This window comes from Anabrus simplex, chromosome 13, assembly GCF_040414725.1.
Source record: "Anabrus simplex isolate iqAnaSimp1 chromosome 13, ASM4041472v1, whole genome shotgun sequence".
Lineage (NCBI taxonomy): Eukaryota > Metazoa > Arthropoda > Insecta > Orthoptera > Tettigoniidae > Anabrus > Anabrus simplex.
Window position 1 is genome coordinate 25,053,699 of NC_090277.1, and position 60,948 is coordinate 25,114,646.

The 60,948-nt window shown below is 41.3% G+C and overlaps 1 long non-coding RNA gene across 1 annotated transcript; it reads left to right on the forward strand.

Moving 5' to 3' along the window:
• Positions 1–16,663: 16,663 nt before the first annotated feature.
• On the forward strand, positions 16,664–48,479 carry LOC137502860 (uncharacterized). The gene is made up of 3 exons (XR_011018894.1): positions 16,664–16,721; positions 21,533–21,657; positions 48,434–48,479. It is a non-coding gene; the product is annotated as an uncharacterized lncRNA (long non-coding RNA).
• The last annotated feature ends 12,469 nt before the right edge of the window (positions 48,480–60,948 follow it).

The window sequence follows — 60,948 nt, forward strand, 5'->3', positions numbered from 1 at the left end:
GCGACACGGACATGGACACGGGCGCCCACAGATATTAAGAGGCTGCTACCCAGGCCCGGCCTGCTAGCGCATCTTTCACGATGCAGATATCGATGTTCGCCCCACAGGACAGGAAATGCACTGAGACGCCAGCAACGAGCGGTGCCGCCGACGCCAGCCAGGGGGAAGAAGCCGGCTCTACAGAGGGCCACCCGCTACACAGCGGTCACCAGGACGAGGCCTCCTTCCCCGCCGAGAAGAGATGGCCACCGCCAGGAAGCAGACACCGCCCCCGTACCATGAGAAAGAAGACGACACCGGCTCACCAGGAGAGGGACAACCAGCTGCAACACAGGACTGCTTCCAGGAAGGCAGCTGAGAGAGGAGCCAATCAGAAGAGGACTTCAGTAGGCAGCGCAGTCAGGTCAGAATAGAACGTCCCCCTCAGCAGCTCTTGCAGTGTTTCTACTGCTTGAGGTGGGGCCACCGTCAGTTTAGCTGTGGGCTCCAAGTGGCGTGCAACCGATGTAGTGATGATCACGCCTACACGGCCTGTGCTACGCTAGGGACGTGCCGGAGTGCGCCAAATGCACAGGCGGCCACACGGCCTCTCATCGCAGTTGCCCTGTATACCGGGCCATGGCCTGGGCAGAGAGGAAGGAGGCCCGGCACCACGTCCCGCATCCATCCAGGAGGCCTCAACCTTGGCGGACTTGTCATCATTCTCCTGGATCGGAGACAGGGTACGAGGGACCCCAAGGGTGTCGAGCAGTTTGAAAGGCCCTAGTGGCTATTGCCGCATGGCTCGGCAACTGGCAAAGACCGCGATAGTCAGAGCAGTGCCCTGAAGAACTGATCCCCTGAATAAATCGACTGGCGAGGAATAGGCTAATGACCTCTCCAGAACCACATCGTTGCATGCACTATTTACAAAATGTCAGGTTTTACATGTAGGCATCTTTCTATTTCCGCCTATGTGGTATTGTCCTGCCCCATATTACCCGATTACACCGCTATTGATACCCATCACCACATATGGCTTGGTAACATGCTGAGCATGGGGACAGGCAGATGCTCCTGTAGTAACACACTCCCACTCCTTCCTGATATCTTTTTCTTCTTAGAACTACATCATGTCGGAGGCAATGTAGAATAGTGACGAGTGGCGCGCGAGGGAGCGGGCTTCGGGGACCACCCCGAAAAAAGGAAAACGGAGTTGAGTTAGTTGGTGTAGTTTAACTGGTGTGTGTTAGTGAAGAGTGCAGTCAGTGACAGCCCGGGCTGAGGTGTCAGTCTGTTGGAGCCGAGGACTCGTTACTGTTTCCCCGACGTCATGTGAGTGAGTCTCTTGGGACCGGCTGCTGTAAAAGAACCTTGGGTGTTGTGGAGCAGCGCGAAGGGAACACCGGGTGCCGACGTGTGCAGACGGATTGAGTGAACAGTGGATATTATCCCGAGCTGCGAGACTGGCGTGTAGACCGCGGACCGCGACAGCGCTAACGAGTATGACTGAGCGGCCGAGTTAGTGTGTGTGTGTGTGTGTCATTGTAGATAAACGTGAGAAACTAAGGGAGAGAGCGCGAATTATGTAAGTGTACTTGTGTAAGTTGTAAGCTCGGCAGTCCTGTTTTGTGTAAATGTGTAGTTTTGGTGCTTAGCTAATACATTTTAGAAATAATACGCTTCCAGTTTCTGTCTTATTTATTTACCCCGCCAAAACGTCACAGTACGAACTAAGGAAAGCAAACATATAATCGTGGATAACAGTAAACAAAAATGTTACCCAGTCAGTCATAACTTCTGTCGCTTTCAGCATCCTTCCTGGAATTTTTTTACAAATGTGACTGGTAATTCCATCCTTTACTAAACCGAACGGAATGTAGCCTTCAATCAACCATCACTTTCGTTGTTCAAGTCCACTTCCTCCACCAATATCCGGCTCCATGACTAAATAGTTTGCGTGCTGGATCCCGCCTTCGATTCCTGACAGGGTCGGAAATTTTAACCGTACTTGGTTAATTCCGCTGGCACGGAGTCTGGTTGTATGTGTCGTCTTCATCATCATTTCATCCTCATCATGACGTGCAGGTCGCCTACGGGTTTCAAATCAAAAGACCTGCATCTGGCGAGCCTAACTTCTCCTCGGACACTCCCGGCACTAAAATCCATAGGCCATTTCATTTCATTTCCCTCCACCGATTCACCCAAACACGAAAGTATCTGATCAGTGGATGCCATTATAACTTACATAAGTTCACTAACAACAGGCCCAGTCTAAGCATGTCACATTAAATTAAAACGCTTACTCATTACAATGCTCGTAGTGTGAGTTGCACTGTTATTCGCTTCTGAGCGCACCGCTCACCAAACATGCACAGTCGCACCTAATAATGGACTGAGGTCTTGGTTTTCAAAAATAATGCAAATGACTGACACATCCTCTTTCTAACAATGTGTTTAAAACGTATCGGGAGTTTAATAAGTAGAGGTCTTTTAAACTTCCGACAAAAAGCAATACACTACTGAGGTGAGCGCATGCGAGTGTGCGCGGTGATTATGTTACCAAGAGTCGATCATACCGGAAAAAACAGCAAAATATTTCTGCATTTTTAATAATATGTGGCAGAAGAAAATAAAATAAGTACTATCGAAAATATTGTAGGATATGGTGCATGTTGTCCTAATACCAGTGTTCACCATCTAGGAGTAAAGAGGAACCTGGAGTTGATGTAAACATGATAAGGTTTAGGTATAACATTTAATGTAGTAGTAGATGAAGTAAATGAACATGTAATTTCAACTTTTGTAAGGTTTTATTAAACTTAAGACGACCAATTGGTTCATAAACAAGTTTAATGGCAACAGTAACACCTGACTATGAGCATTCTATAGACAATATCGGAAAATTACGTCAAACCATGAAGTGAAATAGTTACAAGTACGTTTTAAGATCACAGCGCAGAGACACGTTCGTTAAGGAGTTAACTAGATGAAGTCGGCCATTGTTGTTCGTTCTTGAAAATAGAAAATCACTAACAATAATTCATTGAGTCTCCATCATCATCCATCATATGTTAGAGATTGTGGATACAGTGTAAAATGAAGGAAATCTAAATACGTTAAGAAAGAAAATCTTAGAGAAACAACACAATTAACGGAATAAGACTGCATAACGTATGGCGGCATGTTAGATACACTGTCTGAGTAACAACAAATACTTCACTGCACCAATAGCGGACAGCTCTGTCTCAAGAGCATTGAGTGGAGTGCGGAGAGCGACGGTGGAGACATCTAGCCATTCGGTGTGACAAACCCGGGAAATCGATACTCTTCTTTGCTACTACTGAGAGAAATGCCTCTCCAGGCAATGCTAATAATTGAATTCATAGGAATTAAAGAGACATTTTGAAATATGGAACATTCCCTATTAAACCTTCAAATGCACATAATATTAGCCGTGCCTTTCGCTGTATCTTAAAAATTATAAGGAGGGTTCTTTGAGGATCACCCAGCCTCCGGGAGGAATACTTAACAATTACTCTCTCCCCTCCTTTCCGGCATTTTACCAGTTATCTGGGGTCTGCACTTCACACACACACACACACACACACACACACACACACACACACACACACACACACACACACACACACACATGGTCTAGTTTTATGGCAGGATGCCCTCCCCAACACCAACCCTATGTGGAGGACTGTATTCACTATTGCACGTGATGTATTGTGTGTACGAAGACGAAAACAAACGTGTAGTCCCCGAGTTGCAGGAATTAACAGACGCGATGAAGATCGTACCCTCTGAACCGAACGCCAGTACGCTGACCATTCCGTGGTGGTGATTATTGTTTTAACATGAGGTAAAACTGGGCAATCATTCTCTAATAACACTAATTAATGAGTAAGAGGACCGACATCTGGATGAATGAAAATATCGGCAAAAGGAAGGGAAGGGCCACTCAGCGAAAGACAGGGCAGACAACTTAACAACATTTGCGCTTCGTTAAGGTTCATGAAGAGAGAGGCAGTAATGAAGAAATAGGAGTTGCAGTCCATTATTTTGTTTCCTCCGTCTTCTACAGGAGAACACACCTAACGCTCTTATCTCCCTTTTACTGTATTTTGAATTTTCCTTTCTACCTCTGAAGACAGAAATACATAATACATATGAAATTTACGTGGGGATATTGGCATCGGGTGATAGGTCTTATTTTGATGATGGGATAAGAAGGGGCTAGGAGTTTAAAAGAAGCGGTAGTAGCCTTAATTACGGTACAGCCCCAGCTTTTGCCTGGTGTGAAAATTGTAAACCACTGAAGACCTTCTTCAGGTCTCCCGAACGCAAACTGTTAGCTTAGTGACCAAAACCACTACGACGTGTCTCCTTCACAAATGTCCTGCCGTATATGATGGAAAGCTTACAGAGGCGCCAGACTGTGAAATATTTTTTGTAATGGATACCGAGTAACGTTCATTGTATGTGGTGATTCTTGTTAACCAGCGAGGTAATCACCCCGTTGTCCGTATCTTGTATCCAACATGCACTCAGTTACAAAGACAGCTACATTCTGTGAAGTTACCCCTTTAGGAGCGGCTAGCACGAGCAGGCGTCGCCAAACTGCCACAGTGGACAAATGGACCTACGCATGTGACAACTCCTCCTCCCACAATGAAATGGCGTAAGGCCTTTTTAGTGTCCGAGGACAAGTTTGGCTTTCAAGGTGCAGGAGTTATGGGCGACCTGCGCGTAGTGATGAGGGTGACATCACCCAGCCGTCGTGCTAAAGAAATGAACTTATTTTGGTTAAAATTCCCGATCCTGCCGGGAATCGAACGCGGGATCCTCATTTAGCCATGGGGTCGGAATCCTACCACAATTGAGAAGCACGATAGGTAATGGGCTATCACGAGGCCACTTTTGTGCGAACAATTTTGTCGTTCATTTGGACTGTTTTCATATTTATGTCGCGCACGGTTACAATCAACCATTCATCAATGATCTGCTTTCAGGGTGGCAGATTCACTATCAGGTGTATATTTAGCTTTCCGTTAATCATTTTCAACGAACTTGGAAATTTATCCAAACTTTCTCACGATAGTTTATTCCAATCCCTCAGTCCTCGTCCTATAAATGAATATTTATCAGTAGTATAATAGGCGGGTTCTGCGGCCACCTCCACCTCAGGCTCCCAGAGGCCACCTCCACCTCCACCTCAGCCAGAGGCCTCCCAGATGCCTCCTCCACCTCCACCTCAGCCAGAGGCCTCCCAGAGGTCTCCTCCACCTCCCGCGGGAAATTTGAATTTGTAAACAAAGCCACGTGCTTTTTGACAGCTGTCATCGACAACAACGCATCGCTAACCTCAGTACTGCCATCTTGACGGGCCTAAACCTCAGTAGTGCCAACTTAACCTAACTAGCGCGAGGTAAACAAAGCCACGTGCTTTTTGACAACCACGTGCTTTTTGACAGATTTGTAAACAAAGCCACGTGCTTTTTGACAGACAACAACGCATCGCAAACCTCAGTACTACCATCTTGACGGGCCTAAACCCCAGTAGTGCCAACTTAACCTAACTAGCATGAGGTAAACAAAGCCACGTGTTTTTTGACAGCCACGTGCTTTTTGACAGATTTGTAAACAAAGCTACGTGCTTTTTGACAGACAACAACGCATCGCTAACCTCAGTACTGCCATCTTGACGGGAATAAACCTCGGTGGTACCAACTTAACCTAACTAGCTCGAGATAAACAAAGCCACGTGCTTTTTGAGAGCCACGTGCTTTTTGACAGCTGTCATCCGCCATCTTTAAACCACAAAGCACTGTGCCGCCCTCTATATCGCAGTAGCTGCAAAATTCGTCACCTGTCATCGGCAGTGCTGCCATCTTGACGGGTCTAAACCTTAGTGCTACCAACTTAACCTAACTAGCGCGAGGTAAACAAAGCCACGTGTTTTTTGACAGCTGTCATCCGCCATCTTTAATCCATAGAGCACAGTGCTGCCCTCTTTAGCTACTTACCTTTGAAATGTGGTGGCGGATAATTTGAAAAATGCTTTTTGACAGCAGCCATCTTGCATCGCAAACCTCAGTGCTGCCCTCTTTAGCTAGATACCTGTGGTGGCAGACAATTCTACGTGACAGCAGCCATCTTTAATCAAGAGAGCACCGTGCTGCCCTCTATGTGGTGGCGGCAAATTGAAAAATTCCACGTGCTCTTGTTTGGAAACAAACTCACGTGCTTTTTTTGACAGCTACCATCCACCATCTTTAATCAACAGAGCACAGTGCTGTACTCTTTAGCTAGATACCTTTGAAATGTGGTGGCGGCAATTTGAAAAATTCTATGTGCTCTTGTTGGGAAACAAAGCCACGTGCTTTTTTGACAGCTGACATCCGCCATCTTTAATCAATAGAGCACTGTGCTGCTATCATGCGGGCAATTTCGTTAGCTGTCATCCGCCATCTTTAATCCAGAGAGAACAGTGCTGCACTCTATGTGGTGGCGGTAAATTCCATGTGCTTTACAAACCTATGTGCTTTTCTGACAGCTGTCATCCACCATCTTTAATCCAGAGAGAACAGTGCTGCACTCTATGTGGTGGCGGCAAATTCCACGTGCTTTACAAACCTATGCGCTTTTCTGTCATCCACCATCTTTAATCTAGAGAGAACAGTGCTGCACTCTATGCGGTGGCGGCAAATTCTACGTGCTTTACAAACCTATGCGCTTTTCTGTCATCCGCCATCTTTAATCTAGAGAGAACAGTGCTGCACTCTATGTGGTGGCGGCAAATTCTACGTGCTCTTATTTGGAAACAAATTCTACTCGCTCTTCAGCTGTCATCCACCATCTTTAATCAAAAGAGCACCGTGCTGCCCTCTTTGTGGTGGTGGATAATTTGAAAAAATTATTTTCGACAAGCAGCCATCTTTAATCCAGAGAGAACAGTGCTGCCCTCTTTAGCTACTTATCTTTGAGGCGGTTAATTTGAAAAATTCTTTTCGACAAGCAGCCATCTTTAATCCAGAGAGAACAGTGCTGCCCTCTTTAGCTACTTACCTTTGAGGCGGTTAATTTGAAAAATTCTATTTAACAAGCTGCCATCTTTAATGAAAAGGGCATCGTGGTGCTATCTTGCGGGTAATATTTTACGTCACAGCTGTCATCCACTATCTTGCATTGCTAACCTTAGTGCTGCCCTCTTTAGCTACTTACCTTTGAAACAAAAAATCTATTTGACAAGCTGTCACCCGCCATCTTGCATCGCAAACGTCAGTGCTGCACTCTATGTGGTGGCGGATAATTTGAAAAAATCTTTTTGACAAGCAGCCATCTTTAATCAACAGAGCACCGTGCTGCCATCTTTAGCTACTGCCATCTTACATCGCTTACCTCGCTGCTGGTGGCGGTTAATTCGAACAAGTTTAATCACGCATCGGGCAAGCTAGAGTAAGCACGTGCTGTTGTGATGACGTCATTGTGCATGTTTAAACCAGTTCGTTGACTAAAAGCTTTAGTCTCAACTGGGAAGGAATGTTCCTGGTACAAAATATCCGGACATCTTCGCTAATGGGTTTGGGAAGAGCCTGGTGGTGGTGGTGACCACTGTATTAATAGGAAGTGCGACGAGGCAACAAACCTTTATTAATATTAATCAGAGGGAAAATGTGGAATGGGTCCGGCTGTTGTTTCCACAGCCTATCTCTCTGTATCGGAAACGTTGGGCACGCATGCGCAAAAGGCAGAGCTCCTGGTTTCTGGCTAAAAGCTTAGCTCTCGCTGAGCTGTGACCACACAGCACCCAGCGTGGAGCGCACCAATAGTTACCTGGTTGTGAGGGGAGTTCAATAATTTCTTATTTTTTGGCTGACGTCTTTTTCAATGCACTGTATTTGATTGTAGATAATAGTTTTAAACTAATTTATTTTTCCAACAGACAGTGTGCTGCAGCACTTCAGCACATAAGGTACGGCCGCCCCTGGAGCCATGTACACAAGGAGAATGCTAAGGCATTAGTTAGACCCAGAGAAGATGGCGGACGATCTTTTATGAGAAATGAGGTCAGAAAGCGGCCAATCCTTCAGATAACTGCATTTCCTAATGGAGACGGTTACGACGGTACATCTGGTGATAGAGCTATACACAATTCATATTATGAAATGGAAAATTCACAAAATGTATTTGTGAAGCAAGACTTACCCTGTTTACTTATGATTATTTTTGATAGCTCCGTACATAAGACATCCTTTGTATGTATTTATGAACCAAGTTCTATTTTCCTCTTTACTTGTGAATATTATTGAAAACTCTGTTCCAAAAGTCTATTTGAGGAACAAGTTATTTTATAGGTCTGCTTTTCTCTCAGTTTGTGAATATTGTTATTATATAGGAATGTTCGCATTAACAGTTATTCGTCATTCCACATGACTGTGTTTATGTTCATAGAGTTAATACACTGCAGTCGGATGCGAAGTTGAACGAGCGCGCTGTTTGGCAAGCTAGATTGTTTGGCACTGTCACTACTGGAGCTTCCCGATAGACTGAAGTATATACTTCTCTGAAGGAAAATGCCAGTCTCCTGTGCAGCTTATGGCTGCATAGAGAGGTTCATAAAGGGAATTGGTGTGTTATTTCACAGGTATTTTCCTTGAAATTAATTTCCGTGCTTGTGCATGCACGTTAATTGCCCTACTTGGGCTGACTTCGCGACTGATTCCTCTGTCGGCGTGAATAAGATACTTTGGATCTTACCTTGAAGACTGAAATTAATGTTTTACGAAATATAAGAGATGAGATTCTCCTTTCACTTGCAAGGGAATATCCAGAGAAATCATATGCATGATACCGAGCGAGAGACTGCAGGCTTTAGGTCACGTAGCGGTCAACTTGCTTTCACGAGATTGAACCCCACTGTCGGTAGCCTTGAAGAGGGTTTCCAACTTTCACACCAAGCAAATGCTGGGGCTGTACCTTAATTAATGCCACAGTCATTTCCTTCCCACTCCTTGCCCTTTCCTGTCCCATAGTCATCGGTGCGACGTAAAGCATTTTGGTACAAAAAGAAAATAAGAAGTGATGCGCATGATAGCCTGGAGTTATGCTACGTTTTTCACTTTTGTGTGTGTGTTTAAAGAAGGCCTTTTAAAAGCTGTTGAATATATTTTCTGTGTACAGTTTGTTGCTTCCCCTTCGTACAATACGTATAGCAGTCCCCATTCATGCCTTACGAGATTTTGCAATTTAGAGACAAGATGTGATACACCGTGTGAACATCTGAGTCATTTACGTTCGTCAATATTATTATTCCTTCAAATGTCTTACAGGGCTATATACAAGCGTAATAAATTATTGATTGAGCGAGTTGGCCGTGCGGTTAGGGCCACGCAGCTGTAAGCTTGCTTTCGGGAGATAGTGGGCCCTGACAACTTGGGCTCAGAATGCTAGGGTCTAAATCGCCGATGATAATATTTTGTCTACTTTACCTCAAAATCTCGCCAGCATTTTTAGGCCTAAGAACTCGCTTATCCGCTTCGTACGAGAGAGGACATTTTTGGTCGTTGGAGAGAATTATACCAAAGTTCTGGTCATTTACACCAACACACACACACACACACACACACACACACACACACACACACACACACACACACACACACACACACACACACACACACACACACACACACACACACACACACACAAAGCGATATATATGTTCCCTCCTTCTAAACGTATGTTGTTAGAAGACTTAATATGAACAGTAAATTGATTTTGTGTTACTTATTGGTCACAGGGGTCCCGGGTTCGATTCCCGGCAGGGTCGGGAATTTTAACCATAATTGGTTAATTTCGCTGGACGGGGGCTGGGTGTATATGACGACTTCATCATCATTTCATCCTCATCATGCCACGTAGGTCGCCTACGGGAGTCAAATCCAAAGACGTGCATTTGACGAGCCGAACTTGTCCTCGTACACTCCCGGCACTAAAAGCCATACGTCATATCATTTTTTTTTCCAATTGCACCTGGACACCGTCCTCTTTTATCACGCATTTAGTCCTGTATTTATGGTTTTTGGGCTTTCTTTTTTACTAGAGAGAAGCATTGCAACTATATTGTAGTATCTGAGAATGTTTACATGTAAGAATGTTAAACCTTATCTATATCCGCACAGTTTTAAAAGTCCCCTATTTTCACTGATGAGTACAACGGAGCGAGCTTTTTGCCAAACAGCTGCGCTTTCAACATGCTCCGCTTGCTACAGTGATTCTCTCGTAGACGGTGGCGCCAATGCTACCTCTAGTGTATTATTTAGTAACACTATGTTCATGTTAATCAAGCCCCCCCCCCCAATAGTTTAACGAAGTAGACGCTAACGAATGGATAGGTGAAGAACTCACCTGCTAAATTGAGCAGGGGCACAGCTAGGAAGTAAGCGGCCGCGACCTGGAGGCGAAGTGCGGAAACCACGGAAAACCACCTCGACAATGGCTGATGTCTTTTTGGAATACCCTCTACTCAAATGACTCCCCAAGGCTGAACATATCCCGTTCCGGGGGTGGCAGCCAATTGCACCACAGAGGCGGACGAAACAGTATTTGAGTTGAGGTTATTTAGAGGTTCGTGATGTGAAAGGTGAAGATATTGATGATGACATCAAACTTTAGGGCGAAGCAATGGACACGAATTGAGAAGTGTCACATAAAAATAACAAATAGGCTTCCGACATGCAACTACGCAGTATCGCGACGCATAATTCGTACGGTAAGTCTGCCATTAGATGGAGGGAAGATAATCTTCTTCAAAGAAATAAAGTCTTTCAAAGACCATCAATCATAATATCCACATATCGAAGTTGCTAACACAAGATTTAAAACAATAAATAGTTCATGAGCATAGTGGTAATTGTCGGTTTACGCTTCTGATGTTTACGCACGCCATGTATTTTCTGTTCTGTGGTCTGAGTTAGAGCTGGGAACGGTAGGAGCGGAGCGGAGCAGTTGTTTTCGCTCGTACTCCGGAGACCTCCGGTAGTCCTCCGATTGAATTCACTGGCGGAAAATTCAAAATCTTTAATGCGGGCAATGTTGTAACGGTGATCTTAGGAGGAATTACAATTTAGATTTCAGTACTAATTCCACAGATGCATGTGTTCCCCTACGTTTGTCATTCAAACGCTGTAGTCGTTTCAAGATCGCCGCATTATTTCTTACGCTATAAATATATAAATAACAGATTTTCATCTGCTGACATTCAGTTTGCAATGGGTGCAGGTGGATAGAATACTATAGATTGAATATTGGCATATATTATACCGCTGCAAATGCATTTACAATATTATTAATAGTAAAAAAGTTGAAGTAATAATTATATTCCGTTGTATGTAAAAAATGTATTGCCGGGCTGAGTGGCTCAGACGGTTAAGGCGCTGGCCTTCTAACCCCAACTTGGCAGGTTCGATCCTGGCTCAGTCCGGTGGTATTTGAAGGTGCTCAAATACGACAGCCTCGTGTCGGTAGATTTACTGGCACGTAAAAGAACTCCTGCGGGACTAAATTTCGGCACCTCGGCGTCTCCGAAGACCGTAAAAGTAGTTAGTGGGACGTAAAGCAAATAACATTATTATTATTAAAAATGTATTATATACGATGCTCTTGCATTAATTATACTCGTAACTCATTTATTACGGAAGAGTACGTCCAGCTCCATGGCTAAATGGTTAGCGTGCTGGCCTTTGGTCACAGGGATCCCGGGTTCGATTCCCGGCAGGGTCGGGAATGTTAACCGTAATTGGTTAATTTCGCTGGCACTGGAACTGGGTGTATGTGTCGTCATCATCATCATTTCATCCTCTTCACAACGCGCAGGTCGCCTACGGGAGTCAAATAAAAAGAACTGCATCTGGTGAGCCGATCTTGTCCTCGGACACTCCCGGCACTAAAAGCCATACGCCATTTCAATTTTTACTGAAGTGTACGAACTGGTTGGAACTGGTTATATGCTGTACCGGGATGAGTAGTTCAGACGGTAGAGCGCTGGCCTTCTGAGCTCAAGCTTGCGGTTTCAATTCCGACTTTGCTCGGCGGTACTTGAAGGTGGTCACATACGAGAGTCTCATGTCGGCAGGTGTACCGGCACATGAAAGAACTCCTGTGGGACAAAATTACTGCACTTTAACGTCGCAGAAAACCACACAAGTGATTATGGGAGTACAATAATAATAATAATAATAATCTTTCTATCAATTTACCCTCCAGGGTAGGGTATTCCCTCGGACGCAGAGAGGTATCCCACCTATACCGCCTTAAGGACAGTGTCCTGGAGCGTGAGACTTTGGATCGGGGATACTTCTTTGTTTTGTTTTAAGTCGCATCGACACAGATAGGTCTTATGGTGACAATATGATAGGAAAGGCCTGGGAGTGAGAAGGAAGCGGCCGTGGCCTTCAGTTAGGTACCATCCCGCCATTTGCCTGGAGATGAAGTGGGAAACCATGGAAAACCATCTTCAGGGCTACCGACAGTGGGATTCGAACCCACTATCTCCCGGATGAAAGTGGGTTCGAACCCCACTGTCGGCAGCCCTGAAGATGGTTTACGTCGTTTTCCATTTTCACGCCTAGAAATTGCTCTCCTTAGCCGTTCCTATCACATCGTCGCCATAAGGCGGCATGACGTAAAGCAAATTGTTACAAAAGTAATCGACAAATGAAACACGAACTATAAATGTGAATATATATATATATTTCATATATTCGCTTTCGTCATACTTATGAAGCAGTATTTACTATGTCGGTAGCACATCCGTTACACACCACGGATGGAACGGCAAGCGAGTACACATTCAGTACTGTTCCTCCGTCCTCCGCTCGCCCTCCGCCAGTACCTACTAATACTAGTATTAGTAGTATTAGTAGGTACTGCCTCCGCTCGCCCACAGAAGCACCAATTGGTTTCTAAGCAACAGTTTACTACCAGAGAATACCAGAGGTAGGGCTGCACTCGCACTACCGATTGCAATCATAGGAGCAACGGCTCCATTTCCCAACTCTACGTCCAATGACGAACCGATGCAATCTCAGATGAAACTGTGGAACATGACATAGCTAAGACGAAGACAGAGTGGCTAGAGCTGGGAACGGTAGGAGCGGAGCGGAGTGGAGCAATTGTTTTTGCTCTTCCTCTGGTGACCTCCGATAGTCCTCCGATTGAATTCACTGGCGGAAAATTCAAATGCTTTAATGTGGGCAAGGTAGTAACGGTGATCTTGGGTGGAATTACAATTTAGGTTTCAAGACTAATTCCACAGAAGCATGCGTTTTTCTACGTTTGTCATTCAAATGCCGCAATCGTTTCAAGATTGCCTCATTATTTGTTACGCTATGAATAACTGATTTTGATCTGTTGAAATTCAGTTTGCGTCCGCCTCTGTGGTGTAGTGGTTAGTGTGATTAGCTGCCACCCCCGGAGGCTCGGGTTCGATTCTCGGCTCTGCCACAAAATTTGAAAAGTGGTACGAGGGCTGGAACGGGGTCCACTCAGCCTCGGGAGGTCAACTGAGTAGAGGTGGGTTCGATTCCCACCTCAGCCATCCTGGACGTGGTTTTCCGTTGTTGCTATTTTTGCTAGGGGCTTTACGTCGCACCGACACAGATAGGTCTTATGGCGACGATGGGATAGGAAAGGCCTAGGAGTTGGAAGGAAGCGGCCGTGGCCTTAATTAAGGTACAGCCCCAGCATTTGCCTGGTGTGAAAATGGGAAACCACGGAAAACCAACTTCAGGGCTGCCGATAGTGGGATTCGAACCTACTATCTCCCGGATGCAAGCTCACAGCCGCGCGCCTCTACGCGCACGGCCAACTCGCCCGGTATGTGGTTTTCCGTGGTTTCCCAGTTCTCCTCCAGGCAAATGCCGGGAGGGTACCTAACTTAAGTCCACGGCCGATTCCTTCCCTCTTCCTTGTCTATCCCTTGCAATTTTCCCATCTCCCCGCAAGGCCCCTGTTTAGCATAGCAGGTGAGGCCACTTGGCGAGGTACTGTCATCCTTCTGTATCCCCGACCCAGAGTCTGAAGCTCCAGGACACTACCCTTGAGGCGTTAGAGGTGGGATCCCTCGTTGAATCCGAGGAAAAGCCGACTCTGGAGGGTAAACAGATAAAAGAAGAAGAAGACATTCAGTTTGCAATAGCTGCAGATGGATAGAATAATGTAGATTGAATATTGCCATATATTATGACCTTGCAAATGCATTTACAATATTATAATAGTTAAAATGTTTAAGTCGCCTCTGTGGTGTAGTGGTTAGCGTGATTAGCTGCCACCCCCGGAGGTCCGGGTTCGATTCCCGGCTCTGCCACGAAATTTGAAAAGTGGTACGAGGGCTGGAACGGGGTCCACTCAGCCTCGGGAGGTCAACTGAGTAGAGGTGGGTTCGATTCCCACCTCAGCCATCCTCGAAGTTGTTTTCCGTGGTTTCCCACTTCACCCCCAGGCGAATGCCGGGATGGTATCTAACTTAAGGCCACGGCCGCTTCCTTCCCTCATCCTTGTCTATCCCTTCCAATCTTCCCATCCCCTTACTAGGCCCCTGTTCACCATAGCAGGTGAGGCCGCCTGGGCGAGGTACTGGTCATACTCCCCAGTTGTATCCCCGACCAAGAGTCTGAAGCTCCAGGACACTGCCCTTGAGGCGGTAGAGGTGGGATCCCTCGCTGAGTCCGAGGGAAAAGCCGAACCTGGAGGGTAAACAGATGATGATGATGATGAAAATGTTTAAGTAATAATTATATTCCATTGCATGTGAACAGGTGCTATATACGCTGCTCTTACATAAATAATACTCGTAGCTCATTTATTACTGAAGAGAAAGAACTGATTGGAATTGTTTATATGCTGTACCAGGCTGAGTAATTCAGACGGTAGAGCGCTGGCTTGGTTGAGACGAAGCGGTGCGGAGCGAAGGAGTTGTTGTGACGTCATCACCCGGTTTAAGGCTCTATAAGAGTCTTTAGAGAGCCCTAACCCGGTTGCACCGAGTAATCTAGCGAGTGAACTTACTGTAGCGACACGTTTAAACACGTTGCTGGTATGACAACGTAAAGGTATTTCAGCCGTCTATTCAATGCCCTTTCTCTCACAACATAACTGTTTCACTTAATACAGCAATATTGTTTTCTGCTGCTAAAGCCGACCTGCTCATTTCATTCTTGTGATGCCTCTTGATATGATTCCACATATTTGATGCACTACCACCCGTCGCGTAAATGTGGCCGCAAAATTTGCATTTTGCTGATGTTTATCATCAGTAATTTCAAAGAAATTCCATGCATCAGATGGTCTTCGTGGCATTTGTGGTACAAAATTCTGTAAAAAATCATTAAATTCCTTTATATATTCTAAAACATGAATACCATCTAAAAATGGGATTAAATATCAAACTAATACCACAATTATTTTCTAATATACTTTGCATTATCTACAAAACACAACAAGCAGAGTAAATATAGACGCAAATTTAATAAGCACAGACTGAATACAGGTGCAATACACTTACAAGTGGAGGCTACGATGTTCGGATCACGGACTAGCTTCAAACTTTGTACACTTTTGGTAGTCCATTAGGACAACATAATGTGAGAGTAGTAAGGCGTACTACTAAGGCGTTTTCGAGAAAATCGCAAGAGAAAGTTTCGCGTCGAATATGTACCGGTGCGTTGGGGTCACGAACTGAAACGGCGGTGGTCGAGTGGTTAGCGTTTTTTCGGGGCGTCGATCCATGTGGATCTTTTGTCCCTGCTGGCACCATATTGTATAAAACTGCGTGAAATTGCAATGGCGGTAGTGTGGAATGTTGTGTGTGAGGAAAGGAAGCTTAAGGACGTCACAAACACCCAGTCCCCAGGCCAGGAATATTAATAATTACAAATAAAAATACCTGACGTGGCTTGGAACTGAACCCAGTGCCGCCTGGTGACAGGCGGACGCGTTGCCCCCTACACCGCGGGGCCGAACGACACTTAGTATAGTCTATCGTGTATATTACCCTTCAAGGGTAATATAATAAAAAAGGTGTATTCTATATGCATGGACTTTTATCGGATATATATATTATTAAACACTAACGATAAATGAGAATGTATGTATTTCATATATTCGCCTTCTTCATACTTATAAAGTAGTATTCACAACGTCGCTACCACATCCGTTGCGCTCCACTACTGGAACTGCAAGCGAGCACACATTCAGTACTGTTCCTCCGTCCTCCGCTCGCCCACGGCTCGCCAACCGAAAACACCGATTGGTTTCCAAGCAACAGTTTACTACCGGAGAATACTGGAGGGAGCGCTGCACTTGCACTACCGATTGCAATCATAGGAGCAACTCCTCCGTTCCCAGCTCTAGTCTGAGTGTAATGGTTCGTCTTGGTGGTTCCAGATGACTTTATGACTTCTATCCTTGTACAGTAGTTAGCTGGAGATAAGTGAATTATACCGGATGTGTATGTATACAGTCGAGGAACAACGCACTGGTTATAAAGTTGTGAGAAGCGCTATTCGCTATTTCCGGTTTACTTTCGAAGTGGTTGTGTTGTTGTTATATAATGTCCGTATTCATGTGTTTTGTATTGTGCATTTCGGACGTTTCCCTTAAGATTTTCTTCATCGGATAATTGCAGTTTCTTACGTTTACTTAATATCGCACTGTGCGTCATAGGAAATAAGGTAAGCTTTATTGTCCAGTTCGTATTTAAACACAAAAGAACAGCGGTAGATAATTCTGTTTTTCAGCCGACTGTTGGCTGGCTACATTGAAAATTGCCCAGCTGTCATTCTTACTGATAATTAGAGACGAGAGTTATAAGCACTAAAAACAGTAAAAATAGGCAGGCATATAGGTTTTTAAATTAGCCACAATAGGCACTAACGTGTAAAATAGGCAACAAAATAGGCGTGAAAAAATTACTTATAAGTTAATAACACACTCAGTTATTATTAACGGAATTTACAAGCAACGTTTCAATGTTTTCCGGTAATAGTCTTGACCTCCTCTCGTGCATAATGTTCTTGTACTGTCAACATCACATGAAGTGATTGGACAACACTTCAATGAAGTCACTTCATCTGGTTTTATTTCGCTGATAGCGGCTGCCTTCCCAGATGTTTGGTCAAAACTTCCCCGGACTTCATGCACAATCCTAAATGACTCCACCAGGGGCATGCCACTCTTCTCCAACTTGGTGTTTGCTCCCGGCAGCTTGAAGGTGCTCCGGCTTATGCAAGGGCATATTAGCTCCCGACATTGCAGTGCATAGATCTGAAGAAAGTGGTTGTTGGTCGCTGCCCGAAGTGGACTGGTAGACAGGCTGCGTTGATACAGATTTCTGTACTCGTATCAGATGCATCACAGTATTTCTAAGTTGATCTATGTGGTATTTTTCTCACATTTGATCTGAAAATTAATAAAATTGACATAAATTACATTGTCCCTATATCTTAAATTTCTACAGTTGGGCTAATTGGCAATAATGCTTAGTATAAATCATGCATTTGTTTCATAAAAAAAAAAAAAAAAGACTATTAGAAATCATGTAGCTATCTAGAAGTACAAAACTTTAAAGTAGGAACAAGATAATTAGTAATTTACATTCAAATATGTCCTCAAGGATTTTCAGTTGTAATTTGGCAGTATCGTGTCGAGTTCACCGGGTGAAAAATATAATAAAAAAGACGTGAAAGGATACCGGAGTAGCGTAGAGGAGAGATCCGTTCTTTAAGCTTGCGAAGGACCCACCAAGCTGGCCCTAGCAGTATTCATACTTATACAGAAAAATGAAAACCGAGGCATTATAAATATCAGGCTAGTGAACAATTTATTTGTTTCTATTCCCCGGCTTTGGTCAGCCGGGTCAGCTGTCATGAAGACTATTATCTGTTGCCTGCAATGGATCCTGCACAATGTGTGCCCACAAGGCCGCCACACTCGTTGAAAATTAAAAACCGCGTAATTTGAAATTGTCGTGACATGCGCCCATAACCTTATTTTACCGGGCGAGTTGGCCGTGCGGTTAGGGGCGCGCAGCTGTGAGCTTGCATCCGGGAGATAGTGGGTTCGAATCCCACAATATGGTTTTGCGTGGTTTCCAATTTTCACCCAGGTAAATGCTGGGGCTGTACCTTAACTAAGGCCACGGCTGCTTCCTTCCCACTCCTAGCCCTTTCCTATCCCATCGTCGCCATAAGAAAACCTTATTTTTGTCACAATTTAGCAAGACTCTAGAGGGGATGCTAGAGGCTTGTTAATCTGGCAACTTACGTCCCACAGACTCTCTTTGTTTCCCCCTCCACCCCCCCAAGCACAACGGTTACTAACCGGACCTCACCAATCCAGACCAACGGTTTTTCGCTGGCCTGGTCTTGTAAAGATAGTCTTGGCAACCTTGTAAAACACGCTGTGGCATCGTCCTAGCCGGGATACATTGGATCTGCAACCTATGTTTCGCTAAGTCTTAGCGGAAGTGTAATAGAATTCACAATTTTTAAAGGAAGTTTTAAAATTGCATTTCAGTTGTAAATCCCTATTTTCACAGGAAATGAATCACAGTTCAAAATATCGATTTAATTTTCATCCATTCTGCGACAAGAGACCAGCGGCGTTGTAACTCCTTGTTCAGCAATTTAATTATTATTTACATTTTAGCAATATAAATTATTGAAAGTTACGACTAATGCAGCATTGCCACAAAACAACTAGGCCTATATGTGCTACAGTGAAATGCGATCATAGTTCTCAATCACAAAGAAGATAAAACGAAATGAAATGGCGTATGGCTTTGAGTGCCGGGAGTGTCCGAGGGCATGTTCGGCTCGCCATGTGCAGGTCTTTTGATTTGACACCCGTAGGCGACCTGCGCGTTTTGATGAGCATGAAATAATGATGAAGACGACACATACACCCAGCTCCCGTGCCGGAGAAATTAACCACTGGCAGTTAAAATTCCCGACCCTGGCGGGAATCGAACCCGGGACCCCTGTGACCAAAGGCCAGCACGCTAACTATTTAACCATGGAGCCGGGCGCACCAAAAAGATAAAAGGAACAAATGAACTTACCTCCTTACAGCAAGCTTGACAGACTACCCTTCCATCCGTTGTAAAATTGGGATCCCCTGTGATCCACTGCTTCAGCCAGTAGAACTTCGACAATTTTTCTTTGGGCATTGCCGCAAACACACTTTTTTCCTCCACTTCAAAATAAATCACAACACGTTCTGAACGTAAAGCGTACGCATACAACAGTTTTCATCGAAAGCAAGGTACATGGCATATGGGTTGTGCAAAATAGTTCGAAGTTGACTCGTTCTCGCATATGTCTTAGGAGCTGGGAGGGGTTGAAGGCTTTTAGGTCAAATTGTTTCTTGCTTCTCCTGATGGAAATCTCCCTAGAACTATTTCTGGTGACTTCTGAGAATGGCCATTTTTGTTCTTGGGGTAAACAGATATTGAAAAAAGAGAAGATAATTCTATCGAGCACATTAGCTACAGTATACGGTAATGCACTGGAAGAAAATCGTCTTTTTGAAAGTGCAGTCAATGGGCATTAACTAGACAATTATAATCAAAATAGGCACAAACCCCTGAAATAGGCATTTATAGGCACAACAAAACCAACGAAATATAGCTATTAAGACCCTAAAATGTATTTATATCTCAAAAGCCTACATTTCTGAACACAGGAATAAAATAAGCAAATAGGCAAGTTCCCATCTCTAGTGATAATATATGGATGTTTGTTCCAACAAGGTACCAAATTGATTCTGAATACCCTGCTCATGCGGAGTAGTTTACCTGTTGTTCTAACAGAGATTCAGAACTGGTTCTGAACTGTGATTTCTGAATTCATGCAATTCTAACCACATTCAACTACATTCAATGCCAGCAGTCCTCATTCAATACCAGGGACTGTGTGATTTATACATCCACATTTAATTCGACCAGTAAGTGGTGCAACTTCAAAAGAGTACTTCTCATTGGAATAGTGAGGTCTTTCATCATCCATCAGTAAAAGTTTTGTAACAATTCGTGGAGGGCTTTGACACATTTCACAGTTGCCATTTGCTTATTCCAACAAACCATTATTAACAAACAATTGAGGAAGCATTCTGACTCGCATACGTTCATTAAGATAATTTCGAAGGAGTTCATATGCAGGTTGGAACAGTTTGTTGTAACGAAGGACCTTATTACCAGTTGGGAACTGTTTGTTGTAACAAAGTAGTTCATAGCCAGTTTGGAACTGTTTTTTGTAACAAAATATACAGTATATATTGTAACATAGTCAGTAATGGTTGCAACTTCGGGGATAAAGTTACCAATGAGTACCTGGCTATCCTCTATGAAATCATTTGTTTGATCAGTGAGGAATTGGGCTAAACTGCTACTGAATTCAACATATTGTATGGTAGCCCTTAAAGGCGCTGCTGGCCCAGGTGAGGACTGTGCGTTGAGAGAAGAATTATGTCTATATCTTTGTAAGAAACTGGCTTTTAAAGTACATAAAGCACAGGGCTTACACACAGTTGTCATTATTATCCAGGATGATTTACATAATTTATAAGTGTAAAGGAAAAGGCTCGGCTTTCCATCTACTATCTGAATGTTTGCGATAGATGACCATAGATGCTGGCTCCTTTAAACAACTAGCTCAAACAGGAATGTTTGCGGATTGGAAAGAAAAATGAATGCACTATATCAGAAAACTCCTGATAGTTACTTTCAAAATTATATTGAAACTGAATTACCGTTGGACTCTAGTGTAAGGACAGTACAGAATGTACATAGCCAATAGAGCTAGTAGAGTGACAGGGTTGGGAGGTTGTGTCTTCACAGTCAGATCATTTGCCCTGCAAGTTGAGAAAGAAATGATTTGTTAATTGAAGGTTTGATTGTAGAATTTTATTTTTACAATTGGATTTATGTTGCACCAACACACATAGGACTTATGGTAATGATAGGATAGGAAAGGACTGGGAGTGGTATGGAAGTGGTCCTGGCATCCCTGAAAACAGTTTTCTGTGCTTTCCCGTTTTCATACCAGGCAAATTCTGGGACTGTAACTTACACAAGGCCACTGTCTTTTCCTTCCTGTTCCTAGCCACAACACCTTAAGTCCTGTCTGTGTCAGTGTGATGTAAAACAAATTGTTAAGAACAAAAGGTCAGTTGGGGTATAGAGGACAAAATATACAACATAGCACAGGATAGGGTTATATGGGGAGGTACATTACACCAGTCATTAGGCCCCCAGAATAGTGGGTGATGTGTAAGGTGCATAGTCATATGTTTTTCACTAGGGGTGTGCAAATTAATTGCAACCTGTGGGTGTGGGATGTTCTTTCAGTGAAAATATTTATCTCTGAGGTTCAGTTTCCAGGTAAAACTGGAGGTCCTGTGGCAATGAGCAAAATATCAACAGTCACCTAAAGCTACATGTTTTACTACAAAACAGCAATAAGAGTGTATGTTGTTCATGTTTCAGGGCAAGATCTGTGGAAGTAATCTACATCCCAAAACTGTCTAAACCTTCACACGCTATTTAAAATGGACTTGGATAAGATCAAAGAGGAACCAATATGCTTTGAGGAAACTTCAAATAATTCATGCGTAAGTATCGTGCAGATAACTTTATAGTGATTATAATAATTAAACCCTTAGCAGTAATTTGAATTTGACTGGTTACATAACTCTACTTTTATTTGTTGTTCAGGAACTATATGAGTGTCTTGCTGTCTATTCTTAAGGTACATATATATTTCTAGGCCTATACTAATCTCAAATTTACGAAATATACTTTTTATGATTACATATATGCAGAATTTACAAGTAACCATCTTTTATTTTGCACAGCATGTCTGAAAGCTGAATTCATTCTTTTGGTTTTGAAGATGAAGTGGGTTTCTCTTCATCTCCCTTTCGCTATGTAGCTCTTGTCGGGAAAAATGGCAGTCTGACTACGTCAGGTTGTGCAGGGCTTGTGTTCTGGTTTCAAGTTGGCATATTAAATCCTCTATCACCCTGATGGTATTAAAGGTGCTGAAATACATCAGCCTCTTTCTGTCATCTTAGTGTTTAGAAATCCATCAAGCTAGTTTGCATGACAAAGAATCAGTAATGATAACAACTTATAAGTTACACATTTCATTATGGTCTGTATTGATAATTGACCACTATCAAAGGCTAGAGATAGGTCCATTTATTCACTATCATTATATGAATATTATTAACAATAGCTATGGATCTGCTCCCTCTTGGCAACCGGTCTGGTATAGGTGTCCATGCTGAGTGCACATAAATTATGAGAAACATGGGGCATTCACTTCACACTGAATTAAAACAATAGATCACTACATCTGATTAAAAGGCCAATTATTCAAGTTGTGAATGTCCCCTTGAATGCTATATATAAACTGTTAAAGGGGCATGTTGGCCGTGCGATTAGGGCCGGGCAGCTCTGAGCTTGCATCTGACAGATAGTGGGTTCAAACTGCACTGTCGGCAGCCCTGAAGACGGTTTTACATGGTTTCCCATTTTTACATCAGGCTAATGATGGGTCTGTAACTTAATTAAGGCCACGGCCTTTTCATTCCAACTCTTATGCCTCTTATCGCCATAAGACCTATCTTCAATGGTGCGAAGTAAAGCAAGTTCCAAAAAAGAACATATATATAGTTACCCATATATTCTATACAACAAAGCATGATTTTAGATTAAATGGGTCCACTTTACAGATTGTTATGGACATATTGTGGTGGACAGAGGTGAAATAATGTGCGGGCTGAAGTGAGTCAATATTAGACATTCCGAAGATTAATTTAAAACTTTGAAACTACAGCCGTATTTCTTTCTCTGATATCTTTTGTATCTTTTCAAAATCTCAGCTTTACAATTCAGGTAAAATTTCATTAGATTGGGTAACAATTTAAAAAATTGAATAATAATTAATTAACAACTTTGAGCTTGAAGCTCCCTAATTTTACATTATCCATGAGAGCTGCGGCTCCTTTCAACAAATAGTCAAGGAGACAGATCTCCCAATTACCTTTACACAACTTGGAGACAGAGTATCCAAAAAACCCAATTTTCCAAGGGCACTTTTTGCTCCACAAATTATCTAGGAGCTACTCTCTGAACATTATCACGTTATAGCCTTCCAGAGGCACCATTCAACCTTTACATTAATAGAAAGAGCATCTTTGTTCTATAAAATTTACATTTAGGAATTTATTTCAAGAAATGTCGGGGCCTATGCAAGGCACAACGTACGTTTTAAAAATTCAAGCCATATTCACTGTCTTACGGTATATGCTTAACAGTCTAACATCTTTACCTAAAAGGAATGAAATAGAATTAAACAGAGGTATCAAGTACCCATTCTACCAGACCTTTGTGAAAAACAACAGGTTAAGTTACTTGCTCAAAAATCAAAATGGTGAGGAGGCAGACAATTGCGCTTCTTAAAATTGAAATGAAAAAATTAAAACCCTATTTGGGCTTATGACCTGAGGTTACAGAGGCTATGCTTATACTACTGAGGTGACTAGATGGAGAGAATATTTAAGTTACAAAGATTTCAAACTGTAAAATGGTATAAAATGATAGTTACCTTAAAATCAAGTTGATAGGGAATATGAGAGTGTAGCTCACTCTCTATTCCTTGATTTTGATTAAGTTCCTTTGGCTTGTATGAAATATACACTTCAATTTTGGAATTTACATTTTAGAAAATTAACGTTACATTGTCAAAGATTTGAAACCTTCCCCTCGAGCTAGCTCTCAAGGACTATCACTTAGTTAAACCAGGTCAGCCATTACCTTGAGCTGGTGGACTTCTCAAGGATGGACGAGGTGCCTCCATTTCCTTGATAAACACACACTCTGTAGACTGGAACGATCAATAAGACAAACTGGTCTGAAAGTATGCCAGCTTTTATACCCAAGAGGAATGTTCCAGAAAACTGAGGGCTAAGGCCCGATACATCCCAAATTCTTATCGGGTGATAAAATAAGTACCAGAAACCTGTGATTGGATGAAAAATAAATATACACAATTTTCTAATGGACCACCTCTTAAGTTGGCGAGAAGAGATAGAATTGTTGTAAACTTTAATACACCAAAAACAAAGAATAATCACTTCAGTTTAGGAAACCTTAGAAAACAAAATTGCTTTACAATTTTAATAGTCAGTCTTCACACCAGAGGGCATAACATAAGTTTATAGTAGAGACATCTGTAGAGAAATATCAAAACTTCTTGTATTAGTTGATACGAGTTTTAGATTTTAGATGGCATTCTCGATGGTGCTTCATTTAATGTACGGGGCGGGTGTACCTCCGGTACAGACCTCGCTCCCACCCAAGAATTCTTCCTCGGGTGACACAGTTTAAAATTTTCCTTTTTAGAAAAATTTGGAGTTGAAATTTACAGACAGAAAATTTCATGATGAAAGTTTATTTGTAATTAATTGTGTCAAAAACAAGTCTTGAAGTCTTCCTGAGGCCGTAGAAGTCCGAAATGTACAGTTCTAGTTTGACATCAAGAGTGACTGCCACTGCCGATAGCAGGGTGGGTTCCCCAGGATCCCCTAAATACCCTCAGATATATCTCTCCCACTACCATGAGAGGAGTGGCCATGGTGATGGTCGCCACAGACCGGGTATAGAGCCACTGCTTCGAGATCAATTAGGCTGTTGGGTTACCGTACCTCAGCCCTTGCTGGAAAGGATGGTGCTCCAGCACACTCTTATGTAGGAGACTGGGCCAGAGCAGGTTGGGCCCTCACCCCACGCCAGCATCACTCGCCAGATGTTGGAACTCGGCCGTAGATTACAGAGAGGGCACTGAAACAGTAATTTACTTTTCGACAGAGATGTTTGATGGAGAGCGAGAGTTTGTTTATTTTTTTAAAGCTGCAAGTTCAGATGAGGCAAGTAGCATCGAGGATGAGTGTGTGTATTGCAGGCTTGGTTTTGGAGGCGGGGGAAAGTTAATGGCAGCCAGGCAACGGGAGAAAATAAACATTATTAGAGGGGAAGGTCTGTACAGGATTATATACAGCAACAAGACAATACCCTGGATGTAGGTATATGCGTGGGGCGGAAGGCCTCCCCCCTACTCCTTACAAAATGATTTACATAATGAACATTAAGTTACTGAGCTGTAAAGAAAATAAAGATAGCAGTTTGTTATTGCCATGGCTTAGTGGCGTATACTGCAAAACGAAACGTTATACCGGTTTAATCTGCGAAAGGTGAACTTTAAATATGCTCTCTATGGCTTGGTTACTCACCAAAAGTGTGAGTGTGTTAAGAAATCGAAAATAATACATGGTCCATGAAAACTGTGGGCAAGCGTGCCCGCAGGTACAAAATTCTTAACCATGACCTGATCTCCGACCTTTAAATTGGTGTTCCTCCGTCCACAATCATATCTCTCTCTATCCTTCTCATGAGAAGCCTTAAGGTTACTATTAGCCTTCCTCCACAGGTCTCTGATCTTATAGGGTTCTATTGTCTGTGGCAATATCTCATTGAGGGACCATATATTAAACAGTGGCGTGTTGGGAACAAACTTAAACATGAAAGAGGCAGGAGTGAACTTGTGGGACTCATGAATGGCCGAACTTAGAGCAAAAGATAACCAATGCACCGAAGTATCCCACCTGGAATGATCTTTATGATGAAAAGCTATCAAAGGAGATCTAAGATTACGATTGACCCGCTCAGCCAGAGATGGTTGAGGGTAATATACAGAAATAGTAAGATGGGATGTGGACAAATCAAAACAGAATTTTCGGAATAAGTTACATATAAAAGCCTTTGCAATATCGGAAGCTATTTATTGACAAGGACCAAAAGAAGTGAAGATAGTATTAAGGTAAGAAATGGTAGACTGAATGGTAGCCAACTAAGTCGGAAATAACAACGAAAGTCTATTGAAGCCGTCTACACATACAAGGATGTACTTATTCCCGTTCCTCTTCGATTGAGGGAAAGGTCCGACGTAGTCTGTGTACGATCGCTCCATGGGGCGAGATGCTTGATGAGATGACAAAAGCCCTAGCTTGGTAGACAAGGTGGGCTTACGAAGGAAGCAAGATTTACAAGTTTTAACCATTTCTCTGATTTTGCCGTCCATACTCTTCCAGATGAACATTTCTCTGATTTTCTGTCATGTTTTGAAGGTGCCTAAATGCCCCCCTAATGGGGTCTCATGGTAGTATTTGAAGACCTTGGACAGAAGAACAGCAGGGACAACTACTTTCATCTTCTGATCATGATTAGAAGGGCAGCACATAATTCCATTCCTCAGCACATAAGGGACAACATGTTACCCAGAAGAAGGGGTTTCCATTATAGGAGCCAGCACTGGATCTTCTCATTGATATTTCTTGATATCACAAAATAACATACGGGCATCCGTCAAAGTAGCACTAACACTAGAAGTATGGGCATGGGAGGAGAAGAACTATCCCCTTGTTCGCTGGTCTCAACATTACCAGAAAACATGAGGCTTAGTCCATCTGCGACCACATTTTCAGATCCTCGAATGTGTTGCACATTGAATTGAAAGGCAGAAATTCTGATAGCCCAACGGGCGATACGTGCAGTTCGGCGTGGCCTAGCTAAGACTCAACTTAAAGCATGTTTGTCTGTTTCTAATTCAAATTTAACATGCTCTAGATAAAGGCGGAACTTCTCCAAGGCAAACAGGACTGCAAAACCTTCTAATTCGTACATTGAGTACTTGGCTTCTTGAGCCGATAAGGTCGTAGTTGCATAGGCAGTAGGCCGCCTTCGAAGTTCTGTTCCTTGAAAAAGGACAGCAGCAACAGCAGAAGAAGGGGCATTGGTTTGAACTATGAATATCCTAGAGAAATCTGGCATAGCTAATACTGGGGCGTTACAGAGAGCTAACTTAATATCTTCAAACGCAGCTTGCTGCGACGGCCCCACTTCCTGTTTGACACCTTTCCTACAAAGTAGATTTAGGGGCGGTGCCCTATTAGCAAAGTTAGGAATACATTTCCGGAAGAAATTCACCATGCCTATGAACCTAGCAATTCTTTTGTTGTCCTTCGGCGGCTTGAAGTCGTAAATAGCCTGCGTTCTGGAATGGTCGATAGAAACACCATCGGGCGACACGATATGCCCTAAGAATGACATAGAAGGCTTAGCAAAAGCTACCTTAGATAACTTAATTGTCAACCCAGCGTTACGAAGGCGATTTAGAACTTCCTTCAGATGTTCTAAGTGTTCTTCAAAGGTCTCCGAAAACACAACGCTATCGTCGAGACAAAGATATTCAAATTTGATATCGGAGGGGACTCTATCTAGCAGTCTAGTAAGGACGGCCGCTCCCGTGGGGAGCCAAAAAGGCACGTGGGTGTAATCATACACATTCCAATCAGTGGCAAAAGCCATTAGATGTTTGGATTCTTCTGCCGGAGGTATCTGATTATAGGCCTAGTAAAGATCTAAGATGGTGAAGAACTTAGCCTTGCGATATCATGCGAAAGAAGAATGAAGGTCAGGAAGGGGCAAAAATTGTAATATGACCGTATGGTTTAAATCCCTGTAATCAATGATAGGTCTGAAACCACCTTGGGGATTCAGTAAAAGAAAAATTTGCGATGAATACGTCGACTTTGAAAGTCGAATAATACCATTTTTAACACCTGATCAATGATTTCCTTAAGAGCCTTCATTTTAGGTGGAGATAATAAGGAGGAAACCTAATTGGAATAGAGTGGGTTAGCTCAATGTTGTACTCAGTGAGGTCAGTGACACCAAGGATTTCTGGAAAAACATCCGGAAAGAACTGACACAACTTTCGAATACTCTCAGCCTGATCCTTAGGTAGATGCCTAAGATCTAACGACATCTCACTCTGAGTACACGAAAAAGATGAAAATGACGCAGAATTACATTTCAGAATAGAAATATTAATGTTACTGGAGAATTTGAATGTCCACGACTTGCCGTGGAGATCGAGCACCAGCCCTAAATGAGACATAAAATCGGTCCCCAATATTACAGGGCAAGACAACTGTTTAGCCACAAATAACTTAATTTTCCATGTAAATTTTGAGATTCAAACTTTAGCAAAAGTGAAGCCTGAAATTTCTACTGGTGATGTATTTTCTGAAACACATTTTATAGAAGACAAACAGTAGTCTGGAAACTTACAACAGGCTTTGAACATAGAGTACCACTCCTCGGAAATAATAGACCTGACGCTCCCTGAATATACTAGTGCCGTAGCGGGTTTGTTATTTACCTCAATTTTAAGGTTAGTGGAGGCAGCACCAGAAGCCTAACAGGAAGGTCTGCTGTTAAGTGAAGTGCAATTCTTGGCTAGATGGGAAAACGTCCCGCATTTAAAGCAACCTTGAGACGGGCCTGCTCCATTCCTAGTTCCGCTCGATTTGACCAAGGGTCATTTATTCCAAAGCTGTTCCGTTTGTCCGCACGCATAACATTGCGTGTGGGGAATATTTGGCGCGGAGGGGCCAAGAACTATTAGATGACGGAGGGGGCCCCCTGGTGACTCGTAAAGTGTCGGCGTAACTCACTCCTTCGACTGACACTGACATTGCCTCAAGTTCTGAGAAGGTTCGAGGTCGAGCAGCGAAACATCAGTACGACCTATAAGGAGAGGAGATTCCTTCTACAATAGTTTGCACAATACCCTAGTATAAAATTTAATATCTTGAATAAAGTCGGCGGGATTCTCGTCTAACCTTTGTACTTTGAAGTAGTACTTCTATATTAAAGATGACATAGCTCTAGGTGGAATGAAGTTTGGCAAGAGGTGGACGTTGAAGTTTCCTATCGAATATCTATCAGCTATTGCTTTTACAGTTTTGTCCGAGAGGATGCCTACAGAATAGGGGTAAATTATTTGAAGAAATTGAGAGTGAGAGAGAACAAATACCAAAGCATGATCTTGAAATTCGACTAAACATCTTAAAAAAGATATCACTTCATTTGTGGAATTTACCGAGAACTTGGATATGCCTTTAAGCAACATGGCTAATGGGTGGGGGCAAGTTGCTGAAACCTGGCAACATAATAGAGGACGGCATTGGAAGTTGAGAAGGATCAAACACTGTATTACTCTTAAAGAAAGGTGGAAGTTCTCTTAGATGATCCGACACTGTTTCCGATGGGGCAGATGTTTGTTGAGTAGCCACTGATTTCCTACTTTCTATAGACCTACGAGAGTCCTCTTCCGTAGACAAGTTTACAGTAGGAACATGGTCGCTTTTAGCATTAGCGGCCCAGGACAACAATTGACTAACCCATTAGACATGTCGGACAGGTGTTCGACCAAATTACTAGCTTCCTTAGCATGATCATCCTTCAATTTTAGAGATAATAGGTCCCTAGCCCTATTATAAAAATGAAACAGTCTAGCCTGAACTCTTTTATGTTGATTGGCAGAAGGATCACCGACTTCGAAAAAACTAACAACAGAAGCTAGCTGGTGGTATTATCTGTGATAGTGCACAGAGCCTCATCAGTTTCCTTCTCTCCAAATACTGGGATACAAATTTGAAACTGGAAAGATTCTTTAAGTTTGGTAATATCTGCTGCAACCGTGCCACCAGACTGGACCTTCCTAATTCGATCTTCTTAAATCAATTCCTCCTTGTGCAAGTACCCAAGAGCAAGAACTTCGTGAGGAGCAGATATAGTGATAGAAAATCTAACAACATTTGGACATTTCCAGCAACCAAAATTTTCTTTGTGTTCGGTGTTGATTTCTATTAGGGCCCGTCAAAAGGGGCTTTATCCAGGATCATTCAACCACGCTCTGCTACCACTTATTACGGAAATATTATGGTGGACATTGGTGAAAGAATTGCGGGCAGGGACGTGTCGATATTAGATATTCAAAAGATTAATTTAAAACTTTAAAATTAGAGCTGTATTTCTTTCTCTGATATCTTTTGGTATCTTTTCAAAATCTCAACTTTAAATTCAGGTACAAAGTTCAAGATTCGGTAACAATTTAGAAAATTGTATAATAATTAATTAACAGCTTTGAGCTTAAGCTCCATAAGTATACATTCACCATGAGTGCTGCGGCTCCTTTCAACAAATAGTCAAGGAGATGGATTTCCCAATTCTTTTAACACCACGAGGAAACAGAGTATCCAAAATACACAATCTTCCAGCAGCACTTTTTGCTCCACAAAATTATCTAGGAGACTACTCTCTGAACATTATCACATTATAGCATTCCAAAGGCACCATTCAACCTTTACATTAATACAAAGATAATCTTTGCTGTATAAAATTTACATTTAGGAATCCATTTCCAGAAATGTCTGGGCCTATCAAAGGCACAACCTACATTTTACAAATTCAAGCCGTATTCACTGTCTTATGTGCTCAACAGTCTAACATCTTTATATGAAAGAATTGAAATAGAATTAAACAGGGCTATCAAGTACCCATTCTACCAGGCCTTTGTGAAAAACAACAGGTTAAGTTACTGGCCCAAAAATCGAAATGGCGAGGTGGCGGAAACTTGTGGTCCCAAAAATTGAAATGAAAACTTAAAACCCTATTTGGGCGTATGCTCCAAGTTACAGAGGCTATGCCTATACTACTGAGGTTACTAGATGCAGAGAATATATAATTTACAAAGATTACAAACTAAAAAATGTTACAAAATCATAGTTACATCAAAATCAAGTTGATATTGAACACGAGAGGGTAGCTCATTCTCTATTCCCTGATTTTGGTTAACTTCCTTTGGCTTCTTTGAAATTTACATTTGAATTTTGGAAGTTACATTTTAGAAACTTAAAGTTACATTGCTAAAGGTTGGAAACCTTCCCAGCGAGCTAGCTTTCAAAGACTATCACTTAGTTAAACCAGGACTGCCATTACCTTGAGCTGGTGGATTTCTTGAAGATGGACGAGGTGCCTCCACCTCGTTGATAAACACACACTCTGTAGACTGGAACAATCAGTAAGACAATCTGGTCCAAAAATGTACCAGCTTTTATACCCAAGAGGAATGTTCCATAAAACTATGGGGTAAGGCCTGAAACACCCCCAGTTCTTATTGGGTGATAAAATAAGTACAGAAACCTGTGATTGGATGGAAAATAAATATACAAAATTTTCTATTGCCCCACCTCTTAAGTTGGCGAGAAGAGATAGAAAAGGTGTAAACTTTAACACGCCAAAAACAAAGAATATTCAGTTCAGTTTAGTAAATCTTATACTACAAAATTACTTTACAACTTTAATAGTCAATCTTTACACCAGAGGGCATAACATAAATTTATAGTAGAGACATCTGTAGAGAAATTTCCAAACATTTTGTATTATTTGTTGCAAGTTTTACATTTTAGATGGTATTCTCCAAGGCGCTTCATTTAAATGTAAGGGGCGGGTGTACCGACAGTGAATATCAGCTCCAAAATCAATTCAGGACTTAAGAATACTTGGTTATTATAAGGATATTGGCAGAGTCCAACACCAATCACAACAGTTTTAATGTGTTATTTTAGTTTCAATTTTAAATGTGTATTCAGACAGTTCATCACTGTTTTAGATTTAGGTTTTACTTAAGACATAAAAATTTGTATTTTTTATTGGTTATTATATGTATCCATGTATTCCCAATGTGATCATGGCTATAGGTGACCTAATGTTGCAAGGTTGAAACTAGTACTAATTATGTAAGATATAATATTAACCTAGGGGTATTGGATAGGAGGACCTATCTCTACGGTTTGATAATGATAACAATTTGACAGTGAAATTTTTCCAGAAACCATAACCTGGTATATTGTAAATGTGATATTGCTAAAAGTTTAATATTGTTATAATTTTAAGTAGTATAATAGGCGGATTCGGCGCCCACCACCACCACCGGCTCCCAGGGGCCTCTTCCACCACCACCACCACCACCTCACTGGGGGGGCCTCCCAGTGGCCCGTTCCTCCGCCACCACAGTGGGGGCCTTCCCAGGGGCCTCCTTCTCCGCAGCCAGGGGCCTCTTCCAGTGCTGCCAACTTAACCTTACTAGCGCGAAATTTGAATTGGTAAACAAAGCCACGTGCTTTTTTTGACAGCCACGTTCTTTTTGACAGACAACAACGCATCGCTAACCTCACTGCTGCCATCTTGTCGGGCGTAAACCTTAATGGTACCAACTTAACCTAACTAGCGCGAGATTTGAATCGGTAAACAAATAAAAAGTGCTTTTTGACAGACAACAATGTATCGCAAACCTTAGTGCTGCCATCTTGACGGGCCTAAACCTTAGTGCTGCCAACTTAACCTTACTAGCGCGAGATTTGAATCGGTATACAAAGCCGCGTGCTTTTTGGACAGCTGTCATCCGCCATCTTTAATCAAGAGAGCATCGTGCTGCCCTCTTTATCATAGTGCCACGCAATTTCGTCAGGTGTTACCCGCCATCTTTAATCAACAGAACACCGTGCTGCCCTCTTTATGGCTACTACGTTAGGGATGTAGTAGCGGTCAATTTGAAAAGTTCTGTTACCTGTCATCAGCCGTCTTTAATCAAGAGAGCACAGTGCTGCCCTCTTTAGCTAGATACCTTTGAAATGTGGTGATGGCAAATTCTACGTGCTCTTATTTGGAAACAAACCTCCATGCTTTTTTTGACAGCTGTCATCCGCCATCTTTAATCAAGAGAGCACCGTGCTGCACTCTTTAGATGAAATGTGGTGGCGGCAATTTGAAAACTTACACGTGCTCTTGTTTGGAAACAAATCCACGTGATTTTTTGACAGCTGTCATCCTTCATCTTTAATCAAGGGAGCACCGTGCTGCACTCTTTAGTTGAAATGTGGTGGTGGCAATTTGAAAAATTCGACGTGCTCTTGTTTGGAAACAAACCTACATGCTTTTTTGACAGCTGTCATCCCCCATCTTTAATCAAGGGAGCACCGTGCTGCACTCTTTAGTTGAAATGTGGTGGCGCCAATTTGAAAACTTCTACGTGCTCTTGTTTGGAAACAAATCCACGTGCTTTTTTGACAGCTGTCATCCACCATCTTTAATCAAGAGAGCATCGTGATGCACTCTTTAGTTGAAATGTGGTGGTGGCAATTTGAAAAATACCACGTGCTCTTGTTTGGAATCAAATCCACGTGCTTTTTTGATAGCTGTCATCCACCATCTTTAATGAAGGGAGCACCGTGCTGCACTCTTTAGTAGAAATGTGGTGGTGGCAATTTGAAAAATTCCACGTGCTCTTGTTTGGAAACGATCCTACATGGTTTTTTTGACAGCTACCATCCGCCATCATTATTCAAGAGAGCACCGTGCTGCACTCTTTAGTTGAAATGTGGTGGCGGCAATTCGAAAAATTCCGCATTCTCTTGTTTGGAAACAAACTCACGTGCTTTTGAGACAGCTGTATTCCGCCATCTTTAATCAAGAGAGCACCGTGCTGCGCTCTTTAGATACATACCTTTGAAATGTGGTGGCGGAAAATTTGGAAAAATGCTTTTTGACAGCAGCCATCTTTAATCGACAGAGCACCATGCTGCTATCTTGCGGCCAATTCCGTCAGCTGTCATCCACCATCTTGCATCGCAAACCTCAGTGCTGCACTCTTTAGTTGAAATATAGTGGCGGATAATTTAAAAAGAACAATTCTACAGCAGCCATCTCTCGACGCTAATTGCACATGATGGTGGCTATACATGACCCCTTAAGGCTGCTTACGCAAGATAGCTTCTATACATAGGTTCTTACGAGACTCCCATGGGATGCTTGCGCAAGATGGCGGCTATACATGGCTCCTTATGAGACGCCCTAGGGAGGCTTGCTCAAGAAGGCGGCTGCTCTTATGAGACGGCTTAAGGGTCCTAGCACAAGATGGCTTGAGACGCTCTAAGGATGCTTGCGCAAGATGGTGGACACAAGATGGCGGCAATACACGACTCCTTATGAGACGCCTTACGGGTGCTTGCGCAAGATGGCTGCTGCTCTTATCAAGAAAGCTAGCTTAGAGGCTAACATGCCGTGCTAGTTCAATTAATTAAATGTGGGGCTTAAATGCAAAATGTTAAATATCTCGAAAACGTTGCATCGTAGAGCAAAACGGACAAAATTTTTCTGCCTACTACGTAGGTTCGCAGTATAAGGAACATAATAGCATAAGAAAAACATAGTCTAATGTTAAGATCAACGGTTCGGTTCCTACTTAGGCCCTTTGGCATTTGCTCTGTTTTAGCTTGTATAGAAGCAAGTCTTCGTAACATGATCAGGTCTAGGTATGGTAGAGAGTATAACGTACCGTGCTGGTTCGATTCATTAAAATTGGGGCTTAAATGCAAAGTGTTAAATATCTTGAAAACGATGCATCGTAGAGCAAAACGGACAAAATTTTTCTGCGTGATAGCCAGGTTCGCAGTATAAGGAACAAGTAAAAATTAGTTTAATAATGAGGTCAACGGTTTGATTCCTGTTTAGGCCGTTTGGCATTGGCAGCTATCTAATTCTACAAGATGGCGGCTATACACGACTCGTTATGAGACGAATTAAGGGTGCTTGCGCAAGATGGCTGCTGCTCTTATCAAGAAAGCTAGCTTAGAGGCTAACATGCCGTGCTAGTTCGATTAATTAAACTTGGGGCTTAAATGCAAAATGTTAAATATCTTGAAAACGATGCATCGTAGAGCAAAACGGACAAACTTTTTCCGCCCAATACCCAGGTTCGCAGTATAAGGAACAAGAAAAACGTATTTTAATGATGAGGTCAACGGTTCGATTCCTACATAGGCCCTTTGGCACTGGCAGCTATCTAATTCTACAAGATGGCGGCTACACATAGCTCCTTATGAGACGGCTTAAGAGCGCTTGCACAAGATGGCTGCTGCTCTTATGGGACAACCTAGGGGTGCTTGCGCAAGGTACCAGCGACAAGACGGGGACTATACACAGCTCCTTATGATACGGCCTAGGGATGCTCACACAAGATGGTGGCTGCTTTGATGAAGAAAGCTAGCTTAGAGGCTACTGCGAAAGATGGCGGCTGCTGTTATGCATACGGTGGAGGGCAATTTGAAATTCTACGTGCTCTCGTTTGTAAAATTCTACGTGCTATTTTTTCAGCTCTCATCTTTAATCAACAGAGCATCGTGCAGGTATCTTTACAGCACTAAACCTCATACCTTTGAAATGTGATAGCGGGTAATTTGAAAGATTCTACATGCTTTTTCTTGACAGCTGCTATCTTTAAACAATAGTGGCTATACATAAGCTGTTAAGGCCTCCTCTTATGTCAAGGCATAGCTCTATCGAACAAGTTTAAACCTGCATCGGGATAGCTAGAGTGAGCACGTGCAGCTGTGATGACGTTATTATGCATGTTTAGACTTGCAAATCACAAAAGGAGTGAAACATAACAAGACTAGAATCGAACACCGCACTCGATGTCGTTAACTTTATCATGTGATCGGAACATAGATTGAAGTGTTTAGAACACTAAATAAGTGATCAAGACTAAAATAGAACACTGTACTCGATACAACATGTGTTTAGAACATGTCAGGGGATACCTTTGTTCTAAGAAGATTAGATTACCGCATATTCTATGTAGAGCTAAAGGGCTAATGGGCAAAAGTGCTAAAGGGATAATGGGCTAAAGGGCCATTGGGCTAGGGTGCCTCTCCTCCTTTGTCCGGGCTTGAGACCGGCTTCACAACTAGAGGCGGAGTTAACACCCTAAGGAAGGGAGAATGTTGGAAAATAATCTATACGAATATAGCTACTCGATCGACTATATACTACAGAAGGATGACTTAGGCGGGGGTATGCGCTGGGATTGTAGGAAGTTGTTTAAGCTGTTGTTCTGTTGAGCGAGAGAGAGAGCTATTACTTAATAATTCCTACACGACGTAATTCATGCTCTATTTCAAAAATATCTGCTTCGTACTGTGTATAACCAGCATTATGATGGGCTCTTAGCAGTTGTAAACGTTTTACGAGTACGTTGGTGTCTTTACAGTATCTTATATCTACTTAGGATAACAGAGGCTTGTGTGAACTTTGAGTCTATATGCAGACAGTTGATGTGTAGGGACTTGTTTTGATGTAATACGTGCTTCAGCAGTAGCGTTTCTAGGTACAAACTTGTTTCGATAGCAATGAAGCGTTGAAATGTTCTTCTTCTTTATCTTGCATCTCTTCTTGAGGTGTTTGCACTGCGACAGAACGTGTAGTAGGCTTATGAAATGAAGTAAAATCATCAAGCTGTAATTTCAATGAAACATTAAGATTTTCTTCTTCTACTACTTCCTCTTTACTACTGTTTTGATCAACATCATTATCCTTATTATCATAATCATGATCTTGCCTCTCTTTACCTTGAAGTTAGAGCTTAGTAACAGAACTTGTAGCTGGCCTAGACAACAAGGGAGAATTAAAAAACTCTCGCAGAGGTGTACTTTTAAAGAATAAATCAGTGTTCGCTTGAATACGGTTGAGCTCTTTGTATTTTGTTCCCGATGAAGCTACATTACACGCAGCTTCATGACGATGAGCGTTGTATGCGTTCTTGAACTCTCTTCTACAGTGTTTGCACTGAAAAATTGTCCTACATGGTATCTCATGACGTCTCTTGTGATAGCTTCGGGAAAATGCTTTTCCACACACTTCGCAAATATACCTAGAAATAGGTTTTTCCATGACGGACTTCTATCTTCTGCTAACAGATTCTTCTTTAAATCTACTTAACACTTGTTTCTCTCTACTTCGATGATGCGAACAGCGTAGCGATTAACAGTAAACTAACACAAAATCGTATAACCAAGGTAGCAACAGTAAGGTTTAAACCCGTCAAGATAGCAGCAGTGAGGTTAGCGATGTTCTGTTGTTGGATTTTAAATTCCGCGCTACGACATGCATAAGATGGCAGCATTGAGGTTTAGCTTTGTAAAGATGGCAACAGTGAGGTTAGCGATGCTCTATTGTCCTTCAAAGTGAGGTTAGGGTCCATCAAGATGACAGCTGTCCATAAAACACGTGGCTTTTTTACCAAAAAGTGCACGTGGTCGTGACGTCACGGTCACGCGGTATGCTACGTCAGCATGCGAAGTTCAATGTCCACACCTACGTAGTTAACACTCTGCTATGTTCATAAGATTTTTACACATAATTATTCTTTATGCTTTAAGTTCGTGCACATAAGTTATGTTAAGATAGCAGCACACTTACAAGCGATGGTCGCACGCTCTAGTAGAAGATGCATGCATCATCGATATGTGATGTGTACATGCTTTTATACCTTGCTATTCTTACCGCTGCTATATTCGCAAGATTTTTAAACATCGCTATTCTTTATGCTTTAAGTTCGTGCGCATAGGTCATGCTAAAATAGCAACACAAACACATGTGAACGTTGTACATTCTAGCGGAATAAGTTTAGTACAATCGTCGATGCATAGATTATTGATAGGTGATGTGTGTACGCTTTTAATCCTTGTTATTTTTACTGCTGCTATGTTCACAAGAATTTTAAACATCGCTATTCTTTGTGCTTTAAGTTCGCTCACATACATTATGCTAGGATAGCAGCACAATCTAGCGGGAGAAGTTTAGTACTCTAGTTGATGCATGTATAATCGATAGGTAATGCGTACACGTTTTTAAAAATTACTATTCTTACTGCTGCTGCTATGTTCACAAGATTTTTATACATCGCTATTCTTTATGCTTTATGTTCATGCGTATAAGTAATGCTAAGTTAGCAGCATACTTATAAGATTGTTGCACGCTCTAGTGGAAGAAGTTTAGTACAATAGTCGATGCATGCACAATCGATAGGTGGTGTGTACACGCTTTGAAACATAACTATATTTTATGCTTTAAGTTCGTGCGTATGGGTTATGCTAAGAAGTACACTCTAGCGGAAGAAGTTTAGTACGATAGTTGATGCATGCAAAAACGATAGGTAATGTGTACCCGCTTTAGAACATAACTTTTCTTTGTGATTTAAGTTCGTACACACCGGTTATGCTAAGATAGGAATTGGGATCGTTGTCCACTCTTGCGGGAGAAATAGTCGATGCATGCGTCATCGATAGGTAATGTGTACACGCTTTTCTTTGTGCTTTAAGTTTACGCACATAAGTAGCAGCACACAATTTCGATCGTTGTACACTCTAGCGGAAAAAATAGTTGATGCATACAAAATCGATAGGTGATGCGTACAAGCTATTCTTTATGCTTTAAGTTCATGCGTATTAGTTATGCTAAGATAGCAGCACTATCTAGCGGAAGAAGTTTAGTACGAGAGTGGATGGATGCAAAATCGATAAGTGATGTGTACACGCTTTGAAACATGACTATTATTTGTACTTTAAGTTCATGCGTATAGGTTATGCTAAGATAGCAGTACAATCTAGCCGAAGAAGTTTAGTACGATAGTTGATGCATGCAAAATCGATAGGTGATGTGTACACGCTTTAAAACATGGCTATTCTTTGTACTTTAAGTTCATGCGTATATGTTATGCTAAGATAGCAGTACAATCTAGCGGAAGAAGTTTAGTACGAGAGTCGATGCATGCAAAACCAATAGGTGATGTGTACACGCTTTTAAACATGGCTATTCTTACTGCTGATGTGTTCATAAGATTTTTAAACATAGCTAATCCTAATGCTGCTTTTAACGACGTAGAGCTAAGAATTAATTACGTGCCCGTGACGTCACGACCACGTGCTCTTGTTGGTAAACAAAGCCACGTGCTTTTTTGACAGCTGTCATCTTGATGGACCCTAACCTCACTTTGAAGGACAATAGAACATCGCTAACATCACTGTTGCAATCTTTACAGCGCTAAACCTCAAGGCTGTCATCTTATGCATGTCGTAGCGCGGAATTTAAAATCCAACAACAGAACATCGCTAACCTCACTGCTGCTATCTTGACGGGTTTAAACCTTACTGTTGCTACCTTGGTTATACGCTTTTGTGTTAGTTTACTGTTAATCGCTACATTGTTCGCATCATCGAAGTAGAGAGTAACAAGTGTTAAGTAGATTTAAAGAAGAATCTGTTAGCAGAAGATAAAAGTCCGTCATGGAAAAACCTATTTCTAGGTATATTTGCGAAGTGTGTGGAAAAGCATTTTCCCGAAGCTATCACAAGAGACGTCATGCGATACCATGTAGGACAATTTTTCAATGCAAACACTGTAGAAGAGAGTTCAAGAACGCATACAACGCTCATCGTCATGAAGCTGCATGTAATGTAGCTTCATCAGGAACAAAATACAAAGAGCTCAACCGTATTCAAGCGAACACTGATTTATTTTTTAAAAGTACACCTCTGCGAGAGATTTTTAATTCTCCCTTTTTGTCTACGCCTACTACAAGTTCTGTTACTAAGCACTAACTTCAAGATAAAGAGAGACAAGATCATGATTATGATAATAAGGATAATGATGTTGATCAAAACAGTAGTAAAGAGGAAGTAGAAGAAGAAGAAAATCTTAATGTTTCATTGCCATTACAGCTTGATAATTTTACTTCATTTTATAAGCCTACTACACGTTCTGTCGCTGTGCAAACACCTCATGAAGAGATGCAGGATAAAGAAGAAGAAAATTTCAATGCTTCATTGCTATCGAAACAAGTTAAGTTTGTACCTAGAAACGGTACTGCTGAAGCACGTATTACATCAAAACAAGCCCCTGCACATCAACTGTCTGCATATAGACTCAAAGTTCACAACAAGCCTCTGTTACCCTAAGTAGATATAAGATACTGTAAAGACCCCAACGTACTCGTAAAACGTTTACAACTGCTAAGATCCTAGGATGATGCTGGTTACACACAGTACGAAGCAGATATTTTTGAAATAGAGCATGAATTACGTCGTGTAGGTATTGTTAGGTAATAGCTCTCTCTCTCAACAGTACAACAGCTTAAACACCTTCCTATAATCCCAGCGCTTACCCTCACCTAAGTCATCCTTCTGTAGTATATAGTCGATCGAGTAGCTATATTCGTATAGATTATTTTCCAACATTCTCCCTTCCTTAGGGTCTTAAATCCGCCTCTAGTTGTAGAGCCGGTCTCAAGCCCTGATAAAGGAGGAGAGGCACCATAGCCCAAAGGCCCTTTAGCCCATTAGCCCTTTAGCCCTTTTGCCCATTAGCCCTTTAGCCCTACATAGAATCTGCGGTAATCTAATCTTAGAACAAAGGTATCCCCTGACATGTTCTAAACACATGTTGTATCGAGTACAGTGTTTTATTTTAGGCTTGATCACTTATTTAGTGTTCTAAACACTTCAGTCTATGTTCCGATCACATGATAAAGTTAACGACATCGAGTGCGGTGTTCGATTCTAGTCTTGTTATGTTTCACTCCTTTTGTGATTTGCAAGTCTAAACATGCATAATAACGTCATCACAGCTGCACGTGCTCACTCTAGCTATCCCGATGCAGGTTTAAACTTGTTCGATAGAGCTATGCCTTGACATAAGAGGAGGCCTTAACAGCTTATGTATAGCCACTATTGTTTAAAGATAGCAGCTGTCAAGAAAAAGCATGTAGAATCTTTCAAATTACCCGCTACCACATTTCAAAGTATGAAGTTTAGTGCTGTAAAGATACCTGCACGATGCTCTGTTGATTAAAGATGAGAGCTGAAAAAATAGCACGTAGAATTTTACAAACGAGAGCACGTAGAATTTCAAATTGCCCTCCACCGTATGCATAACAGCAGCCGCCATCTTTCGCAGTAGCCTCTAAGCTAGCTTTCTTCATCAAAGCAGCCACCATCTTGTGTGAGCATCCCTAGGCCGTATCATAAGGAGCTGTGTATAGTCCCCGTCTTGTCGCTGGTACCTTGCGCAAGCACCCCTAGGTTGTCCCATAAGAGCAGCAGCCATCTTGTGCAAGCGCTCTTAAGCCGTCTCATAAGGAGCTATGTGTAGCCGCCATCTTGTAGAATTAGATAGCTGCCAGTGCCAAAGGGCCTATGTAGGAATCGAACCGTTGACCTCATCATTAAAATACGTTTTTCTTGTTCCTTATACTGCGAACCTGGGTATTGGGCGGAAAAAGTTTGTCCGTTTTGCTCTACGATGCATCGTTTTCAAGATATTTAACATTTTGCATTTAAGCCCCAAGTTTAATTAATCGAACTAGCACGGCATGTTAGCCTCTAAGCTAGCTTTCTTGATAAGAGCAGCAGCCATCTTGCGCAAGCACCCTTAATTCGTCTCATAACGAGTCGTGTATAGCCGCCATCTTGTGTCCACCATCTTGCGCAAGCATCCTTAGGGCGTCTCAAGCCATCTTGTGCTAGGACCCTTAAGCCGTCTCATAAGAGCAGCCGCCATCTTGAGCAAGCATCCCTAGGGCGTCTCATAAGGAGCTATGTATAGCCGCCATCTTGCGCAAGCATCCCAAGGGAGTCTCGTAAGAAGCTATGTATAGCAGCCATCTTGCGTAAGCAGCCTTAAGGGGTCATCTATAGCCACCATCTTGTGCAATTAGCGTCGAGAGATGGCTGCTGTAGAATTTTTCTTTTTAAATTATCTGCCACCATATTTCAACTAAAGAGTGCAGCACTGAGGTTTGCGATGCAAGAAGGTGGATGACAGCTGACGGAATTACCCGCAAGATAGCAGCACGGTGCTCTGTCGATTAAAGATTGCTGCTGTCAAAAAGCATTTTTTCAAATTTTCCGCCACCACATTTCAAAGGTATGTAGCTAAAGAGTGCAGCACGGTGCTCTCTTGATTAGAGATGGCTGCTTTCAAAAAAGCACGTGAGTTTGTTTCCAAACAAGAGAATGTAGAATTTTTCAAATTGCCGCCACCACATTTCAACTAAAGAATGCAGCACGGTGCTCTCTTGATTAAAGATGGCGGATGAATGCTGTCAAAAAGCACGTGGGTTTGTTTCCGAGCAAGAGATTGCGGAATTTTTCAAATTGCCGCCACCACATTTCAACCAAAGAGTGCAGCACGGTGCTCTCTTGATAGAGACGGCGGATGGTAGCTGTCAGAAAAAGCATGTGGCATTGTTTCCAAACAAGAACACGTGAAATTTTTCAAATTGCCACCACCACATTTCAATTAAAGAGTGCAGCACGGTGCTCCCTTGATTAGAGATGGTGGATGACAGCTGTCAAAAAAGCACGTGGATTTGTTTCCGAACAGGAGCACGTAGAAGTTTTCAAATTGCCGCCACCACATTTCAACTAAAGAGTGCAGCACGGTGCTCTCTTGATTAAAGATGGCGGATGACAGCTGTCAAGAAAGCATGTAGGTTTGTTTCCAAACAAGAGCACGCAGAATTTGCCACCACCACATTTCAAAGGTATCTAGCCAAAGGGGGCAGCACTGCGCTCTCTTGATTAAAGATGGCTGATGACAGCTAACGGAACTTTTAAAATTGCCCGCTACTACATCCTTAAGGTAGTAGCCATAAAGAGGGCAGCACTGTGTTCCGTTGATTAAAGATAGCGGATAACAGCTGTCCAAATAGCACGTGGATTTGTTTACCGATTGAAATCTCGCGCTAGTTAGGTTAAGTTGGTACCACTAAGGTTTACGCCCGTCAAGATGGCAGCAGTGAGGTTAGCGATGCGTTGTTGTCTGTCAAAAAGCACGTGGCTTTGTTTACCAATTCAAATTTCGCGCTAGTAAGGTTAAGTTGGCAGCACTGGAAGAGGCCCCTGGCTGCAGAGGAGGAGGCCCCTGGGAAGGCCCCCTTGTGTGGTTGTGGTGGAGGAGGCCCCTGGGAGCCGGTGGCGGTCGTGGTGGCCGAACTGTCCTATTATACTACTATTTTATATTGCCAGGAGATGGAAAACATCACTTGGGTCTTTGTTTTTAATATTTAAATGACAGATGGAAAGGATTCCATGTGGTTTCTACAGAGTTGTGCTTTACAGTGCAGTTGTGTTATTCTTGAATCTTACAGAAGATTGATGTGGTGAAGCTTAAAATGCTGGGAGTTTTAATGTGATGTTTGCACTTAAGATATGCGAAGAGAAGGGCCTCCGTGGCTCAGACGGCAGCGCGTCGGCCTCTCACCGCTGGATACCGTGGTTCAAATCCCGGTCACTCCATGTGAGATTTTTGCTGGACAAAGCGGAGGCGGGACAGGTTTTTCTCCGGGTACTCCGGTTTTCCCTGTCTTCTTTCATTCCAGCAACACTTTCCATTATCGTTTCATAGCATTTATCATTCATTAACATCACCTTGGGAGTGGCGACTCCATTGTAATTATAGCCTATATGGTTCATTCATTACATCCCTGACCTGGTCAAAGACTGGAAAACAGGTTGTAGGTTTTCATTTCATATGCAAAGAGACTATGGTACAGTACAGTATTCCCTTGCAAAGGGGGTACATTCATTCATGATGTGGTAAGCGATTTGTCGTGTCTTCTTTGGGCTGTCACAAAGTGGGGAAGTAATTATGTTCATTCTGTGGATGGGTGATGTAATGCAGCTTTGGTTTATAAAGAATTGCATGTGGATGTAATTAGGCACAACAGAAAGTGTATGGGAGATGCTTGGAACGAATAGTGTAGTGTGAGAAACATTCTGTTAGTTGATATATGTGTTATATTATTTTAGTAAAAGCCTCCATGGCTCAGACAGCAGCATGCTGAGCTCTCACCACTGGGTTTTGTGATTTAATTCCCGTTCAATCCATGTAAGATTTTTCATGGACAGAGTACAGGCTCTCTCAGTTCCCTGGTCTTTCTGTAATCATTCCTACCAATATCGTTTCATTTTGCCTGTCAGTCATTAATAATAGCCTCACAGGAGGGCAGCAGGCTTTGGTAGCCAGCACAGTTCCTATCTTTGCCACTAGATGGCGGCTTCATTCATTCCATTCCTGACCCAGTTGAATGACTGGCAACAGGCTATGGATTATCATTATTTCAGTAAATTCCTGCATCTCGTCATTGATATTGAGCTATAGGAAATGAAGTGTAGATAGCTGGGTGTTGTTTTGGCTTTGTGGCCTGCTCTTTCATTCCCTCAAATTCTCTCTTGCCCTTTGAGCCAGTGAAGGTTATGAGGTTATTTACATGAATGGTTTTATTTCTGATTGCAAGAGCAGGCAGATGCATTCTTTGTCTGTTTGGGGTGACAGTTGAAGCTGCTTATGAATCTACAGGGATAACACGAGCAATCACTTGATTGTCTTCAGTCTAACCTACAGCAATCAAAAGATGGAGGAATAAGCATTTGAAAGAAACAAACAATCGTCAAAACAGCTCATACGGAGAGAGAGAGAGAGAGTCCCCAACGAGTTCTCTTTCCCAGCTTCAGGGTGAAGGTGGGCATTAACACTCCTTCGGGGGCCACCTTGACAGATCTTATATAAGATAAAAAATAGGGAAGGTAAAAGTTTAGGAACATGGGTCAAACACAAAAGGTGCAATAATTATTGAGAGGAACAAATAAATGTCACAAAAAATGAACAGATGATAGGATGAACATAATCGGAGTTCATTGTGGAAAGAAAGAGGAGATGAAGACAAACATGATAACACAAAATGATAACTACCATCTTCACTGCCATAGGCTTTCTCCTCACCAATCCAAATTCCTCTCCTTTCAGCCTCCGACAGGCTGGTTTCTGCTTCTCAGCTTCATCAGGAGCTCGGGCATCGGAAATCATCGAGGTCCAGCTTCATAGTTCTTAACTCTTGATGTGGAAAATGTAGGATAGGAAGAAAGGCAGATAAATGCAAGAAAAGGTGAGAAACGTAAGATAAAGATAAAATATTGTTGGTTAATAATGAGGAATACAGAGAAGCATTTGAGAAGTAAGCACTTGTTGAACAGGGTCATCCAGAAGTTATGTATTTATTTCATTTTATTGTCATCAGTACCACCTGGTGCGGACTTGTATGATGTCCTTATTGCATCCTCTACCTCATGTTTTGTGAAACTGTTTCCACCTGTGTAGCTCAAGTTCAGTTTCCTGATATTACTTTTCTTGTGAGCTATTGTTGTTTATGCTGGGCTGAGTGATTCATTTTCGATTCTGGCTCGGTCCAGTGGTATTTGAAGGTGTCCGCCTCGTGTTTACCACATCTCTTCATTTCTTATTTTTGTGCGCATACCTATTTTCTCAAAATGTATATCTCTGGCAACCATCTAGGAGCGGTAGTATATGAAGAAAACAGGCATAGTTCATTTTTCTATTTCATGATGAGAAGTTGTAATTGATTTATCATGTTCTCCCTTCATTTATTAGTTCCGCACAGTGTCATCCCTTATGCTGAAGCATTATATTGCAACACCCCATCACTATGCTCTATGTTACCCCTTACTGCTTCTGTGTGTGAACAGAAAATTTAGGGAAGTATAAGGTAAGACAAGCAAAACACAGTCCATCAAAACCACACGACCAGACGAGTTGGCCACGCGATTAGGAGCGCGGAGCTGTGAGCTTGCATCCGGGAGAGAGTGGGTTCGAATCCCTCTATCGGCAGCCCTGAAGATGGTTTTCTGTGGTTTCCCACTTTTACACCAGGGCTGTACCTTAATTAAGGCCACAGCTGCTTCCTTCCAACACCTATCACTTTCTTATCCCATTGTCTCCATAAGACCTATCTGTGTCGGTGTGATATAAAGCCACTAGCGAAAACCACACGATAAACATAAAAAAACAAGATAAGTCACAAGTAAAAGGAGCATCGTTTAACATACTTACCATTTGAAGGCTACCAAATTCCAGAAATACCCAACTGAAGTGGTGGTGAAAACAGGCCCATTCACTGGAGAACAATAAATAGGGTGTGGATAAGAATGCAAAATGAATTGTAATAAGTTCTGTACATTTGCGTGAATGGAAGATAAGAGAACACCCATTGCCATTAACAATAGATTTTATAAATTAAAATAACTTGAATAGTACATTTGAAATAGTAAAGCATGACATGATTCATGATATGTAGGTAAGTAGGTTGAAAATAATGAATTTCCTGTAAATTAAGACAATGATTGGGGATCCCTTATTAAAATATGGTTTAAGACAGTTGAATTTAAACATAATTCACAGCTCATGGTTATAATAAGAAGTACCTATATTAAAATGGAGAAAACTTAATAAATTTCCAGTTTGTTGAAACCAAGAATAAGGCCCAAATAAATAAACAATGTTATTTAGAAGAAAAATATTTTTAATTGAATAATATCACCAAGAGAAGCTCACAAAATCTAAATCCTAAAGAACTTCCAACATTTTTCACAATTAAGGAAATAAATTTGTGCCCACCATCACAGACACATCTGTTTTCAATAAACAAAAGGCAATCCACTCAAGATAGGATACAAATAACAGTGGGAAGAGGGATACATGTTAATCACAGCCCCCAAAGGAAGGAAGGAAGGAAGGAAGGAGGGAAGGAAGGAAGGAAGGAAGGAAGGAAGGAAGGAAGGAAGGAAGGAAGGAAGGAAGGAAGGAAGGGTGGACATGATAAGGAGAAGCATTAGCTGAATGCAGGAAAATCATAAGAACATAGTGTTATTGGAGATTCAGAATGACTGAAAAGCTTTACATGGAATTTAGTAGCTTAAAATGAAATTTCATTACTTCTGGCACAGGTTACCAGGGACAGAAGTGGGGCACATGATAATATCTTTTCTCACGTATGAAATGAATGAAAAATGTAAGCTTTATGTGGTACGTTTTAGATTTAATTGGTTAATTATTTAATTAAAGCTTCTCGCATTTATTTTCATAAGAATTATTATAGTTTTACGCTATTTTATTTACAAATATAGAGTATTCTACATCGTTTAATCAGTATCAAGATTGGTATAATGCACAATTAGCTTTGTAGTGTCTGCAGGGTAAAAAAGATGCCATGCTTCCATTGCTGAATTTTCATTTCGTGCCTTTCCTCTGGCAGTTGGTAGATGTCTCACAAGATACCTATGCGTAGTATTATGTGTTGTGTTTCTGCAGTGTACATCCCATATTGTTCCTCCATCCTTTCCTCTGTATAGGGTCTGTTTAGTACCACTCGGTCAGAATTTGTGACAACAGGTTCTGTTTCAATTCCAGAAAACTTTGTTTAATTTGTCCTATATAATAATAGCAAATGTCAGTTATATATTCTAAATCTTTACCTGCTTCTTTATTCCTGTTTATCTCATTTTCCACGTGATCTACCCATTATAACAGTGTCTGTACATTCTCTACAACCATACTTCAATATTTGCAAATATAGTCAATATATTTACAGTATTCAACAATGCCAGAAATACTAATGTAAAAAGTGCAAGGTGAGGGAAAATCTCACTGAATTGCAAGGATGACAACAACGAACCTTCACCAACATGCAACAGTTGCAGAGTGATACAGAAGATAATATAGAATATGTAAAAGGAGAGTCATGGGTGCAAAATAATTGTGCAGTATGACAAAATCAAGTATTGATAGTGTTAATGACGTAAAATGGAAACAAGTAGCTCCAAAAAATTGTGAGTGGCATACAATTACTCATGTGGTTTCATAATCCCAAACATTTCTTGAAGAAATATTACAACCTAGCTAGTGTGCCTGTGATTCTACAGTATTCTACTTTGTATACTGGTTTCTACGTAAATTATTGTACACGCAGTGAGTAAGACTATATTAAATTGTTTGTCCCTTAGCACTATCCGAGAAACAAAATGAGGAGGACCCCATACACTGTTTCCAATGTAAGGTGGTCTTTTATGGAGTTTTGATGATAATGGCAGGCCACATTTTGTACCACCATTCAAAACAGAGTTCAGGAGTTTCTACCATAGTGGCAAACTCACTTCCTAATTGCCATTAACAATAGAGATGAGGAGTTTTTAGGATAAAGATAGCCCCCTTTTCTTAATACCAGTCAAAATCAAGTTGGAGATATTTTAGTATCTCGGGAATAGAACCATCTTTTAGGTTGTGAAGCCGTGTGCATATGCAGAGTTTCACCCAGACATGCCATTTGGCTCATCAGTTGCATTGGCATGCACCTGTAAGCCTTTGCTTGGCAGTGGCAGACTAAATGCATGATCCCGCAGTGTTAGCAAATTCTGCTAAAGGAGAAGTGATTTCTCCGTTTAAAAAAATATTTACTGCTAGCAGCCAGTCCCAGCCAGTGCATGTGGGATGTTTGAAATAAAGGCCTTGTTCCTGTGATTTGATTTCCATCGGAGACGGGAGGATGTTTGGCTGTGATAAAGACATTAAAACAATGGAGAGCTACAGGCCTGCCTGCTTACTTCATTGGCCAATAAACTATGACCCTAATGATTATGTTAATGATAATATATATTTCTGGTACCTTTTTTTCAGTAAATGTCTGGAAGTAATTTTTGGCTCATTTTCTTATAACAATTGCTGTTGCAGTGTGAAATGGACAGGAAAATAGAGATCAAGGAGGAACCTGTCTGGCTTGAAGGCATGGCAAGTACATCCTTAATAAGTATCATGCCTGATTACTTTATAGTGATTGGAACTTAATTGATATTCAAAACATTTTCAGAGCTATATGTTACAAAGTATTTCTTCTGGAATTATGTTCAGTGCATAACAAGAGGCATAAGCTCTCCAACTTTTAAAAGGTACTTTGTCGGATGTTTTATTGCATTCTCCTTTCATGGCATGACAAATCTAGGTGGTAGTCTGGTAGGTGTGCTGTATGTTGTCGCTGTCAGTGGCCATCAGATGAGTGGTGATGACATGCTGGATTTCATTCATTGTTATATGAAATAGTGGATAGTTGTTGACATTACTTTTCCTCATGGATAGTTTAATGTTTGGTTAATAACACTAATCATTTTCAGTATACATTAACTGGGCAGGCCCTATTTCTTATATAATGAGGACCTTCATCTTACCTACTGGGCCCTGGTAAGATTCCAAGTGAGTTTGAGATATCAGTACCTGAAACTTAGTGCTGATTCAGGATCCTGTCCAATGGACATTTTCTCATTTGGCAAAACAACTATAGTGACATTTAGGTTACTGTTCATGACAAAATTACTGGTTGTGACAGATCGGATCCTTTTCATTTAAAATCTTGGGAGGATCGAGTCCATTGTTGCAGTATTGATCATCCTACATTATCCTCCTTAGCAACAACATATTTATATTGACGTGTATATGAAGAGTTTGCTCATTATTGATTTGTTCTCATCTTTTCTGCTGATTTGATAGATTTTATAACATTGATGCTCAACTTTGATGACTGGATTTTTCAATTTATTATATAATTAGCCTGTTTGGTCATGGAGGGAATTTTTTTGGTGTATTTTTTTCAAGTCGTTAGTTGTTTTTGTACAATTTCTTGTGCTGTGTTCCCTCTCTTTCCACATAATTTATAGTTTCCTTTTTTTATTGATAGAGCTACATTAACTTTACTATGGACCATTCTGTTGAGTTTCTGTGAATGATATTCATGAGAAACAAGAAGAACATTCAACAACTGTTGAGGCCACTGAAAAAGAAATTTAAGAGAGTTATGGGAGGGGGATGGATTATATATACTCCTCTACTTGAACAATCTATTGCATGCTCAGGATGGTCACGGCTTGTTGGCAATGCTGACGGCACTTCTGGATGGAGCAGTAGAGGCAATTTGTGAAATTAGTGTCCTTGCAATTGTAAGTACTGAGTATTGGTACTTAATGAATGCCATCAGAATATTTCCCCACAACAACAAAAGTGATGCAACCTAGAAGGATATGTAAACACCACCAGGTCGTTCTCAGTACTGAGTCCAATCCAGCGGCCTGAGAGTTACTCATCCAGGTAGCAATACAACTTCTATTCATCAGTAAGATTTAATCCCAACTAGTTGGATCTTTGAAATTACCAGAATTATAATAACTATAACTGCAATGCTTCAAGCTATGGCATAACTTTCACAATGCTCTTAAGGCTTCCTACACCACTGCTTTTGAGATTGCACAGATGGATAAATCTAGGGGAGTACTATTCTCATTCTCTCTTATGGTGTGAAATTTACAGTGCTCATGTGGATAGCGAGATGGTTAAGTATTCCACAGATCAGAAAAGTCACTTTATACTTCATTTAAAAACCAGTTAATGGCAAAATTTCTGACCTCCTTTCCCACCATGATAATACGACACTGGTATCACCTGACCCGATTGTGTGACTGTAGGTAAAGCCGTATTAATATTCTGTGAAAGCTGCAGCAACTGAACAAATGTTGTAACAGTCTTATTATTGTTATCATTATAGAAACAAAGTCCTGCAGGATTTCAGCAGTTTGGTTTGGGATCAAGTCTAGATGTTTAGAATGGTAAGGCAGGCCTTGACGTTAGTATTATAAAAGGATTGTAGTAAATATATGTTCAAATACAGTGCTCTAAGACCTTTCTAATGGACGCACTGCCCTGCCATGTTTGCACACCACCCTTCTAATGTAACCTGGATATGCGCTAATTACATAGTGTATAACTGTTTAGTTAAATATACAATAATTATTTTCAGCAAAGTTACATTAATTACATCAGGGTTTAAATGTTTAGGGGCTTCACATGACATCACAAACCCGTATGGCACTCCATAGCAATGGACTGGTAATACCCGGTATTGAATTGTAATGAACGAGCAGTACAACATTAAAAGTTCAAAATACTGTGGGTTATTTTTCATGATGATAACACTAAGAAGTTCAACTTTGCAGTTACTGTTACCTGTCTGTTAATGTGAATGCCCTGAGGGGAATAAATTGAAATTTATTCATATCCATTTTAGTATGTAGTTTTCCCTCCCTGGTCACTCATTTCTGATACTTGGCTGACAAAATTTCTGGAGAAAACACTGCACTAGTTAGAGAAGAAGCTGATGGGACAGGATAAATTGACATGGAAAGCTGCATCATTCTAATCCATGGACTGATAAGCCATGCATATTAGTAATTACTGTAATCTCTTAAATGAAATTGTAATAATTGTGTATCTATATATTGATTATTTTGAGAGCATTTTATTATAATTATCCATTTCAGCTGTAATAATGATACCTAAATATGTTTTAGCTTCGGGGTCTTGCCTTTCTTGTTGTTGTTGTTTGAGTTATTGTAACTGAAAACTACTGGACGTATTGGAACCCACAATTAGAATCCTCTTATCTGTGGATAATTTTTAGTTTCAGTATAATTTCATCATCCATGAAGTGGGTGGGGATTTATGTGAAAACCCCAAACAGTGATTTTACTCTCCCAAAAAATGTATATGGCCAACCTTATTTGAAATCTACCAACCTTACTGGAAATCTGTTTGTAAAACTTTCTGCTCATGAACACTATCTTGATAGGAGGATTGATGAGGGAGTTATCTTTTTAGAATGTCTTAGAATCTTAATTCCTAAAGCATTATCCTGTGAGAAACATCCTTTGTACCTGAAAGGAACTTCACATTTATTGTAAATCACTTAGTTATTATATTCACGTGAAATAGTCGATGTGCTGTCATAATACCACTTTGAGGAGTCTGATGAGTCAGACTGTTCATGACAGTGAAATTTACTGAGACAGTCATTAGCATTCTCATTCGCAGTTTCAGAAGTCACTGATGTTGACTAGTCACCACACCTGACAATGTTTTCAACCTCAAAACTCTTCGAACTCTTTCCCACGATACACTTCCAGCACTCGTGTTAATTGCCAGTCAATCCAGTTGCAACCAGCACCACATCCCCTTCTCCAGTGTTTGTAGACATCTTATTCCTCTTCTGGATCAACTGATTTAGGTACTCTTCTCAAAATCTTGTTGCAGCTGTAGTAGAAATCAAAATCTCCTGATAAGTTCACAGAATCCAGTTGATCTAAATCTAGTATTCCCATGCGGACATCGTCCATCCAAATACTTGAAGGTGAAAGTTGGTTGAGATCTTCAGACTTCTCAGGCAAGTAGGTAAGAGGACGGGAATTAACCACGGCTTCACACACGCACGTAGGGTCGTCATTTTTTCATAACACAGTGAAGCTCTCCCGAGGACATATCTCAAATTTCTCTTTACTATCTGAATCAGATTTTTCCAACAATCACTCCACTAGCCTGTTGTGGGAGGGTTAATCCTCTACTGTATTTGCTGTATTGTGTACTCTCTTTCTGTGAGCTTTTAGTCGTCAGTTAAAAAATATATGTGTACCTGTGAAATATGTTCCATTGTTGTTGTAGACACTTTTGGTCTTTGTGATTGAGTGATGAACTGTCGAAAACTCAGTAAAAATCCATTCGTTAGAAATTGCTGACCAGTTCCAAATGCACTGCCCTACACACGGCATACGTAAAGAGCATAATCCACCCCTTCCATTTTATTTTTCAGTATCAGGAGTCCTGTCACTTCAAATACCACACCAACTTTTATTGTTTTCCGATAGAGTTCCAGTATCAGCATCCACCTTCTTAGCTTTGTGTCGTTTTTCATCTCACACATCTTGACAGCATGGCCTGGCTGCTTCTTCATATTTGTATAAATGGAAATCTTTTATGCAAGTGCAACAGTAACATGTGAGTGCCAACGTGTAATATTCTAACATGTTCGTCATGAATTAGAAGTTGCACCAGATGATGTTTACTCGTTAGTACCATAGGACATCTTAAGTCCTCACTATCTTTCTTTCAATGATCTTTGTTTTTACACACACATTTACTTCACAGTCTTATATCATGCAAAGTGACTTCGAGCTGGAAATCCCTTCTACCCCAGAATCCTCTTCTTGAACTAATCAAATGAGTAACTTTCCTAATGATTTTATTTCATCCTTTGTTGTCTCTCCCACAATTGTTTCTCTCACATTCCTTTTATTGTTATTAGTAAACCACAACAACCAGGTGACCATTCAGGCAATCTTGATATAGAAGAAATATATTCCAGATACCAAGGAGGCTCTCCGGAGGTGATAGCATAAGTCACAGTTTCATGATCAACTTCCTCTTCTCACATGGCAACTTCACTGCAAGACCACTTTTCTTCTCCCAGCTCCATCAGGACCTTCCCTCCACTCATCCACATTGCAACCTCATGAAGGCAAATCAACTGGATAAATTCTTCTTCATAAATGCTGCCACTCTGCTCTGTAGGAGAAAGTCAATATTTCCTTCAGCCTATTTTGTACAAAGGCACCCTTCGTTGTCCATATCAATGCAGTGTCCAAAGTTAGCAGTGCACATCAATAAGCATGAGACTGTCTTTTGTAGTGGTTAACATTCAAACACCAATACGGCAGGAAAGTAATTCTAGTCGAAGTGTTGCAGTTCTCTTAAATGGTACTAACCTCCCTTTTGCAAATATTAGCTGCAGACTGATTTCATCGTGATGCTTCATTCTCCTTGATACAGCTGCAACATAAGCATATTTACTAGCATCACGGAATGTATGAAGTTAATAATACTTCCTTACAGTCAGCCAAGGTAAATCGTCTCGGTATAACGATACAAGCTTATCGAGGTAATTGTTCAATCCACTTTGTGAAGATGTCTTTTGTTTCTGATAGTACCTCTGTGTCCCAACTTATTTTCTGCTCCCAACTGTCTTGCAGCAAAACCTTCAGCATCAGAGACACAGGATAGGAGAAACCAACGGGGACAAAGACAGGTAAAATACTTCACCTTGTTGCAGGTTTGTTATGAATTTTGCAATGTTTTTGTGACAAAACCTAGCAGCCCCAGTACTGGAGAGACTGAGTCTTCTGTCCCTGAAAAATGCCTGCTACTTTCCCATCTACTCGGCAGTGATGAAAGACCTTGAAGCTTGTATGAGTATTATTTTCTCATCAGAGAAATTGATCAACCCTCTTTATTGACACGTGTGTAGGAATGCCTTTCTTATGTCCAAGATCACACCCACTAGCCTCTCTCTAAGTCTTAAGAGAACAGAGTTAATAAGTTTGATTAATAATAATAATATTATTTGCTTTACGGTTTTCGGAGACGCCGAAGTGCCGGAATTTAGTTCCATAGGAGTTCTTTTACATGACAGTAAATCTACCAACACAAGGCTGTCGTATTTAAGCACCTTCAAATACCACTGGACTGAGCCAGGATCGAACCTGCCAAGTTGGGGTCAGAAGGCCAGCGCCTTAACCGTCTGAGCCACTCAGCCCGGCATAAGTTTGATTAAGTTTGGACCTTTGTCATACAGTCATTCAGTGACAACTCTCTCTTCCTTTTACTGGATATGTCAAATATGGGCCTAATTCGCATAGTTGCACTGTCTTTAAAAACACTCCGATAAGGTAGAATGTAGCCTTTACCTCTAGCCTCTTCATAATGTCTTTCTTCAACAATACCATCTTTAGCCATTCGTGAAGTACAGCATCATACTCTTCAAATTAATTCTCATGAATAATTTTCTCAGTCATAGAACATAGTCATTCTTCTGCAACATCGCTGTGTCATATATTACTTGCGATCCCTATTGTTTCTCCACTCTTGTGTCAAGAGAGCAATGATGTTGCTGAAATTACTTTTAAGGAATTGGGAAGGATGGTAGATAAATTCCATTGTCATAACGCAACAGGAATAAATGAAATTAGACCTGAAATGCTGAAGTAGATTGGGAAGGATGGGTTGAAATGGCTTCATAATAAGATTATCATGGAGTGTTAGTAAGGTACCTTCAGATTGGATGAAAGCTGTAATTGCACCTACCTATAAGCAATCAAAGAGGAAGTATTGCAACAATTATCAAGGTATCTTAATAATCAGTATGCCAGTGTTCACTGACATCTTGGATGGGAGGGTGAAATCAGTGGTTCAGAGGAAGTAGGATGAAAAGCAGTGTGGTTTCAGACCATAAAGGGGCTCTCAGGATCATATTTTCTTTATTTGCCAGAATTTTGAAAAATTGTTTTTGTTCGTAGTTTACATAGATCATCTGCTAGAAGGTATAAAATGGCAGGAAGGGATTCAGTAAGGTAAAAATTTAGTAAGCAATCTGGCGTATGTTGACAGCTTTATCTTAATCTGGATCTGCCCAAGATTTTATTTTTTGAGAATCAAGTTGTAACTTTTAGCGTTGGATAATTAGCATATGAAGATCCCGGAAAAGTTTTAATTTTATTCATTCAGCATGTAACTTCCGAGAAAAGGCCCGTGCCATATGTGGCACGCTGGGCGGTAATGCTGTCTTTTCTTTCATATATGGGAATTTGGATGTTATTCCGCATTTTACTTATTGGTATGCTTTCATCCAATACTTTCATTTGTAAATCATCAGTATACAAGTTTTTCTTCAATATTTGCATATATTACAAAAGTAACGTTGTTCCAGAACTATTAGAAATACCTGGATGTTTGATTTTTGGTGCTGGGGATGATTTTATAGAGGTTATGGCTGCCAAATGCAAGATCTAGTGTGGTGTAAGAGCATAAAATATCTCTATATAAAGGGAACTGTGCTTTGTTAGCGGCTTGTTGGCAGTATTTATGACACTGTGGCATATATTTATTGTGTGTGAGTGTTGTCTAGTGAATTAGTGATCATTTGATATTGATTTTTAACGTAAGTCTATTGTGTTTTTATGCCATAGGCGATAGTCATCTTGTTTTGCCCTCAATCCATAGACAGCATTACTAAGAGAGTCACTCGATATAATTATTTACTATATTTGCATTGCCTTACGTGTCGGCCATTTTGTTCTATCTGCCATCAATGCCATGGAAACAATGACAAAGACGGGAACTATGCATGCTCTTATCGACTAGAGTCTACACCTGTTGACACCATTACAATGGACGTATTTTTGATGGTATAGAGTAGACAGAACAGCCAGCGATTCCACGCCGAGTGTTAGGCGGCGAGAAATAACCTGACACCCTCAGGGAGCCAACAGCTTCGGGCGGATGAGCTCCTTGAGGAAGGGCGGTGGTCCCTCAGTGGAGGAAATGCCACTGGAATCCACTGAAAACTTGATGTCGGGCAGCAGCGCCATCAGTATCGACTTGATGCACAGAGCAATTCATGCTCGAGATGGGTCAAGAGCGGGGAGCCTCAAGCGTCACCAGAATGACTGGTTTTTTGGTTGTGGTACTGCGGTGTGGAAGAGAGAGGGACCCCACTACACTATTATTCCCATGAACACTATCATGATAGCTGCTTTAAATGGATATAATTCGTCATGCGACCCGGCTGACAACCGGCGCTTTTGCGGTTCCAGGTTGCAAAGTGTGAAATGTGCTACTGGGCATGTGCATGTAGGCAACCAGGCTGCATATGCGAAATTTGCGACTGGAAGAACAAAGCAGAATGTGGGTACTCGGAATGTGAGAGGACTTTTAGCTTCAGGAAAACTTCTCCTGATAATACAAGAGCTGGAAAGGTATAATATAGGTGTGGCTGGGCTAAGTGAAACTCACTGGAAAAACAATGGCCATTTTAGGAGTGGTAATCATTGGGTCTACTTTTCTGGAAATGAAGAAAAAAGCAGTAACGGGGTTGCAATTGTGATCAGTGACAAACTGAATGGCCTAGTGAAAGGATATAAACCTGTTAATGATCGCATTATAACACTAAGTCTCAAATGCAAGCCACTTTCAATCAACATCATTCAGGTTTATGCCCCAACAGCGGATGCATCTGATGAAATAATCGACCGCTTCTATCAAGATCTTGATGCTACTGTTTCAGCTTTTCCAAGCAGAGAAATAACTATTGTTATGGGAGACTTCAATGCCAAAATTGGTTCAACACAACATGATGAGCATGTCAGAACATCGATAGGAAGATACGGAATTGGAGAAAGAAATGAACGGGGGAACAGGCTTCTTGAGTTTGCAATTCAAAACAGGTTCACTATAACTAATACAGTCTTCAAGCATCACATATGGCACATGTACACATGGACATCGCTTGATGGTCAATATAAAAATCAGATTGACTACATCTTGATCAGTTCAAGATGGAGGTCTTCTGTAATGGACACCAAAACTTGTCCAGGTGCAGTATGTGGCAGTGATCATCAGCTTCTTAGAACAGAAATAAGAATAAAACTTCAAACACCAGTTAAAAGATCTCACAGGATACCACAAGTAGTTAATATGTCGTCTTTCAAGGAATCATTGGTGCGAAGAGCCTCCATATTACAGGATCCAATAACAACTGCAGAAGGGCTGTGGAATATGACAAAAAACTGGATAGAGTCCTCTTTGAATTAATCTTGAGTACCAAATACTAGAAGGCAACAGTGGATCTCTGACTTGAGCCTTCAGCTTGTAGAAGAAAGAAGGTGCCTTAAAAAATCTGGCATTAACACTAAAGAAAAAAGGGAGCAAATGTCTGATCTTGATAGGATTCAGTCTTCTTGTAGAAGAGATAAGAATAATTTCCTTAATAACATTTGTTTTGAGACTGAAGACCATGCAAATCAAAACCACAGCAAGGATCTTTTTGACAAAATTAGAATAATCACTCGAGAATTCAAGCCATATTCCTGGAATATACAGAACTCAAAGGGGGATGATGTTGTGGATATAGAGAATGTTCTGGAAACATGGAGATTGTACTGCCAGGATCTGTACAGTGAACAATGTCATGCACAAGACCATGTGATGATAGACAAGCAGTCAGATCCTGAACCTGACATCCTCCGAGATGAAGTAGAAATGGCTTTGAAAATGCTGAGAACTGGAAAAGCATGTGGACCTGATGGAATAAGTGCAGAAGTCTTGAAAGCTACAGACGGTGCTGGAATTGAAATGCTGTTGAAAATCTGCCAAGCAATATGGAATTCTAGAAGATGGCCCGAGGAATGGGTACAGTCAATCTTTGTCCCAATCCACAAGAAAGGATCAAGGAAAAAATGTGAAAATTATCGCTTAATTGCTTTGATTTCACATGCCAGTAAAGTTATGCTTCATATCCTGCACAAGAGACTCCGGGCATTTCTAGAGTATCAAATTGCTGAAGTCCAGACTGGATTTATGAAAGAAAAAGGTACTCGAGAACAGATCTTAAGCCTAAGACAAATCATAGAAAAGGCTAGAGAATTCAATGTTCCGGTATATCTGTGCTTTATTGACTACCAAAAGGCCTTCGATACTGTCAAATGGAACCATCTTTGGAAAATTTTGGATGACATGGGTTTGCCACTCCATTTGATTGATCTTCTCAAGTCCTTGTATAAGGAAAATACAGCCACTGTGAAGATTCAAAACAAACAGTCTCAGCAGTTTTGTACAAGGGCTGGAGTTCGCCAGGGATGTATCCTGTCGCCGTTACTTTTCAATATCTATGGTGAATATGCAATGAGAACTGCATTAGATGGCTGGGACAAAGGGTTTTCCATTGGGGGATGCAAGATCAACAATTTGAGATTTGCTGATGACACCACCTTGATAGCATCATCTGAAGAGGAGTTGACAGAGCTGATCAAGAGAGTAGAGGAAGCAAGCCTAGAAATTGGATTACACCTAAATCGACAGAAAACCAAAGTCATGATTGTTGATCGTAAGAACAACAGCAGTCCACATATCAAACAGATTGGAGGGTGTGAAGTTGTACATCAGTATGTATACCTAGGCTCCTTACTATCCAATTCTGGTGGTTCCAAAGATGAAATAAAGCGCAGAATTGAAATAGCAAAGGTAGCAATGATCCATCTGCAGAAGATCTGGAAAGATATCAACATCGCCATTAAGACAAAAAAAGAAGCTCGTTGAATCTCTAGTCTTCTCAGTCTTCTTGTATGGCGCAGAGACGTGGACCATCCTCAAACGTGATCGTGAACGGATAGAAAGCTTTGAAATGTGGTGCTGGAGGAAAATGATAAGGATTCCTTGGACAACTCATCGCACGAACACATCAATCCTGAACCAACTTCAGATAAAAGTTTGTCTATCATGTAAGATCTCTCAACGGATTGTACGCTACTTTGGACATATAATGCGCCGAGATGGTAGTCTACAAAAGCTGATTGTTGAGGGCAAAGTCCAGGGAACCAGACAACGAGGACGAATACCAACGCGATGGATTGACATGGTGAACGGGCCCCTACAGTGTTCTCTCAGGGAAGAATGGCGGAGTATGGTTCATCGGCTAGAGGGCTGAATATTATGATAGTCACGACGCCTCAGTCATGAGGCAAAACGATGAAGAAGACGAAATGACCTGAGTTGTTAATTGTATGAGGAAATGAATTTATGTTTTAAATAATAATGCTATAATCTCACAAGCTGCCCAAATCACTTATTACATCGTCAGGCAATCCGTCTGTATGAGGAATTATAGCAGCGGTATGTAGAAAGGTAAGCTCTTCATATAAATACTGCACTAACGGTGATGTTCTGAAAGGCAAGTACACACTACTTATTATCTTTGCACATATGATAATCATTAAAACAGTCTACACATAAACCTACATTGCACTTCGACTTGGTACACTGGATTCTAGGCCTAGCAAGGCAATTTTCTGACATGCATCTTCTTCTCTTGGCTCCTGGAATTGTAGAAAGCCAGTGGTGCATTCCATCGTACCAAAGTTCCTGCACAGCATTATGTCCAAAACAATGAGATCTGCTGAACAAGGGAGCAGCTTTGTAGCGTGTGATGTAAGTCTGGACAATTGCTCGTCGAAATTCAATGTGAGAAATGCCTTCTCCAGACATGTGTTTCAGCTGCCATGCATTATGCATTCCTACATCAACAAGTCAGGTGAATAATGCCCACCAACACTTTTCTCCTCGTATTCCAATTCGCACACCTGTTAAGTTACGACCCATACTATTAGTACCTCCCGTACACATATTGTACTAAGAAATCATGTATGGCTGAGACACTCTGACTTTTCCACCTCTAGCCTGTCCTTTTTCTTTCACATAACGAGATACCTGTTTTTCAGGGTGCACTCCATATAATGTATATGCTACAGTTAATACTGAATTACCCACCCAATGGCAAACCTGAATACCATCCTCCAAGCTCTTTTGGTAATCATATGTACCCCATTTTTCTTTCCTCATGGTAGCAGAAGATTTCAGATTACAATCCTTAGGAATGTGATTTTCTTGAAGTGTGCCTTTAGCACCGTATCCCCGTGCACCAAGATGTGTTAGCAATCCCATTTTAGTGAAGAGATTGTCGAAGTATAATTTGAAGGGCAAATATTTCAGGTCTGGTTGAAGATTATCCAGCATTGTTACAAGGGGAGTTGCACACTTCCCAAATTCTGCTTCATACTGCGCATTCGCATTAGGGTTTTTTCCTTTGTATACTTCAAATTCTACAAGATATCCATGACGAGTGTTTAGACACCATACCTTGAAACCAAAATGAATAGGTTTTCTTCTTATAAATTTTTTGCAGGAATGCTTCCCGAAATATGGCAAGTGCTCTACAGATCGAAAGTTTTCCATGAAACGAGCATGTAGAAGGTCAATCAGAAGTTTTAGCTTCCACATTTTGTCGTTGAAATTTCGGTTCATGTTATCAGCACAGTGAATGAAACAGCAAATTTTGCCGCATAGCACCAGCCATGACAGCACGGTGCACATAACATGCATCCTACCAATATGATCTCTTCGAAGGAACAGTATTATTTCCACATAAAATCAAAATTGCAATGAAAACTTTAATTTCTTGTCTATTAATATTTGGGGAAGGACAGTTCAAAAAGCTGGCATATTTATTAGATTCACGAACTAAATGATCAAAAATGTCATCTGTAAAAAGTGACTCAAACAGTTCAACGCACAGGTTTTCTCAAAGTTCAGTGAAGTCACTGTTGGGAAATATTCCTGAACGTGTGATAAGGTTTTGCTTTTCCCATTTTGGAGGAATTCAAGGTACCTTCCTGGGTCTTGCTTGTACCAACTCAGCTTGATCCTTTTCAACAGGCACCTCTTCAAAGACTTGATAGTCAGTTGGCGTTTCACGGTTCAATAATTCTGCA